This window comes from Haliotis rubra, unplaced genomic scaffold, assembly GCF_003918875.1.
Source record: "Haliotis rubra isolate DU_JTF1 unplaced genomic scaffold, ASM391887v1 Scf491, whole genome shotgun sequence".
In the NCBI taxonomy this organism is placed as follows: Eukaryota; Metazoa; Mollusca; class Gastropoda; order Lepetellida; family Haliotidae; genus Haliotis; species Haliotis rubra.
Genome location: NW_025767181.1, coordinates 370,113 through 442,201, shown reverse-complemented (window position 1 = coordinate 442,201; position 72,089 = coordinate 370,113). Strand labels below are relative to the sequence as shown.

At 42.8% G+C, this 72,089-nt stretch overlaps 1 protein-coding gene and 1 pseudogene across 2 annotated transcripts; both read right to left on the bottom strand.

Moving 5' to 3' along the window:
- Positions 1-20,715: 20,715 nt before the first annotated feature.
- Positions 20,716-37,954, bottom strand: LOC124291425 (annotated as a pseudogene).
- A 2,886-nt stretch (positions 37,955-40,840) lies between these two features.
- Positions 40,841-60,168, bottom strand: LOC124291444 (probable beta-D-xylosidase 2). 2 transcript variants are annotated; one of them, XM_046728439.1, is made up of 13 exons: positions 59,810-60,168; positions 59,213-59,372; positions 58,401-58,571; positions 58,056-58,147; positions 56,605-56,831; positions 49,219-49,355; positions 46,087-46,203; positions 45,339-45,561; positions 43,849-43,938; positions 42,996-43,210; positions 42,067-42,270; positions 41,485-41,662; positions 40,841-41,054 (listed from the first exon to the last, which is right to left on the bottom strand). In XM_046728439.1, the coding sequence occupies exons 1-13, from the start codon at positions 60,106-60,108 to the stop codon at positions 40,939-40,941; spliced, it is 2,229 nt and encodes a 742-aa protein (XP_046584395.1). In that variant the 5' UTR covers positions 60,109-60,168; the 3' UTR covers positions 40,841-40,938. The 2 variants fall into 2 exon arrangements, with proteins under 2 accessions (XP_046584395.1, XP_046584394.1); XM_046728438.1 differs by lacking the exon at positions 46,087-46,203 and having other exon boundaries at positions 49,102-49,355.
- Positions 60,169-72,089: the final 11,921 nt, after the last annotated feature.

The window sequence follows — 72,089 nt, the reverse complement described above, 5'->3', positions numbered from 1 at the left end:
ACACATCAGTGTAACGCTCTCTCACAGTTAGTCATAAAAGCATAAAACGAGATACTGTGTTTTAATCAACTGGCTGTAAGACGAGACACGCACATTTGAAAGAATATCATCGATGGCTTGTGCTTTTTATCATCCATTATTTCTCATTATCTGCATTTAAACAAGAGAAAGATTATAGCATAGCCATTACCTATTCTGCAAATATAATAGCCTCCAATCAACTGTGTGTCATGCTGCATATAATCATCTCAAAAGAGGAGCACTCGGATGGGAAAAACGTTTGATATTGATTGTGTGATGCCCAGGCATGTATAGGAGAATATTAAAAAGTAAATACCTTGGGGATATTTTATGGGTATTTCTCTACGAGATAGAATTGACAAATTCAAGCACATTTACATGATTACACTGCTGAAATATGTAGGGTACATGTTGTAGTTCCACGTGTTGATACGTGTAAGATACATATGGTTGTTCCATATGTTGGTATGTGTTGTATATATTAGTTCCATATAAGGATGTATAACGATTTGGTAGTTTCATATGTTGATATGTGTAACGATTCATGTGGTAGTTTCATATGTTGATATGTGTAACGATTCATGTTGTAGTTTCATATGTTGATATGTGTAAGGATGTATATGTTAGTTTCACATGTTGATATGTGTAACGATTCATGTGGTAGTTTCACATGTTGATATGTGTAAGGATGCATATGTTAGTTTCACATGTTGATATGTGTAACGATTCATGTGGTTGTTTCATATGTTGGTATATGTAACGATTCATGTGGTAGTTCCATATGTTGGTATATGTAAGGATGTATATGTTAGTTTCACATGTTGATATGTGTAACGATTCATGTGGTTGTTTCATATGTTGGTATGTGTAAGGATGTATATGTTAGTTTCATATGTTGATATGTGTAACGATTCATGTGGTTTTTCCATATGTTGGTATGTGTAACGATTCATGTGGTAGTTTCCATATGTTGGTATATGTAAGGATGTATATGTTAGTTTCACATGTTGATATGTGTAACGATTCATGTGGTAGTTTCACATGTTGATATATGTAAGGATGTATATGTTAGTTTCACATGTTGATATGTGTAACGATTCATGTAGTCACATGTTGATATATGTTGATATATGTAAGTTTCACATATGATATGTGTAACGATTCATGTTTCATATGTTGGTATGTGTAAGGATTCATGTGGTAGTTTCATATGTTGGTATGTGTAAGGATGTATATGTTAGTTTCATATGTTGATATATGTAACGATTCATGTGGTTGTTTCATATGTTGGTATATGTAAGGATGTATATGTTAGTTTCATATGTTGATATGTGTAACGATTCATGTGGTTGTTTCATATGTTGGTATGTGTAAGGATGTATATGTTAGTTTCATATGTTGATATATGTAAGGATTCGTATGGTATTTCTACAACTTGATATGTGTAAGGATTCGTATGGTATTTCTACAACTTGATATGTGTAAGGATTCGAATGGTATTTCTACAACTTGATATATGTAAGGATTCGTATGGTATTTCTACAACTTGATATATGTAAGGATTCGTATGGTATTTCTACAACTTGATATGTGTAAGGATTCGTATGGTATTTCTACAACTTGATATGTATAAGGATTCGTATGGTATTTCTACAACTTGATATGTATAAGGATTCGTATGGTATTTCTACAACTTGATATGTATAAGGATTCGTATGGTATTTCTACGTGTCGATATGAGCAGTAGCAGTGTGTAGCGAACGTAGATCGTGTCTGTTACTTTCATATCTCAAGGCCGGCAGACTTATAATCAAAGACAACAGTATCACGAGACCTGGTCGATAGATTTTGTAGAAAAGAACCTTGAGCATGTATTAGCATTTAAACAACACACGTCGTTGTACGTATGATCCTGCCAGCTGATTTGCTACACACAAAGCTGTAATCACCAACACGCCCCGAGCCCCCCGTTCATTATCTGCTAACGAACATCCAGGACACCTTCACGTCGGATAAACTGGGAATATTGTCGTATTTTGTGTCATTTTATACCTTGACCATGTTGTAACCAGGGGTGTGTATTGTCTTCCCTGTAGTTCGTGAGTTTTACCCCAAATAGTTCTGCTTGTCAGTTGTTGAGTCATAAACCAGGGGTGAAGAGCATGAGCATGTCTTCACACATCGGTGTCTCTTACCACCTACATATGGTGCCTAAGATCCATTCTCTACGGAAATACCCACACCAAACAGATCATTCGAAAAGATATCTCCGTGGATGGCGATGCACAACATGTGTGGATAACTGTTCAGAATAGCAGACATAGTAGTACAGTATCACCATCATGGAATAAACACTGCACTAAAATCATTCTAGAAGATGGTGGGTCAATAATAAAGCATTCAACTTTATAGATAACAGCTTCTTATTTATAGCACAGAGCGACGTTTCGGTGTTTCAGCTTGAACACAGTGTCAGAATATACAGTGAAAAGACGCTCTGTGCAATATACATTTGCTATCCATGAAGTTATATGCTTTATTATTGAATAAACATGGTAGTCAGCGAAGTAAACATGGTAGTCAGTGAAGTAAACATGGTAGTCAGCGAGGTAAACATGGTAGTCAGCGATGTTAGCATGGTAGTCAGCGATGTTAGCATGGTAGTCAGCGATGTTAGCATGGTAGTCAGCGAGGTAAACATGGTAGTCAGTAAAGTAAACATGGTAGTCAGCGAGGTAAACAAGGTAGTAGTCAGCGAAGTTAGCATGGTAGTCAGCGAAGTTAGCATGGTACATCAGTCATCAAAGCGAGGTTAACATGGTAGTCAGCGAAGTAAACATGGTAGTCAGCGATGTTAGCATGGTAGTCAGCGATGTTAGCATGGTAGTCAGCGAGGTAAACATGGTAGTCAGCGAAGTAAACATGGTAGTCAGCGAAGTAAACATGGTAGTCAGCGAGGTACACATGGTAGTCAGCGAGGTAAACATGGTAGTCAGCAAAGTAAACATGGTAGTCAGCGAAGTAAACATGGTAGTCATCATGGAAGTAAACATGGTAGTCAGCGAAGTAAACATGGTAGTCAGCAGAAGTAAACATGGTAGTCAGCGAAGTAAACATGGTAGTCAGCGAAGTAAACATGGTAGTCAGCGAAGTTAGCATGGTAGTCAGCGAAGTAAGCATGGTAGTCAGCGAAGTAAGCATGGTAGTCAGCGAAGTAAACATGGTAGTCAGCGAAGTTAGCATGGTAGTCAGCGAAGTTAGCATTGTAGTCATCGAAGCTAGCATGGTAGTCAGCGAAGTTGGCATGGTAGTCAGCGAAGTAAACATGGTAGTCAGCGAAGTTAGCATGGTAGTCAGCGAAGTTAGCATTGTAGTCATCGAAGCTAGCATGGTAGTCATCGAAGTTTGCATGGTAGTCAGCGAAGTAAACATGGTAGTCAGTGAAGTTGGCATGGTAGTCATCGAGGTAAGCGTGGTAGTGAGCGAAGTAAACATGGTAGTAAACGTAGCCTTGACCTACTTCAGGAGGTAAGGCGAAACCTGGAGACTTCTATATCTTTTGTTACAGGAGCTGTCGTACTTTGAAGAATGTATCATTTCTTTCTGTTTTGTTAACATTAGTTGGACAGGAGCGCGCGACATTACGAGACATTGATAAAATGGCAAACTTGTTTTTGTCTGCTGTGCGTACAGTGAGGGCACTAATGAGACCGAATGTAGTTTCTTTTCTGACATTGTCTGCAGGCGTTTGTTATGTGGAACATTAATCAGTTATATAACCATGTATCACATTTGGATAACCCCTTAACACTTGTAAACGACCTGGGTTACACTTGGACACTGATGAACCTGAGATGCTGCTCACGCTAGCTCCCGATATCAGCCGTCAGCTCTGTTATGTTTCATTATCACTGACCAAAGCAGGGGTATTTGAGCAACAGTCATGGGAGATCCACATATAGAATATACGATTTTCATACCACCCTACTGCGTGTTGAATGACGTCAGTACAGATTGTCAGCGAGGGGTTGACGTCAGAGAGAGCGGATAATAACTGAATTATCTCTTGAGCACGTCAGTACCAGCACAATGCAACAACAATATCAGCGCTTTAGAATGATGTCATCGGTTACTTATAAATATTGGAAAGAAAATGTAGAAAGGTCGCCTCAAAATAAATGTGTTGCTATTTCAAAGGCAGCAGCACCGTTATGTTTGATGAGATAGATGAAAGAACGGAAGAATGTGATTGTGAGTGGAGAAAGGAGAAGTCGAGAATGAGTATGGCGAGGGCATCAGTGCTCCCTACTTCGCAGTTCATCACAAAGATTAGTGGTGCTTTAGATCCGACGGAAGCACAGTGATGCAAGCAGTTGTTAGGCAGTCGAGATATCTCCTAATCCTATTCAATCTTGTACAGAGAGACTTTCAACAATTCATTCTTGGGGGAGTAAATTTAACGCCTCTTTTGGCAATATTCCAGCAATACGAGGGCAACAGGACATGGCAAGTACCCGTATTTAATATATACATGGAGAACAGTACCTCATCGTCCCATAGCTTTCATAGTATTAATATGTTTTACCATCACTCATGGCAAGGGAACTTATCCAAACCTCAATGTGACTTAATGCTATCTAGATAAATTCACCCTTTGTGAATAAATTATATGTGAAATCAAAACGCAAAAAGAACAAAACTCGTAGTTTATTAGATAAGCAAATCATGACAGATTAAGTGGAGCAGTTAATTACAGTCATTTGACGTTAAAACGTGCCACCATTCTGAAGATTCTGACATACAGCCCCAAGGAATCACATAAGTGTCAATAACAGAACACAATGTCAATATCTGGTGTAACCTCTGCAAACCGCAAGAACACCTACATACTTTCACGCACTCTATGTCATTGCTTACATAGGACAGACAGAGAGAAGAGACCGTGGTTGTGATGTTAAGATCGATTCTGGTCCAAATGTCGAAGAAATTGTTTGGTGTTACGAATGTTAAATATATTGCATTTTTTTTGTTATGTCTGAATACAAAATGATCAATTCACACGCAGGAACATAACAAATAATCCTGCAGTCGAGGAACGTAACCATTGTGCACAATAAACCAGATCGGAAAGTAATCTTCTTTTCCTATCTAATTTCGCTTCACAGTGTTTATCTACTGCTGTAAACTTTACAAATGCAATTGCCGGAATTTGTCTTCAGCGTCCCTGGGGAATCTCCTCGGAAGACCTGACTACTAGGCCAACAAACGTTTACAGACTTTGAGAGATGGGCCACAATACATCAGGGTAATGCTGCCCTGCTAAAGTTGAATAACTACAATTGAGAACATGCTGAAATCCCGTAAGCGGCTTGGAGGAGCAAGGATCAATTGGAACACAGTACACATCAGGGGTGAGCTCCCAATCCTCGGCTATCTCCCTGTAGACCATTTCGAACGCAATATACTTAATAGTGAATGTGTCCCTGTGGGTACGAAGGAAACAAGTGAAAGCTCAATTTGACGTAGGTGTATGAAGATATGTTAGGATACCATTTACTCTGCAAAAATGAAATATTAATCAGACTGAGAAACGCCACAAGTGACAGACATAATCCATTGTAATGTTGCAATGTGGGTCCAACTGCTACAACAGTCAAACAAGTGCACAAAAGCGTCATGAAGAACATTTAAGGTGTTTGTATATTGTAGACACCGTCTTCTTTGCTGGTCGAATTTACAAGTCTACAGTAACACAAACATCCTCAGTGATGGAACAGAAACGTTAACTCTCACCATGGATGGACGTAGAGGACTACACAAGGAACAACAGACAGGGTGTTAATGGAACATCAGTGAGCATGCCGGTACTGAATGAGAGACAGATTCGTGTCTGGTATGGATGACGAAAGGCCTGGAGTCACAGAGGGATGCCATCCTGACGTTGCGCTCAGAAAGGCAGGGAAACTGACCATGCCAGTTAGTAGTAAAGGTGACCTTGAAACGGATGCAACAGTTGGGAACTATATATGTGCCTCTATAGATCGTGTCAAGTCCGGCACAGTTTGACACATCTCTGTCTGGTGTCGTACAGAACCAGCAGAGCTTAGGGCGAACAAGAGGATACCGACTTGATCATCGGTGTTTTTGTGCGGAATATTCACTAATGAGACCCACTCATACAATTAGTTTTGTTTCACGCTCGTCGTCTTGAGAATATAGGCAACTTTTCGTTTTTGTTGATGACAACCCTCACTTGTCTCCTGTGTAACAGCTTTAGCGCAGGTCTCACTTGTTCGGTGTCTATAAAGTGCAAACAGTTAGACAACACCTTTGACATTCAACTCCTTTGTCTCAAACTAACAACTGCCAGTGTGTGTGATCTTTTAGGCCTGTGGTAATGTATATTAGTTTCATATTTTGGACAGAATACCTCTGACATAAAACACATGTCTCGTTACTTGTCGGTTATAGCTGAGGTGACGCCAAGACCCGATTAACAACCTTTCTGCACATGTGTAAACAAGCACATCAGTACGCACTGAAGACTGTTTTGGACGTTACATGACCGTATTTATCACAATTAAAAGCATTCCGTTATATCCTGTTCTATATAGTCCCCAAAATGTGTTGTATGTGTTGTGTTGTGAGAATTCACGATAGAACCTAACAGACTGGAGACAACAAAATCAAGTACATTCTTGAGAGGCATTTAGAAGTGAATATATAAGACAAGTATATAGATGGTAGCTTCCTATTTATTGTATAACAAGAAGTGGGCAAGAAGTGGCCCGTAAACGTTGTGTTATACAATATAAGAAGCTGCCATCCATATACTTTCCTTATACTAGTACATATGGAACAGATATGACCACTAATGTGCGGAAAGTAAAGCTCGTTAAGTTCAGTCAACCAAACACCCTCCACATTTCCATAATAACTAGTCAGCGCTTTCTCCTGTGAGCGCTGTCAGGTTGTAGAGGGGCGGAAATGTTAAGTGTTAACCCATCAGCAGACTAACAAATCTACGTTTTCGTTTGATACAGGTTCCATCTGACGTGAAAGGCAAACTAGCAATGAAAAACTATACTCAAAGGCAAAGGTTATTGTGATTGACTTGAAGTTAGATATGTGAATTAACAAGTGATATTTTTATGATAAGACTTTTTTAAAGGTCACATGCAACGTAAAACACAACTTTGCAGATTCTGATACCTTTCGGTATGGACTTACCGAAACATATCATCAAAAATGCAAATTCAACTTATGAAGTTGAAAAATAACGCGATGAAAAAAACCCGCGCGAAATCGGAGTTCAAACGATTCACTAATTTTCCCGCAGCGCTTGGGGAAAAAGTGGTTTCAACAGCTGGGCTGCGCTCATAGCACATGCGCAGTGACATAGGTTCGCGGAGCTTGGAAGCGGGTTGTCCAGATTATAAGGTCGTGAGCAGGAGTAGTCTAATCAAAACAAATAGTAAATAATCTTCTCATTACATAAAAGAGCCTTGTTAGGATCTAGAGCTACTCAGCTATGTGTCAACTAGTGAGGCGTTCGACATTTCAAGACGAAAAACCTTCGCTGGCGGTGAATACTCGGTGAAGGCTTTGGTGTGAGCTATTTTTCTAATGTTTTTTTGATATTTCACAGGCGCGAGCTTTTTATATGTTATGACAGTAGAATACCGATTTAACTGTTTATATAATTTCATTTGTCTATTTCACCACACGTTCTTCTTACCGAGTCACTTTCTCAGTTCGGTACTTAAAGGTCACATGCAACGTAAAACACAACTTTGCAGATTCTGATACCTTTCGGTATGGACTTACCGAAACAAATCATCAAAAATGCAAATTCAACTTATGAAGTTGAAAAATAACGCGATGAAAAAACCCGCGCGAAATCGTAGTTCAAACGATTCACTAACTTTCCCCAGCGCTTGGGGGAATTGAAGTGGTTTCAACAGCTGGGCTGCGCTCATAGCACATGCGCAGTGAAATAGGTTCGCGGAGCTTGGAAGCGGGTTGTCCGGTGAATATTCAGTGAAGGCTTTGATGTGAGCTATTTTTCTAATGTTTTGTTGATATTTCACAGGCGCGAGCTTTTTATATGTTATTACAGTAGATTACCGATTTAACTGTTTATATAATGTCATTTGTCTATTTCACCACACGTTCTTTTTACAGAGTCACTTTCTCAGTTCGATACTTAAAAGCAATGTCATTATTAAGCGTTGACAGAATTTCTAACTGTGATATAGATATGTCGTTGTCACAGACAAAACTCAATGTCTGTTTTATTGACACCTATATGTGTCTGCCTGCCCGTCTGCTAATGACAATATTCAATACACAATTTCAATCACTGACCACATGCAATTTGAACTTAACACCTATCAGGCTATACACCATAAACAAAACGCATTGATTTATGGCCCGAGTTCTGTCTCTGTCACATTATGTAATTACACAGACAGGCAGGTGTGATACTTGTACACATGACATGTTATGATGTCTGTTGATTGCAAAATGTTATACACAAAAAATGAGCATGTATTTACAAAACCCAACATCTCTATATATACACACACAATGAGCCGTGAGGGCGGCATCTGCAAATGAACCAGCCGTTACACTTGAGTGCACACCCACCCGCTCTGACTGGGTTCGGTATCCCGGGTGCTTCGTTTCTTGGGAAGTAAACCCAAGTACAAAATATTGCACTTTTGATTTGCGATTGTACGCTTAAAATTTTGTTTTTATGTTTTTTCATAACCAGCAATGTATATTGTATGTCATGAATAAGTGATAATTGTGTTTTAATTATGTTTGATTTTTTGGTTGCATGTGACCTTTAAAAGCAATGTCATTGTTACCTTTAAAATATACAACTTCGATCACTGACCACATGCAATTTGAACTTAACACATGTCAGGCTATACACCATAAACAAAACGCATTGATTTATGGCTCGTGCACCCGAGCTCTGTCTCTGTCACATTATGTAATTACACTGACAGGCAGGTGTGATACTTGTTCACATGACATCTTATGATGTCTGTTGATTGCAAAATGTTATACACATAAAATAAGCATGTATTTACAAAACCCAACAGCTTTATACACACACACACAATGAGCCGTGAGGGCATCTGCAAATGAACCAGCCGTAACACTTGAGTGCACACCCACCCGCTCTGACTGGGTTCGGTATCCCGGGTGCTTCGTTTCTAAGGAAGTAAACCCAAGTACAAAATATTGCACTTTTGATTTGCGATTGTAATTGTAATTTTGTTTATATGTTTTTCATAATCAGCAATGTATATTATATGTCATGAATAAGTGATAATTGTGTTTTAATCATGTTTGATTTTTTGGTTGTATGTGACCTTTAACATTGCAAGAAAGTCATTCCATAATATGATTGCAAATGGCACATTTTAAACATTTCTGGCGGACACATTCTAATGAGGTCACAGTGAGAGAACGGTCAAAATGAACTTCACACAGTCAACACCATGAGCACTGATGCGTGTTTGACACAGCTCCTCATAGAACCAGGGAGACTATATAAGGTATGTTGTAGAGTATCCCTGATAGAACCAATCAAACGTCGCAAGAAGTCTTCTGGAATGGCATTCCATATCTGTGGAAGCACCCGGCGGAGTTCTTGAAGTGTGACTGGGGGATTTGGCCAACGTCTCAATCTCCTGTACATTCCGTCCCAGACATGTTCGGTAGGGGACAGATCTGGGGATTTAGCGGGCCAGGAAAGGATGTTAACTTTGTGCTGTGCCAAGAACTGCTGAAGCACCCTGGCGACATGTCTGGCGTTGTCCAGCTGGAAGATCATTCCTGGACCATTCTGCTGGAAAAACGCTATGACAACTGGATTAACAATGTCGTCTCTGTACTTCAGACCCGTTATATTTCCATTGATGACAAAGGAAGGTGTACATCCAGCACTCGTTATCCGCCCCCAAACCATCACTCGGTCTCAGTGACACAGTTCCTAGCATAACGCTCAATACGTCGCCGGTAAACTCGGGTTCGGCCATTAGCGCGGGGCAAGATGAATCTGGACTCGTCAGTAAAGAGAACATGTCTGCACGCACGTACTCTCCACCGCAGATGTCTGCACCACTGCAGTCGTAGACGTTGATGGCGTAATATCAACAATGGCAGGACGTCTAGCACGAATCCCGTGTGCAGCCAGACGCCGGCGAATGGTCATTGGCGATATCCTGTTGACATCAGGAACTGTTCGGGCTGTAAGTGTGGTTGGTTCGAATCCAACGATCGTTGCGTGGCGTGGTTACAGGTGGACGGCCACCTCGGGGGCGGTCTGCAACCACGGCGTTTTGTTGATAACGTTTCCACAAGCGGCATATGGTGTTCCTGTGCACGTTAAACTGCCGTGCAACGATGGGCTGGGGTGTTCCGATTCCAAGTATTCCAATGGCTGGCCATCTTTCATTTTCAGTTAGCCGTGGCATAATGCCAAAGGAAGCAGATTTTTCCAAATTGGTGATTCGAGGTTTAGAGCCACACTTTTAAAGGGCACATTTTATACCTTTTTTTCCACGGACTTCTTGAAAGCACGAAAAACCAAAAACTACCGATAGGGTCCTGTTTGGGTTACGGATTGAGTGTATCATAAAAATATTAAAATGCGTTGTAAACGGTTTCTCATTTACCTAACCAAATGTGTTGATCATACTAACTTTTGCCTTTGAATATATACTTTCCCAAAAAAGAAACGCATCATGAAAATAGCAATTTCATGTAGCAATGAATTAAAACGTGATTCATTTTACAAAAGGTTTTGCTCTGTTTATGAGTCTTATGGTGTTTATGTTTTGAAACATCACAACAAAACGCACCATCCGTAAAATACCCGTATTTAACAGCATGATTTTCAATTTGCGTGTAGTGTCACAGAATACACAATTCACATGCAATGCACGTGAAAGTTGGGGATCAGATAGTCTCAATGATGGGTATAAAAGGTTGATCGCTGTCTGTCGATTATTCACTGTATTTGGAATATTGTTGACGAACGCAAAATGCCACGTCTAAGTGAAGCCAACCATCATATCGCCATTGGTTTGCTTGAAGCTGGCCAGTCTCAACGTGCAGTTGCCCGACGCATGAATGTTCACCAAAGCGCCATTTCACGGCTCTGGGAGAGATATAGCTGGCAGAATGCGGTAGCAGATGCCCCTCGTAGTGGGCGACCTCGAGCGACAACTGCGGCGCAGGATGGCTACATCCGGGTACATCACCTGCGTCACCGAACAGCTACGGCGACCAGTACCGCTCGACAAATACCCGGATTGAGGAGGCTTTCTGCACAGACCGTCAGGAACAGGTTGAGGGAGACTGGTTTACGTGCCAGAAGACCTTATTTTGGCCCTGTGCTTCGACAACAACATCGTCGACATCGAGTTCAATGGTGCAACAACGTTCAGGCCTGGAACCTACCGAATTGGCGTAGAATCTGGTTCAGTGATCAATCACGATTTCTATTGGAACGACGCGATGGAAGAATGCAGGTGTACAGACGTCGACGTGAACGTTTCGCCGACGCTTGCATTCCCCAGGTGGACAGATTCGACCGGGGAAGTGTTATGATGTGGGGAGCGATCACCTGCAGTAGGAGAAGTGATTTGGTGATGATCCAGGGCAACCTGACAGCTCAACGGTACTGTTACGAAATCCTACGCCCACACCTCCTTCCAATCATTGATCGCCAGAGGGAATTGTTTCAACAGAGCAATGCCAGGCTCCCACACAGCACGTCACACTAGAGACTTCCTTCAGAACCACAACATCAATGTGCTGCCCTGGCCTTCAAGATCACCGGACTTAAACCCGATCGAACATCTGTGGGATGCCCTGGACAGAAGTGTGCGACGCCGTAACCTTCAGCCCGAGACACTTCAGCAACTCGCACAGGCACTACAGGCAGAGTGGGCTGCGATTGGGCAACACGAGATTCTGAGACTTATTCGTTGGATGCCGAGGCGATGCCGTGCAGTTCTGGTCACACGAGGTATTGACTTCAGCGCCACCACACGTCTCCATGTGACACTCAAACTGACTTTCCTCGAGTTGGTGCCAACGACGGATAAGTCTGCATTCCCAGTGTGCAATTTCGCTATATTTCATTGACTCATAACGCCTACAAGATGTTTCAAAATAAACATAAAAATACAGTTGAAATTCCTATATGCGTTTCTGTTTTGGGAGAATATATATCAGTGGAAAAGAACAAGGCAATGTGGAGACAGCATCGATAACAGCACTAAGATTACGTTCTAACTGAGGTACGGAAACTGTCTGGTCAGGCAAACAGTATTATCAATATGCATTGATTCATTTTACGAGATATGATAACACTTGTCGTCTGCTTCTGTTTATTTAAGGACCTATGGATTTACCAACTGAAAGAAAGTTATAGGCTTCACAACGACTTTAGTGATAGATATTACATTCCACCAGTACACATGCTTTTCCACATTTACAAAGCATAATAACCACAGTGACAGACAGTCAACATTCCACAAGTACACCTGCTTTCCCACCTGTACAAAGCGTAACATAGACAGTAACAGACAGTCGGCATTCCTCCAGTATATCTGCTTTAGTTAGGAAAATCGAAGGAATATTGAAGCCATCACCTTTGTCAGAGATAAATAAATACAAAAAATCAGTACAAAAGCATACCCATTCCACTCTCAACAACACATAATTACAAACAAACAAATAAGTGATGACACCAGGTGTTTGTGAAACATGTAAGCGTTTCCTGTACTACAGGTAGCAGCCACCAAAGTTATTTCTTGGGTTGAGTGGTTAATCATCCCCTCAGCTTACAACCACCTAATCCACAAATAATTAACCACTCAACCCACACTGGCTTGTCATCAACCTTCATACTCACATTCCTCACCACTGGCTTCTCACTAATTTATCCCACCACCTTTGCTTCTGCCTAATTAACTTACATTCACTATTTGTCATGGTAATGCCACTCATCTCATTTTGTTATCTTAGCTTATCATCATGTCATTGTAGCTCATCATGTAACTTTCTTCGATGCTCTGTTTCCCCACCATTGTTATTGTTATCGCATGATCTTATCTTGTATATAAACTGGTGTACCCCATCATTCCCCCATATGCTTGAAAACGGTATAAGAAGCTATACCGAAACGTCGCTATTGTTAAAATAAAGAAGTTGATCATCCATAAAGTAGTGTCATCTCTTCATGAATATTGTTTTATACAAATCTTTATGAGGAAGTTCAGCATTTTACCAATTGTTTTCTCAGCAAACATTTGACAGCATTTTGCTTTCAGTTCTGCGAAATTGTCCTCAACCTTAGAATGTGGAGATGCCACTCCAGCTATTACCTTTGGGAAACTGAGAATTGGTGTCTATATTTCACAACAAAGAGGTACAAATAATCCTTCTCTTTCTACGAAGATTGTACAGAGTGACATTCATCTCTTGGTCAATAGTAGTTTGGACAGTCATAACATTCAAGGCTTCAGTAAAGCTTTAAAAAATGTTTCAGTGGAGAACATCTCCAAATTTGCAGCTACAAATGTAATGTCCTCTTTTGGCCTGGACCACGAGATTCCCTGAGCTTTTAGAATAACACTTGACATGCCTTTGAATATGTTTGTGACAAGCGCAGCCAGTTTGGACAGATATGCTAACCTTTTGTGAACACCTGCTATTAATTTCTTGTCGATTTGGAAGGGGATTTGTAGTGTGTATTAAAACTGTCAGTTCGCTTGTTTGTAAAATTCAGGGATGTGCAGTGTTTTTTCTGATTTAGTCCACACCCTTCAAGGTTGTTTCTCACATTAACAAAAACAACAACAACAACAACAACAACAACAACAGCCACAACAAAAACAACAACAACAGCAACAGCGATAGACAGTCGACTGTCAACCAACATAGCTACCATCCAACATAGCCGGAAACATACATCTACAGTGATAGATTGCTAACAAAAACAGTTTTTTCCCATCTCACCAAACATAAGACAAAGGCATAAATAATCGCCAGTCCCCAGAAATAGCTTCGTTCTCAACATAACCAGCAAAACAACTACGGCGACAGATAGTCGACACTCATATGATAAACAACAGCTACAAACGCACTCCTGTATTCACAATCAATTTCTACAAACTGTTCTATGTTGTCCATACATTAAGCATCTGTTTATGAATCACTATCAAATACTATTATATACTTTCCAAACCCAGCATTACACAAAATGAGAGAGTCGACCATCATCCTATCTAAACGTTCTTTCCCATCTTCCCCAACACACCAGCACAGTGATGGATGGGCGGGAACCTTAACACCTCCATTGCACTTCGTGCCTGCCATACAAAACCTGACTTACACGGTTTAAACCCAGATTAAACCAATCAATAGCAGGCTTAGGTGTGCTCAAAAACTGCAAATGGATGTGATCCGCTTCCTGTGGTGTAAAGCGATACCTAGTTAATTTTGATTTTAAGTTTGTTTTTCTAGTTTCTTCATCGGTTTTATAGGATAATGTCTGTTTCTTTTCCCAGTGGAGCCGTCTTTACCACTTCCGACCAAACTCTGGAGTGCAGATGTCAAAAGATTCATTCTCCTTCCACTGTGCAGCACAAAATGCCAATTATTAAGTCACGTAAATTACCGTGCGTGCTCGATCAGAGCCAGGATGGCGAAAAGCAGTCGGTTGGGTCTCCAACTGACGTGAGACAAAAATACTAAATACATAATGACAGGGCACGAGTTAGGGCCCGACCCAGACTGGTAACAACTGGCCATACCTAGCCCAGGGTTCACCTGCGGTACAACTGTACACGTAAACAATATAATCGATGCCCCTACATACATGTACAAAACTTACTTTACCATCTACAACAGCTGAGAGACCATTACCTATCAGTCAGACCTAGTTTTCAGAGTTCCAGCCTTCCAGCACAGATCTTTGTTTCCGATTATGTTTTTGACTATACAATATATCTATCTATCCTGCACAGTTTAAGGGCAAAGCTAGACTACATGTGCTTGCATCCGCACATAATTGTCTCTTTGGCCAAGATGTTCGAAGAGCATTTTCTTCTTTTTCTTTCTTGTGAACGAGCTTCATCGACTAAAAACAAATACAAATCGTTTCCCATTAAGAGGGTGTAGCTGACAGAATCGTCTCTTTCAGGATTAGTATTCTGTTGCAATCAGCTGTATTCCACATACCGCCAAGTGGTTCACATTACGAGCACCGATGTAAGAAACCGTTGCTAGGTGATGGGATGGGATTGATGGATGACTAGTGTATTTTTGATAATTGATAACTGCACTTTGCAACATGCTAAACCTGGATAATGACAAAACAGTGATTGATATTATGAACACGTTAGCATTACGTGGTAGGATTGGATTGGACCAGATTGGATTGTATGCTGTTTATGCCTAGCAATCTGTCATATATCTGGAATATTGGTAGGCATAAACAGCATACAATCCAGTCCAATCAATCCTACCACGTAATGCTAACGTGTTCATAATATCAATCACTTGTTTGTCATATTCAGGTTTAGCATGTTGCAAAGTGCAGTTATCAATTATCAAAAATACACTAGTCATCCATCAATCCCATCCCATCACCTAGCAACGTGCTGCACATCCTTATCGCTCATCAGTAGTGAAACCATGATCAATGTATCAGTTCTTCGTATCTCCTTTTCTTTGCATTCCATGCACACTTGGGAAATACCAATCTTAGATATCAAACCTGCAACGTGTGAAATTACTCAAAACATTTCAGGGTTCAAATTTAAACATTTATGTCGGGACTGTGCAGTGTTTATAGAAGCAAACCATTAAGTGTCTTTGAGCGTTAGAGAAGGTCTCCTGGGGAGGAGAGGTTCGCTGGTTGTCAGGTTTTTTACATCGGTGCTCGTAATGTGAACCACTGGGCGGTATGTCGATTACAGCTGATTGATGCATAGGCGCCCGACTCTGATATATTCATAAGTATTGGATAATATATTTGGATAAAATAGGTGGGAATAATAGAAGACGCTATCCAATCAGAGACTAGCTCTACTATTCGGTGCGGGTCTGTAGCCAGAGAATTGTTTACTTCCGGGCATATGTCCTGACTTCGTGCGAGAATGAACGGCAAAATTATTGAAAGCTTTAAATGGGAATAAAATCACCAGGTTAGTTATACGCAAGGTGCTTTACAGAGGTCAACTGAGTATAAATTGTGCAGTTTATTCAACGGTCAAAGGGATGGAAGCGTTTGTCAGTCCGAAACCGAGCCGAGCCAGGCCGCCATTTTGTTTCGATTTACTGACACATCTTTCTTATATCTTTACCCCCGAGGGACCAGTGAACAGCGTATTTATCTTACCGAACACCTTAATGTTAATTTTGAATTGTTTGAAGCACGGGTACAAATCTTTTTGTAGCCATCGCTAGATTTTGCTGACAAGAAAAACAGATTTGGAGTTATCTCCCTTCCATCGATTTGCATTCGCAAACGATCGGTAATTTCAATGTTATTCGAGATAAAGAATTAATACCACGAAGTACAGAATGAGTTGCCATTGACAGCGGGGTACATTGAAATGTTACTCGCTTGTAAGCGGGATACATTTAACATATTAGAAAGCGCTCAGCCAATCAGAAAGCGACATTTATGTGTGAGGTAAAATAATGACATATGTCAACCATGTCAGCAAGCCTGACCAACCGATGCCGCTAGTCACCTCTTACAACAAGCATGGGTTGTTGTTCTTAACCTAAGACACGCAACCAACTAACTCACACAGACTGACCACCTGACTGCCTCTGATGACAAGCATACGTTGCTGTCCACCAGTTCTACCCCGGTATTCCCCAGTATTCCCCGGGGGTACTGATTCACGGTGATTCACGGCACGAAGATGGATGGACAGAGGAACAAATGAATGGCTGTCACGCAGATAGCAAATCCCATGTCGGTCTGAGATACGAAACAGAGAGCGGGTTGTTCCTACAGCAGGCGAAACATGTTTCTATTCACGCATGATTGCTAGATTTGATTAATGTCAGTTTACGGGGGACGGCACCAACCGATACCAGACTTGGGAACGAACAAAGATAAAACATGACAGTTGAATTAAAGTTGGGTTGTCTTTCCAATGAAGTTAACCGATATTTGAGTGTTTGTGTGCGGATATTACTGAGGTTTTAAATGCCCTTCTGCAATAGGACCTTGGGAGATCTGATACTGAGACCTTGGGACTTCTGATACAGGGAATCGTTTAGTCATTTGCGGCACGTCAATATTGATAGATTCTACTGGGGCTTCAAGCCACGACATCCTCGACGGGTGAGATGAACACAGTCGACATGCGTGTTAAAGGGCCGGTCGAAATACAAATGTGGCAGTGTTCCTTCTCCACTTGGTCTGCACTTGTGATACTTTCTCACAGTTAAAAATGCCTTTCAAGAAAGTAGAACACGTCATAAAATATAAACAAAAATGATACTAATTAAACCCAAATCTGATCAACCAGACACATATGTTAACGTTGTTAAGTTGTGTTAGAGCCCCACAGGTTATGTCTTGTTCAGTCATTGGCATATTTGCTTTACTTAGCAATATGTCCATTATACTCTTTAGTGGATACTAGTTGGTGTATATGGATATTGATTACATTCTGTTCTGTTTAACATTTGACGATGGTAAAACATTGATAAAAGTCAGCAGGGACAGCACTGGGCGTACTTGTCGTGAAGGAGGCGTCGAATTTGGAAATGTCGTCTTCATGCCTATCCTCATACTCGTACTGTTGGAAAACAAAAACGTCTCTCAGGCCTTGACTACTAGAACCTTTATCTCGATTCTCAATGTTTATCTCACACTTTGTGAAGTGTGGCCAGCAAAAGCTGGAGCTGCTGCAACATGTCTCGCAATACAGGGACAGTGGACTATATGAAGCCATTCCTGTAAACACACAGTCATGTGAATAGCCTTCAGCCATTCCTCTAGTCACACAGTCATGTGAATAGCCTTCACTTATTCCTTTAGTCATACAGTCATGCGAAGAGCCTTCAGTTATTCCTGTAGTCATTCAGTCATGCGAATAGCCTTCAGTTATTCCTGTAGTCATTCAGTCATGCGAATAGTCTTCAGTCATTCCTGTAGTCATTCAGTCATGCGAATAGTCTTCAGTCATTCCTCTAGTCATTCAGTCAAGCGAATAGTCTTCAGTCATTCCTGTAGTCATACAGTCATGCGAATAGTCTTCAGTTATTCTTCTACTCATAGTCATGCGAATAGTCTTCAGTCATTCCTGTAGTCATACAGTCATGTGAATAGCCTTCAGTTATTCCTTTAGTCATACAGTCATGCGAAGAGTCTTCAGTCATTCCTCTAGTCACACAGTCATGTGAATAGCCTTCACTTATTCCTTTAGTCATTCAGTCATGTGAATAGCCTCCAGTTATCCGTCCAGTCACACAGTCATGTGAATAGCCTTCAGTCATTCCTCTAGTCATTCAGTCATGCAAATAGTCTTCAGTTATTCTTCTACTCATAGTCATGCGAATAGTCTTCAGTCATTCCTGTAGTCATACAGTCATGCGAATAGTCTTCAGTCATTCCTCTAGTCATACAGTCATGCGAATAGTCTTCAGTTATTCCTCTAGTCATAGTCATGCGAATAGTCTTCAGTCATTCCTCTAGTCATACAGTCATGCGAATAGTCTTCAGTCATTCCTCTAGTCATTCAGTCATGCAAATAGTCTTCAGTTATTCTTCTACTCATAGTCATGCGAATAGTCTTCAGTCATTCCTCTAGTCATACAGTCATGCGAATAGTCTTCAGTCATTCCTCTAGTCATACAGTCATGCGAATAGTCTTCAGTCATCTCTTTCGCACATATCTCCATGTGAAACGGATGTGACGGGTGTCACTGGTTTGTTTTATTGCCAGTTCAGGAGGGTAAATCAGTGGAAGGGACCTTTATTTAATGATATCAGATCATGGATTTTCCATGACTGATTGGCAAAGTTTCCAAGTTTTGATGTTACCAATCCCAGCTGATAAACTAACTTGCATGGATACAGAAACAGACCAGCAAAGAGAGGAGCACAGACAGTGCCCAAGGGGATGCCCACCTCGTGCCTGAATGCCATATTGCCTTATGTACAACAGTCCCATATTGTTTCCTGTCTGAAAACTTCAGATAACAATTTTACTTTCATCTGTTACAAATTGTTCTGATGCTAGAGATGAAAACTATATTTATGGTCAACACGTAATAGAAAGAAATCCTTAAATTTGTCATGTTTGATGGTGGTATATATAGATAACTGAACTCATTTGTTTCCGAGACAAAGTTAATGCAAACTGATGGTATACCTGCTGGACCTTGCGATGCCTCTTTGTACGGATGTCCATGGAGCGTTGGGTTCCAGTATACAAGAGGAATGGACACTTCAGGTTTCAGAGTCAGGCCACAAGTTGATATGTCAGTCATCTAGTAATTAGAACTAATATAATTTAATCAGGGCACTTATATCGCGCTGAACTCCACACCGCAGGGACATGCTCTAAGCGCATACAACATGATGGTCATTATGACCCCGAGTAACCCAAGCTGCCTGTGGGGCGCTAGAAGGTTAATACTAGTAGTCATTTGACCTATCCCACCGGGTACCCATTTCCTGATGGGTGAACAGATACAATTTTGAACTAACTCACTTGCCTAAGGTGAGATCACATGTGTGCTTCGTTGTGTGGGCAGGACAGAAGAACTAAAAACTCTCAGGAGTCAAGCTGCCAGGCATGGCCACCCACCCAAGAAATCTCCGTGACGAACGTTGCTTAACTTCAACAGCTTTTGTGGAGTGAGCTCTATGCACAATACTGAAGAAACTATTCAGAACAACACTTTACACTTAGCTAATCACAGTTTTGAATATAACATTTAACACAGAAACGGACGTTTGAAAGTAATACTTAACACAGCACCAACCTAAAGATCTAATACAAAACAATACTAAATAAAATATACATAGCAACATTCAACATACCACTAATGGCTGCCCTACAGCCTTGTCCAGCACTGTCAGTTCATTTCTTCTTGCGTTTTCTTTTCCCCTGATTGAAAACAAACACTTCCACAAATCAGATTCTGCATCAACATATTTTTTGCATCACAAATATTTCCTCTAAATCTGTATTGCATCCAATCTATTTATTTTAGTTTTCATTCTCTGACAGTTTCCATCTAAACTGGTTGTTGTGGCTTGCCAGCTTTCTCGTCGGGCAGGATACCCTCTCCTCACCACCTGAACAGACACTCCATTCCCAACACCAACACATTCAACACAACCTAAATTCACCCACACACGCACACACACACGCACACACATGCACGCACACACACTGCTGAGTGTACAGTATCAACAGGAGACGACACATCAGTTGCCAGCCCTCAGTGTGATCATCTTCACCCGGCGATATTATATGCATGCTTCTTGCAGAATCCACGGTGCGTTCATACTCAACGCCACTGAGGCTTGTATCAGCTGCTCACTTCCAACTTCTCCTACTTGGAACAGTAACTATTAAGGAAACATTGATTATGGTCATAAACAAATATCAAACAATTATATTCCAGTTAGTGTTTAATGTTTCGCTTGGTTAGACATTACAATATGTAATATATCGATATATTTAACTTGGTCTCTAGTGTTCAGTACACTCCTAGTGTCTTTGTTCCAGTGATAGTCAGCTCTCCACTGAGGATGTTGGACCCGACGGACGTCTTCTGGTTGGGCTGCTGGCCTCCCAGGTACACTCGCACTTTCCCTGGAAGATTCACACAATCTCATCAACTACGTCGACTAACAGAGCAGGCGGGAGCAGAAGCTATCTATTGTGGCCATTGACAACTCAGTGATATGAGGTCATGTTGTTTTAGGCCTTAGCTCGCTCTATTTCAACACAATGAGAGGCCGGGGAGGTGAGATGGGGTTTAACCTGACGTTCAAGATTGTTTTATTCACACAGTGGCAGGTATGCACTGAGATACCATATTAACACGAAGACACAGTATTCTGACCCTGAGTCGGCAATCTTTGTTTCAGACGCTCTCCCCTTCCAGGTATGCACTGAGATACCATGCCGCATATTAAAACAAAAACCCTCTTCAGGGACAACTGTCCTGAGCCGACAGCCATTGTTTCTATGAGGAAGGAACCATGACTGCACTGTACGATGACATCAGTCAACCAATTTAGATGAGGAGAATCACTCATAAACTACAGGGCAAAAGAAAGAAACCATCGACTTGACGAAAGAATACTGGAAAGAAAGACGTATGTGAGATTTTGGCGCCAGTCGCTCTCCTCTTAAGTGCACTCTCTCCCAGTCACGTCGCTCCCACTGACGTACAGTTCCTGCCCACAGCAGTCTGTGTTGACGGTGTAAAGAGGTCAAGGCCATTCCACGGAAGGGGCGGTAGGCTCGTATACCAGCGATGATAGCGTGTCCTAGCGTTCTCGCCGTCACGAATCTGTTTCGGAGGCTGATCTGTTGGATGTAGAAATCTTCGGCTTGTGTCGTGACTCTTGGTCTTCCCGATCTTTGGCGGCCTTAGGTCTCACCTGTTTGCTGGTAGCGGTTTATCAATGTCCACGAGGAGAATCTCAAAAGGGGCCTAGAAATAGGATTTCGTAGCCTCCCCAGTACTGATTTTGTTTGACACTATTTTCAGTTAGGATGACGTCTTGGGCTCATGAAAAGGCTGTAATACTCTCAGATTGTGGTATAAGGTTGTTTTTACAGGCCATTATATGTGGTGGGGTCTGCGAGCATTTTCGTCACATTTGGTTTGCTGCCTGACAACACCTCAAAGTTAATCATTGATAGTTTTACTACTATCAATCTGATCACTTTCATTTTGACTTCTGCGTACTGCTAAAGGATGTAGAAATTATTTGACATAATTTTGTTTTGAAACAAAATCAAAATGGCCGCCATTTTGGCCGCCATTTTGTTTTGTCGTGTTTAGCCTTCTTAGCACTTAAATTTACATAAAAATGAACACCGAATGTTTCCATTTACATCCAAAGTTGATACTTTTGATGTTTTGTGACACTTGTCACTCCTAGAGTGATGGCTTGGGCACAAAACAAGTCATTTTGTATGGTCATATCGTGGTAATTTAATGTTTTACAGCTTATTCTTTGAGACAGGGGTATTTTAGCGATTCTCTCACTTTTCATGGAAATGTGTGAGGGTGATTTATTTAATGGCAGTTATTGCCAGTTAACATTATTTTTGTTACTAAAACAACTTGTTTTTGTTTTCTCTTTACTTCTAGAGTGACGGCATGTTATTAGGAATTTTTATATATTACCCAGAACTCAAAATGGCCGCCAAAATGGCCGCCATTGTAGTTTAACTACATATACTTAGTGGAGAACTAAATTTGTACTGATATGAAGTGTCAAACAATATCAGTACTGGGGAGGCTACGATTTGGAATTTTTCAGCTGCCTCCTCCTGGACTATACAAGAATCAAGTTGTATTCTAGGAACTTCACTCACCCGGTTGTACAGCCCAGCCGGTTGTGTCGTCTGCCCATACAGCCAAGTTCTCGTGAGATATCGTCATGTTCACGTTCACTTGACCTTGAGCTGGGACAGACGTTCTGAGGAATCCGACCAGCTGCAACCTTGGGACGGTGACTGTGGGACTCTCCCAGCTGATGTACAGCTGCACGACCTACAATAAAGACAACAGATGCTTAATAAACAGGTCGACTTTTGAGGATTCTGTAATACCTGAAATGAGCGAGCATGTAACTGCTGTTATTGGCTGTGAATGGCAATGTTACACATGCAAGCCCCATGAATAGAACCTGGGGATAAAAGTTTTAGGATATATCAGGGATAATCTGAAATAGGGATACAGTATGCTCCTTTATTGATGTGGGCGGATGGGAGATAAACAATATTCCCATTACTTTAAATTCTGACTTTGCAAATGGGTATGTTCGTGAGTTCCACTCCAAGATTTGCCCTGATTGTCTCCCTGGTTTGACAGCACCTTACCCATGTTTGTTGAGGGCAATACCACCCTATTCAACATGATGTTGAGTTCTCCAAAGTAGTTAAGACCTGAATTACTTCAACATTTCCTCCCTCATCAAGCTGACACACCCTGATATACTGTACACAGCGGCGTTAAACCCAACTCACTCACTCACTCACGTGATTCAGGGTAACACCATCCAGGTCAACATCCGGCCGGGATGATGCAATGCTGAAGTTGGCTTACCTCGTCCGCATCAAGTCCGCCGGTGTTGGTCACGCGGGCTTGTACCGACACGTCGTCACCGGCTTCGGATGGTGTTGCTACCGAGCTGAAAGTTGCTGTACTGGAAGGTGGTGTAGGAGAGGCCGTAGCCGAAGGGGTAGAGAGGGTCGACGTCGGAGTAGCGGTAGGTGCGGTTTGTCATGGAGTAGTCAGTCATTGACGGGAACTGGGACAGACAGATACAACACACAGTATTTCAGCGTGCTTGATCACAACTGTATTCCGCAAAGATTGAGCGCAAGAACTAATATTAAATATGACCTTCATGTGTTTGTCATACAGTTTTTACAGTTACATTACAATTTTGTTTTGATCTCTAAGCAAATAGTATATTTTTCTACATATCCGCATGTCAACGTTCAAATGCACGTTCGTTGATGTACTTTGTACTGATTGTCTGAGAACGTATTTCCAGTGACATTTAGTGTTCAAGGGTTAACGGATATATCATGGATGCAATTGTGTAGGTGAAAATTATGTGTGCGCTTTTTCATGAAATATAGTGCAAGTTTAATAAAGGAAAATAATCACTTTCACCTCATTTCTATTAATTGTCAGTTGAAACACAAGTCAAGTGGTCAATAGTCCCTCCCCAATGTTGTGACTGCACAAAAGCATCTACATGGTCTAGAACTCTGCCATCACATGACAGTAAATCAACTATTACTATCAATTTTTGATATTTATAACTCAATAGTGAAACAGAACATTCAAAAGAAGTCACAATAGTGACCTCTGTCTGTCCAGCAGGATGTACTCCTTCTCGGAGCTGTCTGTAAGATTAACCAAAACCTAAACTAGGCAAATACTGTACGATTAAAACTGTGTTGGGTACATAGTGTGGTGACGGTGTGTCGTGACTCACTCCGTTGGTGTTCCGGTACCAGGTGTAGGGCAGTCGGCCTGCTGGGACAGAGAACGGCCCGTCGTTGGTGAGGGTCTTTCGAAGGGCCGTACCCGTGGCTTGTGCCGGGTAGAACAGCGCCATTATGGCCGAGATCCGGGGGTCAGCTTCTTGCTGGACGATGTTGACCGGGCCGGCATTAAACAGCAGCAACACCACGGGTACGTCGTTCTTGGCTGAACAGATGACAGGAAATAAAGTATATCCACACACGTAGTCTGTCTTCCACACTTTGCTGAGATTATCTCAACAGTAAGGTGTATTATAGCATAAAGATTATCCTAACTCCCATTCTGCAGTACAGGTTTACTTTGGTGGCAGTGCCGGGCCCTGTCGTAAGAGGAGGGCAGTTCGATGACTTGGTTTATTGATCGTTGTTCATAATATCAATCCCTGGATTACTTTGTGAAATATCTGACTGGATTATTCACGGGACATCTTTCATTGCAATATTTACACTTTGGGAAACGGTTTTATTTCTGCCTGTTACGTTCTGTCAGAGAAGTGTTTGCTTTAGTCACGTGACGCGTGTCGCTGGTATCAAGTAAAGAATACCGCCATGTTAAAACAATATATTTCAATATCACATTTTGAACTTAAGCAGTTGAAAATTATACTAGTAATAGAAGACATGTTGATTATAGGAGTTCAGTAAACAAGTAAAGAATGCACGGACCTATGGAGAAGTAGGCTGTTGATTACAGCATCAAGCATAGAGTGTACAGTCAGGGTAAGAAAGTCACGTTAAACCCCTAAGTCGACGGCTCTACTTCCTGGTCGACCTCACACAACTACACCCATGTGGTGAAGTGATCGTGTACTTCAGTATTGAATACACAGCATGTCAGCAAATGACAGATCTCGTTTACAGAATCCCAGGAGGAGGTCAGTAATGGACTTCTTCTGAGATTTGTGACGTGTGTGTGACGTGTGTCATCTGCACAAGGTCACGTGTGACAGACTGTCGTTGAAGATGCCCTACACGTGTTGTCTCTATCTGACGTTCCGCCAGTCAGCCTATACTTACTGTTACTTAAGACGTCTTGAAGAAGGGTCACCTGTCCACTCGGCAGGTCCAGATTAGGACGATCACGGAACTCATCCTCCATCTGTTGACCTGTCGACAAACATGAAATAACTGTATCTGACCAACTTTCCGAATGTCAGATCCATTAACAACACCACCAGTACTTCAATGGTTTTAGATATTCGTGTAAACATTACCAGCCAATCTTCTCTGGCCATGTTCTATGAAGCCTTCTTAACTGAAGCAGAACTTTACAAAGGTCATCGTCACCTTCTGTTGAGATCCTAATTGTCCCTTTGCAGAAACCTGTCAAATCTGCATTATAATTAACACTTTTTGCAATATTCCCGGGAGCAAGGTATCACGTACCCCCAGGAGATCCTACTCTCGGCGCCTCCCCACCCCTGCTGACAACACGTTAATAACACTCACAGATGGAATGTTTGGTTTTGCAGAACATGTTGTACACTCATTTCATGCACTGAATGTGTTTTGTGGTTATTTTAGCGTGGAAAGTTTTCAATCCGACAAGTTCGCAGTTGAAGCATTTTGATATGTTGTGTTTAATGTGGTACATTTAGAATTAGTGACGTGACCATCACGTGATCAATTAACCTCGATATTATTGTCTGTGTAATCGAGTCAGACCCCGTGGAATAAAGTGGTACACTTCCTCCCGCCATTACACAAGTCACGTTTTAGTTTGTTCGTGGTAAAAACACCACACTCAGTGTTACATAACAAGTGATGGACGTGTACGTAATTCTCCACAACGTATACATACATGTACATAACTTGGTTCCCAACCCATCCACCTCCCAAACCCGACTCCCTCACTCACCCACCAACCCATCCACGCATCTCTCACCTAGACCAAGACACACAAAGACAATCTCTGCGCCCTGCACAGCTGACTTGACCATGTTGGCTTGGTATGTACGACACACGGAGTCCGTGCACCCCTCAGCCGACTTCACCGTGGAACACGCCCTTCAATCCATCCAGGACCGTGGAGATGTATCTGTCCTCGGTGTTGGGGGCGTAGCTCCCAAACACGCCACGTCCCTGGTAGGTGAACGGCCCTACAACCTGGGTGTTGAAACAGCACGTGTAGTCTTTTCTGCATTTATTCATCCAAATTAGATTTTCTTGATTTTTGTTTCTGAAATGTACTAGATACGCCTTTCAACAGGAATGAGAAAAAATGAAAGTTTGACAGGCGCCACATTTTTAATTTAAAATACTTTTCCCTAATATTATCTAATACGTTGGTAATTAGCACAAAGTGAGGCAATTCTCAGACATTTACCCTTTACGTTTGTGTGAACCCTACAAGCATAAACAGAGAAACAAAGTAAGCGTGAATTGGGAGTAGAACACGGTTTCCGACATGTCCAATGGACGCAACTCGTCGAACACTGGACAAACCGTGATACGATATCTTCTTTTACTTCACCGCTCAATACAAATATACTGACCATGTCCAATATACATTTTCACCACCGAATTACGGAATTGTTTGAAAAAATCCAATCATAGCCCTACGCCAAGTACAATGTTGTGGATCAGCGTATAGTGATTACGCTGTAGATAGGCAGATATCCAGCCAGCAACTATTCTGTGTAAGTCAGACATGGAGTGGGTCAGTCACAGCTGAGTAGGTAAGTCACTTATAGCTGAGTGGGTCAGTCACCTACAGCTGAGTGGGTCAGTCACCTACACCTGAGTGGGACAGTCACTTACAGCAGAGTGGGTCAGTCACTTACAGCTGAGTGGGGCAGTCACTTACAGCAGAGTGGGTCAGTCACTTACAGCTGAGTGGGTCAGTCACTTACAGCTGAGTGGGTCAGTCACCTACAGCTGAGTGGGTCAGTCACTTACAGCTGAGTGGGTCAGTCACTTACAGCTGAGTGGGTCAGTCACTTACAGCTGAGTGGGTCAGTCACTTACAGCTGAGTGGGTCAGTCACCTACAGCTGAGTGGGTCAGTCACCTACAGCTGAGTGGGTCAGTCACCTACAGCTGAGTGGGTCAGTCACTTACAGCTGAGTGGGACAGTCACTTACAGCTGAGTGGGGCAGTCACCTACAGCTGAGTGGGTCAGTCACCTTACAGCTGAGTGGGTCACCTACACTTACAGCTGAGCTGAGTGGGGCAGTCACTTACAGCTGAGTGGGTCAGTCACTTACACCTGAGTGGGTCAGTCACTTACAGCTGAGTGGGGGTCAGTCACTTGACAGCTGAGTGGGTCAGTCAGTTACAGCTGAGTGGGTCAGTCACTTACAGCTGAGTGGGTCAGTCACTTACAGCTGAGTGGGTCAGTCACTTACAGCTGAGTGGGTCAGTCACCTACAGCTGAGTGGGTCAGTCACTTACAGCTGAGTGGGTCAGGCACTTACAGCTGAGTGGGTCGGGCACTTACAGCTGAGTGGGTCAGTCACCTACAGCTGAGTGGGTCAGGCACCTACAGCTGAGTGGATCAGACACTTACAGCTGAGTGGGTCAGTCACTTACAGCTGCCTGTTTGTACTGGTTGGCCTTGATGGGGAGGAAGTTGTTTTGGTTCTTGAGGAGGACGAATGTCTTCATGGCTGCCTCCACGGCAAGATCCTGGTGGGCCTGAGTCTCCACCACGGAGGAGTCCAGCTTGCTGTACGGGTTCATACTTGGGGGGTCGAACTCACCCAGCCTCATCCGGGCATAGAACAGCTCCTTGGCCCGTGTTCTAACAACGTCCTCCTTCAGCTTACCCTGCTTCACAGCGTCCACTGGGGAGGAGAACAGAACAGCCTTACACTTGCACATTTTCCTCTCTGTCACTATTCCTTGATAAAACCATAGTTCTGGCAGTTTGCACACAGCCATTCAGGATGAGTATTGGTTTACGCCACTTTCACCACAACCAAATGCGGGGAGCACCGGAAGTGAGCTTCACACGTATTTCCATTGTGTGGAACCAGCAGGACTGTATGATATGAAATCTAATGGACAGTCACAGATTGGTAATAGTTGGGTTCGTGTAGGTTCCCTTTGACATAGTGTCAGACAAATGCAGTAAGACAAGTCCCACACTGGCTTCCTTAAATGTTTCGTCAGTATAGCTTTTGTTTCATACACTTTGTAAACAAACAAACACAAAACAGCATTGTGAGCCGAGATCTGTAATCAGATCGCGAGAAGAGAATATAAGTAAACAAGTAACGAATGCACGGACCTATGGAGAAGTAGGCTGGTTTGGCGAGATTGTCGGAGATCTCAAGGTTGCACCCGGCATCAACTGCCCCTGCTGCAATGTCGACGTAGTTGTGGAAGTAGTTGTGCTTTGTCATCATATATTCTATAGCTCCCCGGTCGCTGATGACGTAGCCTTCAAACCCCCATTGTTTCCTGAGGACATCGGTAAGTAGGTGCTTGTTGGCGCAGGCAGGGACCCCGTTCAGTCTGAATACACATGTAAAACCTAATAGATATTCATTGGAACCCGTTCAGTCTGAATACACATGTAAAACCTAATAGATATTCATTGGAACCCGTTCAGTCTGAATACACATGTAAAACCTAATAGATATTCATTGGAGCCCGTTCAGTCTGAATACACATGTAAAATCTAATAGATATTCATTGGAACCCGTTCAGTCTGAATACACATGTAAAACCTAATAGATATTCATTGGAGCCCGTTCAGTCTGAATACACATGTAAAACCTAATAGATATTCATTGGAACCCGTTCAATCTGAATACACATGTAAAATCTAATAGATATTCATTGGAACCCGTTCAGTCTGAGTACACATGTAAAACCTAATAGATATTCATTGGAACCCGTTCAGTCTGAGTACACATGTAAAACCTAATAGATATTCATTGGAACCCGTTCAGTCTGAATACACATGTAAAACCTAATAGATATTCATGGGAACCCGTTCAGTCTGAATACATGCTGGGTAATCTAGGAGACGCGCGTGTTTTCGTCCGCTCCCAGTATGAGGATCGACTTGCCACTTTATCGAGTCGAATAGGGTGTTTTGTGCAACCAAACAAGAGTAGAACACGTCTACATGGCCTTGCTATTAACGGCAGAAATGTTTTTACAACTTTGAGGCTGCTGCTGTTAATTTCGACTTTGCTTGTGTTGTGTGCGGATGTCGAACGAAACCCTGGCCCGACGACAGGCTCGGCCGCGGCACGCACGAGGGCTGCCTCTGCTAAACAGTCAACTCTTTCGCAAGACGATGGATATTTGGGAATATCTACGTACAAGTGCACAAATGAGGACCTACTGCAAGCAATTATGGACATGAGGATTAGCGTAGACTCAACAAATAACAGCATCTCTGAACTCAAATAGAAGGTCGAGGGAATGGCGACGCGACTGACCAACGAACTTGCGGATTTGAAAAACGAAAACTCTCAACTGAAGGACCAAGTGCGCGAAATGAGTGAACGGCTAGAAGATATGGAGTCACGTTCTAGGAGAAATAACCTTGTGTTTCATGGCATACCAGGTGATAAAGGAGAATCCTGGGAAATCACCGAAGAAAAGGTTCGAACATTCATGGAAGAAGAACTGTGCATGGAAAATACAAAAAACATCCTTATAACGAGGTCTCATCGCATACAAACAGGTAAAGCCAATTCTCCTATCATTGCTAACTTTGTTATCACGCATGAGAGAAATTAAACTTAAAGGAACTAATTATCGTGTTTCCGAAGACCTTACTAGAAGAGTTAGAGAAGACCGACGTGCGCTAGCTGGAACTTATTCGTTGGTTTCACTTTACTTTTCAACTCGCTGTGCGCATGCGCAGAGCGTGTGAAATATATCCACTGGCATGCTTCCGGTTTCGTCATAAGTTTATCGACAGTGTAAATGCACGCTAAATAAAAGCTGTTATGAAAATTTTTACGTTGTGACAACTGTTCATAGTTGAGTACATACTTCCATTTGCCTCTGCTTTTCAATAATTGATGTCCTATTTTGGTTGCAACTCCATCAGAGATGTGTTTGTTTAGTTGTGAGAAGGGGATGTGCGGGAAGGACGGTGGTGGTGAGATGTCTTTATACAGGAGCTTGTTAACATAACTTAGCTATTTATTTAACTAATCCCGGCCTCTGTTTCATAAATCATTTGGGATCAACTGTATTCGACATAAAACTATATATTTGTTTTGATATTTGTTTTCTTTGGAGTGTTTACGCTATCGATAAACATACGACCAAACCGGAAGCACGCCAGTGGATATCTTTCACACGCTCTGCGCACAGCAAGTTGAAAAGTAATGTGAAACCAACGAACGACTAGGCACTAAAGAGAGGTTTGCGCCCCAAAATACGCCATGACAAGTTGATTGTCGACAGTAAGGTGTAGACGTATGACAGGACATCCAAAACTGTCGTCTGTGTATCAGACAAACGAGGCAAAGTTGAAAAGGGTAAGGAGCGTTATAGCGAGGCATCAGCTGATCGGCCACCGCAAGATTGAATTACATCGACTACCGGAAGCCCAAGGGAGAGCACTCTGGTATGTGATTTTGATGAAGGTGACATGAATTCGCCTGAACACTCGACAGTGAGCGTTGGAAACTCCGGCCAAGGACTCTTTAGTTGTAACATTTTATGTTGGAACGTGGAAGGACTCCACAAAAATATCAACAATGCTTACTCTGATTTCAGTGAGTTGTGCATATCGTATGATGTGATAGGTCTAAGGGAGACATATGCCGGTGATAATAAGGATTTTGCAGATTTCTTGGATGGATATCATGTATTCAATTCTGTACGCGTCAAAACGAACCGTCTAGGAAGACACAGTGGTGGAGTTTCAGTTATTATAAGGAATCCCTTATGGGTGATGATTTGATCAATCGTATATGTGATACCTTTTGCGATGTTGTTGTGTTATTGTTTAAGACCTCCAAACTTGGACTTGATCGTGACCTTATTATGATGTTTGTATACATCCCACCAGAGAACTCCCCCGTTTATGACACTTTGGACATGGATGGCATTACACGACTCGTTCGTTATATGGAACTTGTCAAACAGTTGTATGACAACCATCACTATATGTTAGCTGGTGACTTCAACGCCAGAATGAGTGACTTCTTAGACCAAGTGATGATCTTTCACATATCATGGGTCAGGACTGGGATGATTACCCATCAGATACCTTTGATATGCCGCGACAATAAACATTATAATACCTATGGTGTGAAGTTAGCTAACCTATGATGTCTATTTGATATCCATGCTTTGAATGGAAGGTTGTTTGAGGATGTACAGGGCAACATTACTTGTGTTGCTCACAATGGTAGTTGATTATGTGTTGGCCTCAACAGATTTATTTCCATACTTTACCGATTTTAGAATATCATCTCGTGATGATTCCTCACGTTTTCCGCTGTCTTGTACACTTTCTTGGACATTTGACAGAATATTTGAAGCTAATTCCTTAGTTAGCTTTGATAAGTCAGATGTAGTATCTTATCATTCTTATTGTGAGTCTTGGGTGAAATATGTTTGGAATAAAGAACTAGCAACAGTATTTTTGATTAAGTTTCAAGATCTGTTTCTTCAATCTTGTGATTGTTTACATGCATTAGCTAAAGATAATACTTTAAAGTGTATAGAAGATATTACATGTTTATATCAGTCAGCTGCTAGTGTAATGAAGAAAAGGTATCCATTACGTCAAGTCACAACAAATGATGTCACTCAACTACCTTGGTGGGACGAAGAACTGGAGTATTATAAACATAGAAAATACACAGCATTGAACAATTATCGGAACTGTGACCTCAATTTCGATCTGTATAGACAATTAAGAAATAGATATAAGAGGTTATTTTGTGTTAAGAGAGAAGTTTTTCAGAGCCAACAGAGAATGCTACTTGTAAATGCCAGATGTGACCCCAAAAGATTTTGGGAAGTACTAAAGAGAGATAGGATTATTATGTCCTTGCTCAAAAATATCACTATAGATAATTGGTCTAGATATTTTAATAATTTGTTATATGTTTCTCGTTTCTCATTTCATGACATCTTGTGAGGATGTAACTGCTTCAACTTGTAATGTAAATGTACCTATCACAGAAGACGAAGTAAAACAGAGCTTGGCAAATTTAAAAATGGGAAAATCCCCAGGTGAAGATGGCATACAAAGTGAATTTTTGAAGTCCACTGTTTGTTATATTGTACCACTATTGACTAGAATATATAATAAACTGTTTCATGATGGAATGTTTCCCACTGTATGGGGTAAAAGTATAATTTGCCCATTACAGAAATCAGGTAATAAGAATGACATAGGGAATTATAGAGGAATTTCATTAATTGATACTCTAAGTAAAACTCTAGCTGCTATCTTGAACAAAAGGCTTCATTTATGGTGTGATGAGAACCATGTCATCTCCGAACTCCAGGCAGGTTTTAGGCCTGGTTACTTCACTATCGATCAGGTATTTACTTTGCAAGCAATGATTCAGAAATACATATCCAAGAAAAAAGGCAGATTCTACTGCATTTTTATAGATTTTAGTAAAGCGTTTGATTGTGTAAACCACAATGTTCTGTTTAAAAGTTTATACAATATAGGTGTACGAGGTAAATTTCTTGATTTTATTGTTCTCTATGTATTCACCATTATCATGCTGTGTAAGAACAGATGGAGGATTAACGGAGTACTTTAAGTGTAATATTGGAACCCGTCAGGGGTGTATTATGAGTCCTCTTATATTCGTTATCTTTATAAACCAATTGTCTGTAATGCTGGAAGAGAAAGGAGGTAATGGTATATTGTTTCACAAGAACATCCAAATATTGTAGCATTATTCTTTGCTGATGATGTATCAGGGGCATCTGATTCTGTTATCAATCTACAAAGAAAAATACATGTTTTATAACAATTTTGTGCAGAAACTGGTATGAAGGTAAACATACAAAAAACTAAGATAATGGTATTCCGAAGAGGTGGTCCTCTAAAAAGTTACGAGAAATGGTACTTTAAAGGTTAGAAAATTGATGTTGTTAATAATTATAGGTATCTTGGGGTTGTTTTAACACCAACTTTGTCATGGTCTAAGGCACAAAACTGTTTAGCAGCTCAGGCTAACAAGGCACTAATGTCATTATATATTTATCAAAGAAAGCATGGTTTTGTCTCTTGTACTGATGCATTCAAGATATTTGATACAGTTATAGTTCCAATTATTTCATATGGAGCTATTGTATATTGTAAAACCATTGAAAGAGTACAAACTAGCTTCTGCAAGCGAATACTTCAGTATAACTATATGTTAAAACTAATAAAATATTGGTGTAGAATAATTCAATTAGATTATAATCGTTTACCTTGTCAGTCTTACTTAATGCTTAAAGACCTTGATGATGTGGGTAGAACTACTTGGGCATCTCATGTGAGAAACATTTTATTTCAATTCGGTTTCGGAATTGTGTGGATATGTCCAGATATTGGCAGTGTGAACATGTTTATTTCTATTTTTAATCAGCGACTGTTTGACTCCTTGAGCCAGGAATGGCGCTGTATTACTTCACACTTGAGCCAGGAATGGCGCTGTATTACTTCACACTTGAGCCAGGAATGGCGCTGTATTACTTCACACTTGAGCCAGGAATGGCGCTGTATTACTTCACACTTGAGCAAGTGTCAAACTTATTGTCAATTTAAAACAATGTTACATGTTGAGTCCTATCTTGCAATTGACATTCCACAACATTTAAGAACTGTTATCTGTAAATTCAGGTGTAATAATTTCAGGCTAGCAATTGAAACAGGAAGGCATTGCAATTGAACTGCTAGTGAAAGATTTTGCTTATATTGTCATAGTAAAAATTTATTTCTTGTTGAAGATGAAGTCTGAATACACATGTAAAACCTAATAGAAATTCATTGGAACCCGTTCAGTGAATTGTGAAAATTAAGACTGAATAATAATTATTTGCTTGAGTGAGTGTTATAATGGAGGCTGCTGCATACGATCCTCACCGGTTGTAGCTGCACATCAGGTTCATTGTCCCAGCCTTGACACACGTTCGGAAAGCCGGCAGGAAGGTTGATCGCCAGTCTCGCTCAGATACCTATTGGAAGGTCAGATCCATTCATGAAGAGATAGTTGCAAAGAAAAGAAATCACTTACACTGTGAGAACAATGGCTGTGGCTACTCTCGACCAGACATCACTGATGGGATAAACGTGTCCAAGAGGCATTACGTGCAATGACCTTCACTGGACAATTCTTGGACATGTAAATGTATTGACCGTCTCTGTAGTGTAATGGACAAAGCACCTGTCCAGAGAGGAAGATAGTTCGATTCCCGGCTGCGTCATTCCAAAGCCGAGTAAGGATGGGATTTATTGTTATTGCCTTGACTTCGGAATTATGGGAATAAAATAAAGACTGTTCACCTTGGAGTTAGTTAATGTGAGCGGGGATACCTAGTCAATGTGAGGCGGGATACTCATGCAGGAATTATAGGGATAAAAGAAAGACTGGTCACCTTGGAGTTAGTTAATGTGTGCGGGGATACCCATGCAGATCTGTGACTGTGAGAGGGACAACAAGTCCATGGTGTTCTGTGGCATTGTATACAACTGACGATACAGATGACACAGGAACTACAAGATGCGGTAGTCTGCTACTGTCAACAACGTGAGGTTACCTTGGCGTCGAAGGACAGTCTGTTGACGGGGATGTTCTCGGGGCCGCCGTGAACGTCAAAGTGTTTGCAGCCGGCGTTAGCCCTGAGGTAGCGGGAGTCATTACCCTGAAGCCCCTTCACGTAACTGGCCGCGTACTGACCACTGAGGTAGGGATCCTCTCCATATGTTTCCTGGAGAGATAAGGTATCATTGCAACGTCGGTACACATCACATCCGGCAACACATACAACAACGTCGGTACACATCACATCCGGCAACACATACAACAACGTCGGTACACATCACATCCGGCAACACATACAACAACGTCGGTACACATCACATCCGGCAACACATACAACAACGTCGGTACACATCACATCCGGCAACACATACAACAACGTCGGTACACATCACATCCGGCAACACATACAACAACGTCGGTACACATCACATCCGGCAACACATACAACAACGTCGGTACACATCACATCCGGCATCCGGCAACACATACAACAACGTCGGTACACATCACATCCGGCAACACATACAACAACACACATCACATCCGGCAACACATACAACAACGTCGGTACACGCCACATCAACGGCAACACATACAACAACGTCGGTACACATCACATCCGGCAACACATACAACAACGTCGGTACACATCACATCACATCAACGGCAACACATACAACAACGTCGGTACACATCACATCCGGCAACACATACAACAACGTCGGTACACATCACATCCGGCAACACATACAACAACATCACATCCGGCAACACATACAACAACATCACATCCGGCAACACATACAACAACGTCGGTACACATCACATCCGGCAACACATACAACAACGTCGGTACACATCACATCCGGCAACACATACAACAACGTCGGTGCACACACATCGCATCATCCGGCAACACACATCACACATCACATCCGGCAACACATCGGTACACATCACACAACAACGTCAACAATCACATCCGGCAACACATACAACAACGTCGGTACACATCACATCCGGCAACACATACAACAACGTCGGTACACATCACATCCGGCAACACATACAACAACGTCGGTACACATCACATCCGGCAACACATACAACAACGTCGGTACACACATCACATCCGGCAACACATACAACAACGTCGGTACACATCACATCCGGCAACACATACAACAACGTCGGTACACATCACATCCGGCAACACATACAACAACGTCGGTACACATCACATCCGGCAACACATACAACAACGTCGGTACACATCACATCCGGCAACACATACAACAACGTCGGTACACATCACATCCGGCAACACATACAACAACGTCGGTACACATCACATCCGGCAACACATACAACATCACATCCGGCAACACATCCGTCCGGCACATCACATACAACAACGTCGGTACAACAACGCACATCATCGTCGGCAACACATACAACACGGTACGCACGTGTTACATGCAAGGGATGCTGTGGACGATTCATGGCCGTCAACTTCATTGTGTTAATGCGTGGCGGCACAGAGGCTATCAAGTAAGCGAGAAACCATATACCGTACTGAGTCCCGTTTTACAACCCGATCTCAGGGTGACGACTTCCGGAAGTCATTGTTAAGTGCTACGATCCCTTTGTGAGTTACGCATGTAACGAACAGAACTAGTAGCCAGTACAATGTGGTCAAGTCATCAACAACACAATTAATCACATAAATATTCTGTATATGGACACAATAAGCCTTGGTATCACAATCAGATAAATATGCACATGAGGTCACATAGCATGAACAACTGTCCACGCAACTGATGCCGACTTTCTACAAACTGTTATCGGTATACGAAGGGGTTTCAGACGAAAATGGTACCTAAACGTACAGTTTATCGGGACGTCCTCTAGAGGTTCCACCAACCTGATTCCTACCCCACCTGGGGTCCCGCATGATGTTGATGACGGGCTGAAGCAGCTGAGTCCCTTGTGGTCGCCGTAGACGTTGTTCTTGGCGTAGTCGTTGTATTTACCGCGGACCTCCACCCCCGTAGCCTCGGCCATTCGAAACAGAATGTCAGTGCTGGGTCAAGGACACGAGTGAGTTGACACAGCTATGACACATTTACTTAGGTCATGAATACCAGCAATAGGTAGCTTAGCGGTTAAAGCGTTCAGTCGCCACGTTGGAGTCAATGTTCGAACCCTCGTATGAGATTAATGTGTGGTGCGATAGTACTGGCTTAAATAGCGACTCTCTCTCTACAAGATAGGAGGATGTGCCAATGTGGCCATGGTCATGGACGTTCACGAATTCTTTGGTAGTGAGAGACCTGGGTATGAACAGTATTCCAGTTCTATCACGGCGTCTCAGCCTATTGTGGGAAGAAAGCATGAAGTGACCAAGTTCTATGGGAAAACTAAAAAACTCGAGTTAGATTCGAAAGACCTGAAATTAAAACTAGAGCGAGGTCACGAGAAAGTTATAGTCCAGAATGGATACAAATGTCCGATATCGCAAAATGAATCCACACTCAACCACACACACACACATATAGATCACCTTACCTCCAAGAAGCCGCAAGACCTATAGACTGGGGGAAGGATGTTGCCGACCCGCTCCTCGCGTCCCCCCTCAGACACTCCGTGTTCCAGGAGTAAGGATTTATCCCCAGTTTGGGAATACCTGGGGCAGGGCTACCCCGAGGCCCCCCACCTCCTCGTCCCAACTGGATCTGTATTTCATCGACAGTCAGACGCCCGACGAGGTCCTCCACCCGCTCCTGCCAAGTGAGCGATGTGTTCCGGAAGGGGAAGTCAGCCCCGACCAGCCCCGTCAACAGGGACAACAGCAGAAGAAGGGACATTATGATGGGTACACGTCCCCACAGACCAAACAGCAGTGTCGTGAGTGACCTTCTGACTTCACTGATAAGCAACGTCGCATCTTATCTGCTTGTGAATGTTTGTAAACGAGAACTGAGTTAGGAAAATATCGAGCCTGAAGCAGACAAAACAGTGATTGATATTATCAGCAACTAGCCTCGAGTTCGGGGTACGATGCAACACAGTGGACCATATCACCATGACTTCCTGATCCATTCAGCCGCTTCTTACAACCAGCGTCCTCTGTGTTGGCAGGGTCGTGAAATCGCACGATTCCTGAAAGAAATTCTGATTAAGAGACTGATAAGGTACTCACACTCACACGCTCTCTCTCTCTCTCTCTCTTCTCTCTCTCTCTCTCTCTCTCTCTCTCTCTCTCTGTCTCTCTCTCACCATCGGAGTTGAGAGAGAGAGAGAGAGAGAGAGAGAGAGAGAGAGAGAAAGAGAGAGAGAGAGAGAAACACACACACACGTGCACGTTGCTGAGTAGGTGAACTAATATTAAAATATGACGTCACACCCCATTACACCTAGTCCACCATAACATAATGTAACCATCCCGTATACAGTCATACAAGCAGAATAGTAACCTCTTGTGTCAATAATAGGAATTTGTGTTTGGATAGCTGGACATGACTTGTTGAAAATGCAAAATGATACTGTCATTAGCATTCCAATATTACACAGCAAAGTGGTTAAGTAGAAAGATGTAATAGTGGCACCTTGGCTTTCTACCAGACAAAGTGTACTGACCTTTACCCTTCCCTTTATCTGTCACCTACTCAGGAAACTCCCCAAAGCAGCACGTCACTGTTATGGTGTGGCTGTTTACAAGGAACATAGTGGCGTGACTGTAAGACCATCGGACATCCATAGAGGGCACGCTTCAGGTTCACTTGTCTTCCTGGCCATCTAACGTTTACTGTTATACATGACTGACAGGTGTTTGTCTGACATTAAGGTCAGGGTCACACAGTAGCTATGAATAAGACATGGTCGATGGTTTGTTCGGTCACTTTGTTACAAAAGTGAGGAAAGGACGAATTTGGAAAAAGAATACACGATGTGGTATGCAGCTTTGTTCAAATCCGTACAATGGTTCAAACATTTCTGGACCAAATCTGATGTTTCCGAACATATCATCAGGGAGTAAGACCACACCCACATGTGGGAAGCCAACGGAAGCTAAAGGCTGTCCTGGACATCAGATGATGATCAACCATCAGCCGTGAAAAGGGAGCATACCTGCCAACTTGGTCACTTGGATCTACTCCTGGCTTATACTTCACCGTTACTTTCACAGGCCCTCGTGTCTTTACGAGGATTAATAATAAAAAATATTGTGTTTGAGATGACTCGAAATGCTTCACACTACAATACATTATGACAAGGCCGGACACTTCGGTGCACCCCACCCGCCTGCTTTGCCGATCGCTACGCTACTATCGCATGCAATTGATTGAAACTCAATGTAAACATAATCATGGATGATTGGCCTATCGAGTCACCACACATGACACCTACAAATTCGTTATTGTTATTTCTGCAAGTCGATTAAACCCCGATTTTGACTCTCAACTAAACGATCTTGACACAAATGGATGACGATATATCCGTTCAAAACGGGTTGTGGTCGAAACAAGCGCTCTGATTGGTCAACGCTTGTAAGTCTGCACATTCTTTATAAATTCGTGGGAATTTTACTTTCATCGATTGCTTGGCTGAGGACATGTTAGATTTTTTCCAGAAATGGCTTCTCAAAAGAAAGCATCATTTGTAAATGTTTCCTTAACAAACATCAACCAACCAGAGGGTTTGCTTAATCCCTACTACTGAATAAAGTCAGTAGGGACTGCACTGGACGTACTTTATGTCAACAATGCGAAGTGTAATCTACATGAGTTTTTCTAGTACTTCCACTGGTTCTGACTGTTGTAAACGTGGTTCAAAATATTTACGAGTCGTATGGCTCTTCGTGGACAGAACGTTCTTGATTTTAACTCAAAAGTTATGAAATGTAGACAGTAAAGACGCTGCTCCCAGTATACATGGAAGGTGGACTATAGTTGAAGTCACTCCCCTAGTCACACAGTCAAGTGAATAGTCTTAAGTCATCGCTTAAGAAAAGAACCACACATGAAACAGATCACTGGTCTCTTCTGTTTCTAAATCAGGCCGATATATCAGAAGAAGGGGATTAGCTATTTAACAAAGATTTCATGTACAATTGGTTTTGACAATTCCAGCTAATATTCTGATTCGGATGCATAAAACCAGTCCAGCAAAGAGGGGAGCACCGATGGCGCTCACTCATGCGGATTGACTCGTGCTAGAAAGCCACATTGCCAAATGTGCAGCATTTCTCATATTGTTTCTGTCAAAATATTCATATGACAATCTCATTTTCAGGATGCTCCAGGTTAGAGATTTAGCCAAAAGTTGAGTTTTGTAGATTTCTTCCTCAGTCAGCATACATTTTCTCACAACAGGCTGCTTGGTGTATAGTGAGAGAGTTTAGTTTTGCGCCGCACTCGGCAATATTCTGCTATATGGCGGCGGTCTGTAAATAATCGAGTCTGGACCAGACAATCCAGTGATCAACAGCATGAGCATCGATCTGCGCAATTGGGAACCGATGACATGTGTCAACCAAGTCAGCGAAACTGACCACCCGATCCCGTCAGTCGCCTCTTACGACAAGCATAGGTTCTTGAAGATCAATATTCTAACCTGGATCTTCACGGATCTCTTGGTGTATAGCAACATCGATCGACAACATATACTCATTTTTGTTTTATACTCATTCTTGTTTTATACTCATTCTTGCTTCCAACTTCTCTCTATTGGAAAAGTAACAATGTGACTATTCAGGTAACATATTGACTATGGTCATATACAAAATATCCAGTAATCATATTCCAGTAAGTCTTTATTATTTCGCTTGGTTAGACATTAAAGCATGTATTAACTCATCATGATGGCCGATATATTTAACACGGTCTCTAGTGTTCAGTACACTCCTAGTGTCTTTGTTCCAGTGATAGTCAGCTCTCCACTGAGGGTGTTGGACCCGACGGACGTCTTCTGGTTGGGCTGCTGGCCACCCAGGTACACTCGCACTTTCCCTGGAACATTCACACAAACTTAATAGAGCAGACAGGTGCAGCAAATATGTTTTGTGGCAATAAACAACTCAATCATTTGAGGTCATGTTTTAGGCCTTAGTTCGCTTTATTTCAACACAATGAGAGGCCGGGTGAGGTGAGGATAGGTTTAACCTGACGTTCAAGACTGTTTTATTCACACAGGGGCAGGTATGCACTGAGATACTATATCAACACGAAGACACAGTATTCTGACCCTGAGTCGGTAATCTTTGTTTCAGACGCTCTTCCCTCTAGAACACGTACGTTGTGGTACAATGACAACAGTCAACCAATTTTGATGAGGAGCAGCACTCATATATTGATTGAATTTTCGTTCGAAAGGTGACAGCGGATATCACTGCATGCGGAAATCCCGAGCATCAAGCTGTGTTCGTGGCGCTTCACTCACCCGGTTGTACAGCCCAGCCGGTTGTGTCGTCTGCCCATACAGCCAAGTTCTCGTGAGATATCGTCATGTTCACGTTCACTTGACCTTTAGCTGGGACAGACGTTCTGAGGAATCCGACCAGCTGCAACCTTGGGACAGTGACTGTGGGACTCTCCCAGCTGATGTACAGCTGCACGACCTGCAATAAAGACAACAGATGCTGTGTTGGTTGGTTGGCTGTTGTTTAACGCCGCACTCCGCAATATTCCAGCTATGTGGGGGCGGTCTGAAAATAATCGAGTCTGGACCAGACAATCGACCAGGCATTGATCAACAGCATGAGCATCTGTCTACGTAATTGGGATACGATGACATGAGTCAACCTGCTGTGTAAAGAAGTAGCTAGGCGTTGTCACTGTAATACCTAGAGAGGACGAGCATGTAACTGCTGTTTCAGATCATACTGGACTGAACAAATCAGAATTTCCTTGTGAATCTTAATGCCACATATGCAGACTTCATAGATAAAACCAAAGGATTAAAGTTCAGCTGTATGTCAGGGATATTCTGACTGAAAATGATGCATTGCTGAAGTTGGCTCACCTCGTCCGCATCAAGTCCGCCGGTGTTGGTCACGCGGGCTTGTACCGACACGTCGTCGCCGGCTTGGATGGTGTTGCTACCGAGCTGAAAGTTGCTGTACTGGAAGGTGGTGTAGGAGAGGCCGTAGCCGAAGGGGTAGAGAGGGTCGACGTCGGAGTAGCGGTAGGTGCGGTTTGTCATGGAGTAGTCAGTCATTGACGGGAACTGGGACAGACAGATACAACACACAGTATTTCAGCGTGCTTGATCACAACTGTATTCCGCAAAGATTGAGCGCAAGAACTAATATTACTTCATGTATTTGTCATACTACTGCCCTTCATACCTTCATGAACTCACGACTAAAACAAATCTTAAGCCCAGAGTGTGGTTGGCCCACTGCTCCCTGAGATTTTCATTTATTTCACTCATTACAGTTATGTTTTCTTCCCTGAACAAATAGTTTATTCTTCTACATTAACTATCGGCAGGTCAAGGTAGAAATGTACTTTCTTTGGTGTATTTTGCAGGTTTAAGTGATGAAATTGATAAAGATATGAGTCCGCTATTTTATAATACAGTATCAATCAAATATAAAACATTCTGTGAACTAAATATATTGATCTGAAGGAAAATAATCATGTTCACTTCATTTCTTGTAATTGTCAGTTAAAAGACGTTCCACCCATATTGTGACTGCATAGAGTAATGCATCTACATTGTCTGGAACTCTGCCATCACATGACACTAAATCATCTAATAAAATCAAAGTTTACATTCAAAACGAGTGAAAAGAATATAAAGAAAATACTATTAAACTCAAAAACCAAAAATAGTCCGGGACAATGGTGACCTATGCGTGCCAACAGGATGTACTCATTCGTGTTGCTTCTGGTGAATGTTGCAAAGGTGGACAAAACGCCGTGTGTGGTGACGGTGTCGTGACTCACTCCGTTGGTGTTCCGGTACCAGGTATAGGGTAGACGGCCGGCTGGGACAGAGAACGGCCCGTCGTTGGTGAGGGTCTTGAGAAGTGCCGTACCCGTGGCTTGTGCCGGGTAGAACAGCGCCATTATGGCCGAGATGCGGGGGTCAGCTTCTTGCTGGACGATGTTGACCGGGCCGGCATTAAACATCAGCAACACCACGGGAACGTCGTTCTTGGCTGAACAGATGACAGGGAATAAATACTTATACATGTTTTGCTTTTGTCACGTTACGTGTGTCACCTGTAGGATGTGTCAAGTACCAGCTCTGCCCGATCCGCGCACAAACGCTACCTGTTTCATCCCAAGGTGAGCACAAGGGAGCGTCAACTCTTGTACCCAGTAAACAATACCACAATGTGATGATATGACATTTAAAAAAATCACAATTTGAACATAAGCAGTTGCAGATATGCCAGCTACGCTAGTAATTCTACTGATTGTAGAGTACAGCAACAAGTATTGTGTGTGTGGTCAGGGCAAGAATGGACTTCAGGTTACACCCCTTAGCTGCCTAGAAGTGTGAGAGTGAGATACGGACTCCCTCCAGTGTGGACGGCTCTACTTCCTGGCCGACCTCACACAACTACACCCATGTGGTGAAGTGATCGTGTACTTCAGTATTGAATACACAGCATGTCAGCAAATTACAGATCTCATTTACAGAATCCCAGGAGGTGGTCAGTAATGGACTTCTTCTGAGACTTGTGACGTGTGTGTGACGTGTGTCATCAGCACAAGGTCACGTGTGACACCAGACTGTCGTTGAAGCTGTCCTACACGTGCTGTCTCTATCCGCCAGTCGGCCTATACTTACTGTTACTTAAGACGTCTTGAAGAAGGGTCACCTGTCCACTCGGCATGTCCAGATTAGGACGATCACGGAACTCATCCTCCATCTTTTGACCTGTCGACAAACATGAAATAACTGTATCTGACCAACTTTCCGAATGTCAGATCCATTAACAACACTACAAGTACAAACATGAAATAGCTGACAACTCACTTACACTGGCAATCACACAGTCTCTCTCGCCATTATGTCTCTGGCCAACTTTCCAAACGTCGTTATCATGTACAAAGTTCTGATTCTGTCGTTCTGCAAATAGCACCAGGAACAAGGTATCGGGTACCTCTCCTCCCCTCCCCTTTCTCTCCCACATCTATCTGCACTTCCAGTGTGATATAGAAGCCACAAAACCCTTTCTACAGCCATAAAAAATCTCTGCTAAATGCAGAGTCATGAGTACATATTTGTGTCAGCAGTATATAAGATGTATGGTGTTGTTTGTAAACAACCCAGTGGTTGTTACCATGCGATACGATGACAGAGCATGTGTATATGACCCACTATGAAATAGTGATGATACCAGGTATTTGCGAAATGGTGAGCGTATCCGGCTCCACCGGTGGCACCCGTCATAAACATTTGTTAAGCCTAGTCAGTTGTTCACCTGAAATAATTCGGTAACGTACGGTAACAGTCGAAATAGGGAATTGCATCGAACATAATTTTGTCTCTGATGCATCAAATTTGGAAATGCCCTCACCATGTCTAACCTAAAAGTCTTTGAATGCCGTAACCTTGATCAAACAACCTCTGAGCAAGTGTGATATGACGCTCTTTGAAATCTTGGTAGAATGAGCATGTCGATTGTACCTCAAAAGTTGTGAAGTGTAAACACGATTGGCTGGAACTGTTGGAATATTGCTCGACATGAAAGGGAAGTCGACTATTGGAAGAAAGGGAAGTCGACTATTAGAAAGTTGAAATCATCCTTTTTGTCATGCAGCCTTGTGGAAAATCTTTTTGTTTTGTCACTCTGAATATTTATTGACAGATCTAAATATGAAACTGTTGAGGCGGTCTCACTTGTCTCCTTAATTTTACGTTGGTAAATCAGTGGAAGGGTGTTGGCTATTTAATGGTTATTAAACGATGTTAGATCATCGATATACCTGAAGCTTAAGTTAAACTTCTTGGCAAAAACAACCTTGTTTTCATTTTGCCAAACCAAGCAGAAATTCTGATCCATATACATATAGAAACAGATCCGCACAATTGGTGCCCATGGGGATGCTTACCCCACGTTGATGATCGCCTAGAGTGTTCTTCACTTTCGTTTGAGTCTAAATACAAGAACTATGGAACTTTATATCTACTTAATGTGGTATTGGGTAGTTTTTGCGGGGAAAAGTGGTATTGTAATGACTCCGAAACACAATTTTGTCGCAAGTGCCAAACCTATCTACCCTCCCCAAACCCACTCCCTCACTCACCCACCAACCCACCCCCGCATCTCTCACCTAGACCAAGACACACAAAGACAATCTCTGCGCCCTGCACAGCTGACTTGACCATGTTGGCTTGGTATGTACGACATACGGAGTCCGTGCACCCCTCAGCTGACTTCACCGTGGGAGCCACGCCCTTCAGTCCATCCAGGACCGTGGAGATGTACCTGTCCTCGGTGTTGGGGGCGTAGCTCCCAAACACGCCACGTCCTTGGTAGGTGAACGGCCCTACAACCTGGGGGTTGAAAACAGCACGTGTAGTCATTTCTGTATTTATGTATCCAAATTAGATTTTCCTGATTTTTATTTCTGAAATGTATGATATACTCGTCTCGATTCCTATCTCTTAGAGAGAGTGACAGGGGCCACAGTGAAGTGGGTAGAATTGCGCCCCATCTGTTAGGTCGGGATCGAATACTCCCCCCCCTTACAGCTGAGTGGGTCAGTCACTTACAGCTGAGTGGGACAATCACTTACAGCTGAGTGGGACATTCACTTACAGCTGAGTGGGTCAGTCACTTACAGCTGAGTACAGTCACTTGCAGCTGAGTGGGACAGTCACTTACAGCTGAGTGGGAGCTGAGTGGGGGACACTCACTTACAGCTGTCACTTACAGCTGAGTGGGTCAGTCACTTACAGCTGAGTGGGTCAGTCACTTACAGCTGAGTGGGTCAGTCACTTACAGCTGAGTGGGACACAGTCAGTGGGTCTACAGCTGAGTGGGTCAGTCACCTACAGCTGAGTGGGTCAGTCACTTACAGCTGCCTGTTTGTACTGGTTGGGCTTGATGGGGAGGAAGTTGTTTTGGTTCTTGAGGAGAACGAATGTCTTCATGGCTGCCTCCACTGCAAGATCCTGGTGGGCCTGAGTCTCCACCACGGAGGAGTCCAGATTGTTGTATGGGTTCATACTTTGGGGGTCGAGTGGGACAGTCACTTACAGCTGAGTGGGTCAGTCACTTACAGCTGAATGGGTCAGTCACAGCTGAGTGGGTCAGTCACTTACAGCTGAGTGGGTCAGTCACTTACAGCTGAGTGGGACAGTCACTTACAGTTGAGTGGGTCAGTCATCTACAGCTGAGTGGGACACTCACTTACAGCTGAGTGATTCAGTCACCCACAGCTGGGTGGGTCACTCACTTACAGCTGAGTGGGTCAGTCATCTACAGCTGAGTGGGTCACTCACTTACAGCTGAGTGGGTCAGTCACCTACAGCTGAATGGGTCAGTCACAGCTGAGTGGGTCAGTCACTTACAGCTGAGTGGGTCAGTCACTTACAGCTGTGTGGATCAAGACTGTGACAAATTAAAACAAGATAAATATGAACTTTTAGATAGATTTCGCCTGTCTGGGGATTTTTCTTACCTTCAAGAGTTTCATAAAGTTCGAAACAAATTCAGAGAGCTTTGTCGTCACAAGAAGGAGGAATATACAATAGCAATAACCAACTCTATATTATCAGATGTTTCTTCTGGTAAAAGGGTCAAATCCTTTTGGTCTCATGTGAGACATTTTAGCAGCGCTTCATGTAAATCTGTAGCAACAATTGACTGTTTGTCATGGGTTGAATATTTTATAGATGTATTAAATATTGAAGATATTCATATTGATGAAGATTTTTTAGCATTTACAAAGGATTTCATTGTAAATCATGATGTGCAAGAATCTGTCTGTGGAATCTGTAATAATGATGATATAAATAATATTGTGAATAGGGACATAAGTATTGAAGAGGTGGAGTTTGCTCTTGGTAGTTTACGACCTAATAAAAGTCCTGGTCCAGATGGTATTCCACCTGAGATGTTTAAAGTTAACAAAATTGTTTTGCAGTCATATTTATGTAGTTTGTTTAATGGCGTTTTTAGGTCAGGTAAATTTCCAGATCAGTGGTCACTTAGTATTATATTTCCATTGCATAAAAAAGGAAGCATTCGTGAAGTAAATAATTATCGTGGTATCTCTCTTATGGATATTTGTGGCAAAGTTTTTACTCCCATTTTGAACAGCCGTTTGAAAGAGGTTGTTGACGTGTTAGATCTGTACCTTGAGTGTCAAGGTGGCTTCCGTAAGGGCTATTCTACGGTCGATAACATTTTTACACTCCAAAGTGTTATACAGAAATATTTGTCAAAAACAGGAGGTAGATTTTATTGTTTATTTGTTGATTTTCGTAAGGCGTTTGATTCAGTTAATAGAGATCTTCTTTGGTTTGTTCTGTTATCTAATAGTGTCCATGGTTCTATGTTCAATATCATTAGAGATAGTATTCAAAGACAAAGGCTAGTGTTAGCTAAGCGCAACAATTTAAATGTTTTCGGAATATTTTGATTCCTTGGAGTGGGGTTCGGCAAGGTTGTATTTTAAGTCCTCTTCTATTTGCGTTGTTTGTTAACCAGTTGTATACGGAAATAATTACTTGTGGTGACAGGGCGTATGTATTGATCCAGAGTTTATGGAATTGTATATGCTACTGTATGCAGATGATTTATGTTTGTTTGCAGATTCTGCCATTAGTCTTCAGAGGAAGATCAATGTATTACTACAGTTTTGCAAAAATGGGGCTTGTCTGTAAATTTTGAGAAAACAGAGGTGCTAGTGTTTAGAAATGGTGGTAAATTAAGGCGGTATGAATCATGGTACTTTGATGATCATAAGCTAAACGTTTCTACATATTATAATTATTTGGGTTTATTGTTTTCAAATAGACTTTCATGGTCTAAATCGGTTCAAAATCTGGTAAATAAAGCGAATAACGCCTTGTGCTCAGTTAAGGTTTTCGGTAGGAGACTTAAAAATATTTCTCCAATTATTTTGTTCAAAATCTTTGACGTTCAGATAAAGCCGATAATTTTGTACGCTTCGGAAATATGGGGTTTTCGGAAATGGCATGTTATTGAACAGTTTCACATCAGATTTTGTAAGTATGTGTTGGGCGTAAGTTATACATGCTCTAACGCTGCTGTATTGGCGGAATGTGGTAGAAATTATATTTATGTTGATAGTTTATTACGTGTTATGAAGTATTGGTTCAAACTTTTACGCTTACCAAAGGATAGAAACCCAAAGCAGTGCTATATTATGTTGCACAATTTAGACAAAGTTGGTAGAAAAAAAAATGGGTATATTTTGTCCGAAATATTTTGTTCAATTATGGTTTTGGTTTTGTGTGGGAAGCTCAAGGAGTTGGAAACGAGGAACAATTTTTGAAAGATTTTCATGTAAGAGTTTGTGATTGTCAGAAGCAATTCATATTTTCAGAAATGCACAAATGTTCATCGCTTGATGTCTATTCCAGTATCAAAAGTGTATTTTGCATTGAGCCATATTTAACTTTATTGAAATCTAAAGATGCGAGGCGTCGAATAACAATGTTACGAATCGGTGCACTTCCAATATATAAAAATACCGGCAGATTTGATGGAGTTCCGAGGCACCAAAGACTATATAATATTTGTAATGATAATTTTGTAGAAAATGAATTTCATTTCCTATTTGAATGTAAAGTTTATCATGATTTGCGCTCTAAGTATTTTAAAGCATTACCAAATTACATAGATCAGCAATACCTTCTAAACACATTGTCCTGTACCAAGTTTTCAACACTAACAAATTGTTCTTACATTAAGGAAGCATTGTCATTGCGTTCTTTATACACATAAACCTGATTGTCAAATGCCACTATCTTATAATTACACATGCTTGTTTGTATTGTACGTGGGCCTAAGGCCTTGTTACGAAATAAACTTGATTGATTGAGTGTGGATCAGACACTTACAGCTGCCTGTTTGTACTGGTTGGCCTTGATTGGGAGGAAGTTGTTTTGGTTCTTGAGGAGAACGAATGTCTTCATGGCTGCCTCTACTGCAAGATCCTGGTGGGCCTGAGTCTCCACCACGGAGGAGTCCAGATTGCTGTACGGGTTCATACTTGGGGGGTCGAACTCACCCAGCCTCATCCGGGCATAGAACAGCTCCTTGGCCCGTGTTCTGACAACGTCCTCCTTCAGCTTACCCTGCTTCACGGCGTCCACTGGGGAGGAAAACAGAACAGCCTTACACTTGAACATTTCCAGGAATTCCCAGCAGTACACTTCACATACTACACTACACATACTACTCTTGGCATCCTACACTACACATACTACTCTTGGCATCCTACACTACACATACTACTCTTGGCATCCTACACTACACATACTACTCTTGGCATCCTACACTACACATACTACTCTTCACACATGACACACTTCTCACCCTTCACATCCTACACTTCACATCGTACACTACATATACTACACTTAGCATCATACACTACACATTCTACTCTTGACATCCTATACTCCACCTTCTACACTACACTTCACATCCTACACTCCACATCCTACACTCCACATCCTACACTACACATCCTACACTGCACATCCTTCACTACACGTCACATCCTACACTACACATCCTACACTATACATCCTACACTTCATATATTACACTACACATACTACTCTTGGCATCCTACACTACACATACTACTCTTCACACATGACACACTTCTCACCCTTCACATCCTACACTTCACATCGTACACTACACATCCTATATTCCACACCCTACACTTTACATCCTACACTACCCATACTACTCTTGACATCCTATATGTCACATCCTACGCTACACTACACATCCTACACTACACATCCTACACTTCACTCCACATCCTACACTACACATCCTACACTTCACATCCTACACTCCACATCCTACACTACACATCCTACACTACACATCCTACTCATACTACACTTCACATCCTATACTACACTCAACATCTTACACTACACATCCTACTCTTAACATCCTACACTACACATCCTACACTACACATCCTAATCATACTACACTTCATTTCCTATATTACACATCCTACACTACACTACACATCCTACACTACACTCAACATCTTACACTACACATCCTATACTACACATTCTACACTACACTTCACATCCTACACTACACTTCACATCCTACACTACACATCCTACTCTTGACATCCTATACTCCACATCCTATACTCCACATCCTACTCTACACATCCTACTCTTGACATCCTACACTCCCCATCCTATGCTCAACATCCTACACTACAGATCCTATAGTACACATCCTACTTTACACATCCTACACTACACATCCTATATTACACATCCTACACTACACATCCTATACTACACATCCTAGATTACACTTCTCACATCCTACACAAACACATCCTACTCTTTGACATCCTATACTCCACATCCTACACTACACATCCTACTCTTGACATCCTATACTCCACATCCTACACTTCACTTCATACCCTACACTACACATCCTACACTTCACATCCTACACTAAACATACTACTCTTGACATCCTATACTCCACATCCTACACTACACTTCATATCCTACACTACAGATCCTAATCTTGACATCCTACTCTTTGACATCCTATATTCCATATCCTAAACTACACTTCTTAGATCCTACACATATAGATCCTACACTACACATCCTACTTTGACATCCTACACTAAACATCCTACCCTCCACATCCTAGACTACACTTCACATCCTACACTACACATGCTACTCTTGACATCCTATACTCCATATCCTACACTACACTTCACATCCTACACTACAGATCCTACACTACACATCCTACACTACACATCCTACACTACACATCCTACACTTCACATACTACACTACACATCCTACACTACACATCCTACACTACACATCCTACACTGAACGTCACATCCTACACTACACATCCTACACTACACATCCTACACTTCACATACTACACTACACATCCTACACTAAACATCCTACACTACACACATACTGCACTCCACATCCTACACTTCACATACTACACTACACATCCTACACTACACATCCTACACTACACGTCACATCCTACACTACACATCCTACACTACACATACTGCACTCCACATCCTACACTTCACATACTACACTACGCATCCTACACTACACTTCACATCCTACACTACACATCCTACACTCAACACTTCACATCCTACACTAAACTCAACATCTTACACTACACATCCTACTCTTTGACATCCTACACTACACATCCTACTCATACTACACTTCACATCCTATACTACACATCCTACACTACACTACACATCCTACACTACACTCAACATCTTACACTACACATCCTACACTACACTACACATCCTACACTACACTCAACATCTTACACTACACATCCTACACTACACTACACATCCTACACTACACTCCACATCCTACACTACACATCCTACTCTTGGACATCCTATACTCCACATCCTACACTTCACTTCTATATCCTACACTACAGATCCTAATCTTGGACATCCTACTCTTGACATCTTATACTCCATATCCTAAACTACACTTCAGATCCTACACTACAGATCCTACACTACACATCCTACTCTTGACATCCTACACTAAACATCCTACCCTCCACATCCTACACTACACTTCACATCCTACACTACACATGCTACTCTTGACATCCTATACTCCATATCCTACACTACACTTCACATCCTACACTACAGATCCTACACTACACATCCTACACTACACATCCTACACTTCACATCCTACACTTCACATAATACGCTACACATCCTACACTACACATCCTACACTACACATCCTACACTGAACGTCACATCCTACACTACACATCCTACACTACACATCCTACACTTCACATAATACACTACACATCCTACACTACACATCCTACACTACACATACTGCACTCCACATCCTACACTTCACATACTACACTACACATCCTACACTACACATCCTACACTACACTGTGTCACATCCTACACTACACATCCTACACTACACATACTGCACTCCAGATCCTACACTTCACATACTACACTCATGCATCCTACACTACACTTCACATCCTACACTACACATCCTACACTACACTTCACATCCTACACTAAACTCAACATCTTACACTACACATCCTACTTCTTGGACATCCTACACTACACATCCTACTCATACTACACTTCACATCCTATACTACACATCCTACACTACACTACACATCCTACACTACACTCAACATCTTACACTACACATCCTACACTACACTCACACATCCTACACTACACTCAACATCTTACACTACACATCCTACACTACACTACACATCCTACACTACACTCAACATCCTACACTACACATCCTACTCTTTTGACATCCTATACTTACATCCTACACTTCACTTCTATACCCTACACTACACATCCTACACTTCACATCCTACACTAAACATACTACTCTTTTGGACATCCTATACTCCACATCCTACACTACACTTCTTATCCTACACTACAGATCCTAATCTTTGACATCCTACTTTTGACATCCTATATTCCATATCCTAAACTACACTTTCAGATCCTACACTACAGATCCTACACTACACATCCTACTCTTTTGGACATCCTACACTAAACATCCTACCCTCCACATCCTACACTACACTTCACATCCTACACTACACATGCTACTTTTGGACATCCTATACGCTATATCCTACACTACACTTCACATCCTACACTACAGATCCTACACTACACATCCTATCCTACACTACACATCCTACACTTCACATCCTACACTTCACATAATACGCTAACACATCCTACACTACACATCCTACACTACACATCCTACACTGAACGTCACATCCTACACTACACATCCTACACTACACATCTTACACTTCACATAATACACTACACATCCTACACTACACATCCTACACTACACATACTGCACTCCACATCCTACACACTTCACATACTACACTACACATCCTACACTACACATCCTACACTACACACGTCACATCCTACACTACACATCCTACACTACACATACTGCACTCCAGATCCTACACTTCACATACTACACTACATGCATCCTACACTACACTTCACATCCTACACTACACATCCTACACTACACTTCACATCCTACACTAAACTCTCAACATCTTACACTACACATCCTACTCTTTGACATCCTACACTACACATCCTACTCATACTACACTTCACATCCTATACTACACATCCTACACTACACTACACATCCTACACTACACTCAACATCTTACACTACACATCCTACACTACACTACACATCCTACACTACACTCAACATCCTACACTACACATCCTACTCTTGACATCCTATACTCCACATCCTACACTTCACTTCATACTCCTACACTACACATCCTACACTTCACATCCTACACTCAAACATATACTACTTTTGACATCCTATACCCACATCCTACACTACACTTCTTATCCTACACTACAGATCCTAATCTTGACATCCTACTCTTTGGACATCCTATATTCCATATCCTAAACTACACTTCAGATCCTACACTACAGATCCTACACTACACATCCTACTCTTTGACATCCTACACTCAAACATCCTACCCTCCACATCCTACACTACACTTCACATCCTACACTACACATGCTACTCTTTGACATCCTATACGCTATATCCTACACTACACTTCACATCCTACACTACAGATCCTACACTACACATCCTACACTACACATCCTACACTTCACATCCTACACTTCACATAATACGCTACACATCCTACACACTACACATCCTACACTACACATCCTACACTGAACGTCACATCCTACACTACACATCCTACACTACACATCTTACACTTCACATAATACACTACACATCCTACACTACACATCCTACACTACACATACTGCACTCACACATCCTACACTTCACATACTACACTACACATCCTACACTACACATCCTACACTACACGTCACATCCTACACTACACATCCTACACTACACATACTGCACTCCACATCCTACACTTCACATACTACACTACGCATCCTACACTACACTTCACATCCTACACTACACATCCTACACTACACTTCACATCCTACACTAAACTCAACATCTTACACTACACATCCTACTCTTGACATCCTACACTACACATCCTACTCATACTACACTTCACATCCTATACTACACATCCTACACTACACTACACATCCTACACTACACTCAACATCTTACACTACACATCCTACACTACACTACACATCCTACACTACACTCAACATCTTACACTACACATCCTACACTACACTACACATCCTACACTACACTCAACATCTTACACTACACATCCTACACTCCACATCCTACACTTCACATAATACGCTACACATCCTAAATTACACATCCTACACTACACATCCTACACTACACTTCACATACTACACTACACATCCTACACTACACATCCTACACTGAACGTCACATCCTACACTACACATCCTACACTACACATCCTACACTTCACATAATACACTACACATCCTACACTACACATCCTACACTACACATACTGCACTCCACATCCTACACTTCACATACTACACTACACATCCTACACTACACATCCTACACTACACGTCACATCCTACACTACACATCCTACACTACACATACTGCACTCCACATCCTACACTTCACATACTACACTACGCATCCTACACTACACTTCACATCCTACACTACACATCCTACACTACACTTCACATCCTACACTACACTCAACATCTTACACTACACATCCTACTCTTGACATCCTACACTACACATCCTACTCATACTACACTTCACATCCTATACTACACATCCTACACTACACTACACATCCTACACTACACTCAACATCTTACACTACACATCCTACACTACACTACACATCCTACACTACACTCAACATCTTACACTACACATCCTACACTACACTACACATCCTACACTACACTCAACATCTTACACTACACATCCTACACTACACTACACATCCTACACTACACTCAACATCTTACACTACACATCCTACACGTCACATCCTACACTACACATCCTCCACTCCACATCCTACACTTCACATCCTACACTTCACATACTACACTACACATCCTACACTTCACATCCTACACTTCACATACTACACTACACATCCTACACTTCACATCCTACACTTCACATACTACACCACACATCCTACACTTCACATACTACATTACACATCCTACACTCCACATCCTACACTACACATAATACACTTCACATAATACACTAAACATCGTACTCTTGACATCCTATACGCCACATCCTACACTACACTACACATCCTACACTTCACATACTACCTACACATCCTACACTACACATCCTACACTACACATCCTACACTTCACATCCTACCTACACATCCTACACTACACATCCTACACTTCACATCCTACACTACACTCAACATCCTATACTCCACATCCTACACTACACAACCTAAACTACACCTCCCTACACTACACATCCTACACTTCACATCCTACACTACGCTACACATCCCATACTCCACATCCTACACTTCACATACTACACTACACTCCACATCCTATACTCCACATCCTACACTACACTCCACATCCTATACTCCACATCCTACGCTTCACACCCTACATTTGACATTCTGCACTACACACACTGCACTTGACATCTTACTCTTCACATCTTACACTTCACATCTTACTCTTCACATATTACACTTCACATCTTACTCTTCACATCGTACACTTCATATCCTCATCCTCTCTTAAATGCACACTACTTCTTGATTGAACTAGAAGTCTCTCGATCAGTTTTTAATTTCGCTTAGGTATTAAACATACATGTAACAGTAATACATTAAAATACGTCATCCAGGACCATATGAGTGAGTGTTGTTTTACGTCGCTTTTACCACAACCACGGCGTGGAACACCGGAAGATGTGAGCTTCACACATTCCCAGTGTGGCCATGGGGAACGATAGATAGATCTAACATCCAGTGGAGTGGCACAGTTTGGATGTGTGACAGTTGAACATAGTTTCAGACAAATGCAGCCAGACCCATACCGACTTCTTAAATTGTCAGGATAGCTTTTGTTTCAAAGATTTCATCATAAGTTGATCTTGTAAACAGACAAATACAAAATATACCATTGTCAACCGGGATCGGTAATCAGAATTCGGAAATAGAAATGTCAGTAAACAGGTAAACAAAGCACGAACCTATGGAGAAGAACGCTGGTTTGACGAGATTGTTGGAGAGTTCAAGGTTGCACCCGGCATCAACGGACCCGGCTGCAAGGTCCACATAGTTGTTGAAGTATTTGTGCTGTGTTATCATAAGTTCTATAGCTCCCTGATCGCTGATGACGTAGCCTTCAAACCCCCATTGTTTCCTGAGGACATCGGTAAGCAGGTGCTTGTTGGCACAGGCGGGGACTCCGTTCAGTCTGAACACACATGTAAAATATCAGATAAACATGAGACTCCGTTCAGTCTTAATACACATGTGAAAAATCAGACATACATAAGACTCAGTTCCGTGGGAGTCCACATGTAAATCATCAGATATACACTGTGGGAGTTTGTGGGAAGTCATGTTAGCAGCTTAAGTGACGTTGCTGTACCGGAAGCCGTTTCCTTTTGCCAAACGACGATCCGTGTGTATCAGTGGAGAAAGCCGGATGGCGGAACTGTAAGGATCCAGGGAGCCATCAGGTATGGGTAGAGAACGGATATGTGTTCATATCCAGGTCATTTTCACAGGTGTGCGTTCTCTTGACATTTAATGTCCCCACGTAGCATGCCCCAGACATCATAATTCGGCATGACCATGCTCGTCATTAGTTACCAATATGTATTGATGTCAGAACATGAACGTATTGCGGTGACCGTCAAGGTTACCGTATCTAAACTAATTGAGGGCTGTCAACCAGGGCCACCGAATCTGCAGGATTTACATCTGAATAATGCATGGTGGGCGAGCTGGCTAAGGCGCCAGGCTAGTGATCCAGCGAGCTTGAGGTGACGGGATCGAGCCCACCCGTGACAGGGTGTAAAAACCTTGGAGTCAGCTTTGTGTGCAGATATTTCAGTGTTGTCACAAGCCCTAGTGTACAGTACACAACCCTGTGCACTTAAAACAACCCACGAATCCGTTGGTATATGACAAGATTGTGGCCACATGAATACGTGCAAACGCCTAGTTGCGCGTACAGCAACGTGCAGTAAATTTGGACAAAGTACTGTGACTATGTGTTCCAGTCCACCCAGCTGTGAATGGGTACCTCGTAAGGATGAGAAAGCCGCAATAACTCGGTGCGCCTAGTGGCTGCAAGAGTTGTATGGTCCCCGGGAAGTTGAGATTAATAATACGTTGTGCCGTTGAGTACTAGATGCGTGGATATGTGCGCTATATAAATATCCTATAATAATAATGCGAAGACTTAAGACCATTATGAACTTTGTTACTTTACCAACCTTCATATGTGCCTTACACAAACAAGATCATGAATGTCTTGAATGTATCCTGAAACACAAATGACAGGTCCTTTGACGCAAGTAACCGGCATAGATTACGATACGTTTGAATACATATTAAGTGCGTTGTTCATTGTCGAAATCTCCTATTCTGCTTGTGTGTTATAATGCAGGCTGCTGTGTACGATCCTCACCGGTTGTAGCTGCACATCAGGTTCATTGTCCCAGCCTTGACACACGTCCGGAAAGCCGGCAGGAAGGTTGATCGCCAGTCTCGCTCAGGAACCTAGGGGAAGGCCATTCATTGAACAATAGTTACGGATACTTTCGACATGAGAGTTGGGATAAATTTCAAATGGCATTTCGTATTTGAACATAACGCATCGATCACCTTTATGGTCTCGTGTAGAGAACAACTTCCGGGAAGAAGAAGGAGGTAACACGCGTTCATCTCACCTCAAAATATAATTTGTTGGACAACAAATGACACAGGAACTACAAGATGCGGTAGTCTGCTACTGTCAACAATATGAGGTTACCTTGGCGTCGAAGGAAAATCTGTTGACGGGGATGTTCTCGGGGCCGCCGTGGGCGTCAAAGTGTTTGCAGCCGGCGTTAGCCCTGAGGTAGCGGGAGTCATTACCCTGAAGTCCTTTCACGTAATTGGCCGCGTACTGACCACTGAGGTAGGGATCCTCTCCATATGTTTCCTGGAGCGATAAGGTATCACTGCAACGTCAGTACACGCCACATCCGGATACTTTGGAAGATTCATCGACTTCTGTATTGTTATAATGCATGGCGGCACAGAGGCTATCAAGCAAGAAACCAGTCCAGTTTCACAAAGCGACCGTAGGGTCACGGCTACCGGAAGTCTTTGTTGATGCTACGATCCCATCGTGAGTGACGCAAGTATCAACCGGAAGTAGCAGTTCAAATTCAATATGGTCCAGCAAAAGTCTGCAGTTTGTCTAAACTAGGCCTCATAATTGCTCGATATATTGTCGCAATAAGCCATGGTATTACAATTTGATAAGTACTCGAATAAAGTCACTGTACGAAACGGACGTAAAATATCTCTCGGTGGCGTTTGGCCTTTCCGCACATTTCTTGTGCGATGGCTGGTCTTACTCTATATCCCTTGGAATGTCTGTAGAATATACCTAGGGCAGAGTTACTAATTACATAATAACATGATGTTCTGAAGAAGGCCTCTACTGTGTGATCATTAGAGGGCTTGTAAAAACAATTGGGTGAGTTTCAGAGGGGAATAATAACCTCTGGACCTCAACCACAGCGGAGCCCCCAAAACGTACAGTTTATCGGGACGTCCTCTAGAGGTTCCACCCACCTGGTTCCTGCCCCACCTGGGGTCCCGCATGATGTTGATGACGGGGCTGAAGCAGCTGAGTCCCTTGTGGTCGCCGTAGACGTGGTTCTTGGCGTAGTCGTTGTATTTACCGCGGACCTCCACCCCCGTAGCCTCGGCCATTCGGAACAGAATGTCAGTGCTGGGTCAAGGTCATGAGTGAGTTAACACAATTATGACACATTTACTTACATCCTGAATGCCAGTTTAAGTTTGTAGGCATGTGATTGGTAGCGGTTCGAATCCTCACAGTGATTCCATGCATGCAGTCAATCTGGCGTAAAGCCCAACTCACTTAACTCACTTAACAAGAGAATGTCACAAAGCGACAAGCATCTGGAATAATTACCACTTCTTTTACTGTGCGTTTTACGCCGCCATAAACAATATTTCAGTTATACCAAGCGTCTGCTTGATGTGGGAGGAAATCCCGAAGACCTGCAAATCCATTTCTTTGGTGCATGTATGTGTCATCAAAGGGAGGAAAGAACTGTTGGGAAATGTCAATAAAGATATGATCATGAATGGATGGACACCATTGCCAAAGACGTGCGCACACAAACATTCACAACACCTTACCTCCATGAAGCCGCTAGACCTATAGACTGGGGGAAGGATGTTGCCGACCCGCTCCTCGCGTCCCCCCTCAGACACTCCGTGTTCCAGGAATAAGGATTTATCCCCAGCTTGGGTATACCTGGGGCAGGGCCTGCCTGAGGCCCCCACCCTCCTCGCCCCATTTGAGTCTGTATTTCATCGACGGTCAGACGCCCGACGAGGTCCTCCACCCGCTCCTGCCACGTGAGCGATGTGTTCCGGAAGGGGAAGTCAGCCCCGACCAGCCCCGTCAACAGGGGCAACAGCAGAACAAGGGACATTATGATGGGTACACGTCCCCACAGACCAAACAGCAGTGTCGTGAGTGACCTCCAAAGAGGTGGTTATATACTTCACTGATAAGCAGCGTCGCATCTTATCTCTCTCCCTCAGTACAGCAATGTTCCGACTCTTTGTCAACGAGAACGAAGACGTTTTGACTGACTGACTGAGTTTGGTTTTACGCCGCTTTTAGCAATATTCCAGCAACATCACGGCGGGGGACACCAGAAGTGGGGAAGACGTTTTGAGTGTGGTCTGGGTTAAATGAAGACACAAAGATGTTGATGTAGTGTTGGCCTGGTGTCAAAAGATCGGGTCGGGCACTTCCATAACCCTGCTGAGCAACATAACCCTGACGAACAAAAGATCGGGTCGGGTACTCTTCAATACCATAGCTATCGGCCTGGTGTCTGAGCAACATAAACCCTGACGAACAAAAGATCGGGTCGGGTACTCTTCAATACCATAGCTACATGGTGGCGGCCTGTAAATATCGAGTCTGAACCAGACAAAACAGTGCTTGATGTTATCAGCAACAACCCACGAATTCGGGGTACGATGCAACACAGTGAACCATATCACCATGACCTATCGATCTGTTGAGTCGCTTTATACAATCAGCGTCCTCTGTGATGGCTTGTCGTGAAACTGCACGATTTCTGAAAGATCTGCTATAATTACGATAAGTTCGTGATATTTTCATGACACTAGACATGGTGACGACCTGCTACAATCCTGGGAGGGATAAAACCTACTGTCACGACCTGGTACAATCCTGGGAGGGATAAAACCTACTGTCACGACCTGATACAATCCTGGGAGGGATAAAACCTACTGTCACGACCTGATACAATCCTGGGAGGGATAAAACCTACTGTCACGACCTGCTACAATCCTGGTAGGGATAAAACCTACTGTCACGACCTGGTACAATCCTACAATCCTGGTAGGGATAAAACCTACTGTCACGACCTGGTACAATCCTGGGAGGGATACAACCTACTGTCACTGACCTGGTAGGGATACAACCTACTGAGGGATATAAACCTACTGTCACGACCTGGTACAATCCTGCTACAATCCTGGGAGGGATAAAACCTACTGTCACGACCTGCTACAATCCTGGGAGGGATACAACCTACTGTCACGACCTGGTACAATCCTGGGAGGGATACAACCTACTGTCACGACCTGGTACAATCCTGGGAGGGATAAAACCTACTGTCACGACCTGGTACAATCCTGGGAGGGATACAACCTACTGTCACGACCTGGTACAATCCTGGGAGGGATAAACCTACTGTCACGACCTGGCTACAATCCTGGGAGGGATCACGACCTGCTAAACCTACAACTGTCACGACCTGCTACAATCCTGGATACAACCTACTGGGATAAACCTACTGTCACGACCTGGTACAATCCTGGGAGGGATAAAACCTACTGTCACGACCTGGTACAATACTGGGAGGGATACAACCCTACTGTCACGACCTGGTACAATCCTGAGGGATACCTAAACCTACTGTCACGACCTGGTACAATCCTGGGAGGGATAAAACCTACTGTCACGACCTGGTACAATCCTGGGAGGGATAAAACCTACTGTCACGACCTGGTACAATCCTGGGAGGGATAAAACCTACTGTCACGACCTGGTACAATCCTGGGAGGGATACAACCTACTGTCACGACCTGGTACAATCCTGGAGGGATAAAACCTACTGTGGTATTCAGAACTGAGAATGTCATGTTCCGTCGAACTGTGCTCTGGGTCAGTCAGTGTGATCTTGATATTGGTAAATGTATTATGATGAATCTATCCCTCTGTGCTATAGGTATACCACGGCCACGCCATGTATTCTCCCTGTCGATGTGTTTATAATTCCCTTACTAACTGATAAACTGAGATCCACAGCAGCCTGCAGCAGATACAGCTCTAACCTAACCGATGTTTGCCATGTGGTCGCTATAGTTAGGTGCTGTCACGCCATGACCTCTTCCACAGAGCAACAGTATGTCACCTTTCCCTCTCTGTTAAGTGAATGTTCATGCACTTCTAACGTACAAGTGGTACACAGCATGGTTGTCCTTCAACCTTCATCACGATTTCATACCACGAATTGCATTCCAAGATTACTCAGCAAGGTTGTAAAGTAGAAAATAGTAATCAGTACCGCCTGGATTCTAAACCTGATAGTTATCTGCAATGTCTCCTGACCTTCGGCCAACTCGTCATATGTGACATTCCCAAGTAACTCTCAAGGCCCGAAGGCGCACAAAATTAGATTTATGCTTGTAGACTATGGCTCCCCACATTATGGCAGTCCAACCACCATATCGGTCAACCTGGGCGCCACGAATCTGGGCAAAACGTTCATTTCGACGTCGATAGACTTACCCTTCTGCCACGGCAGTAAAGCAGAGTGATTCGTCACTGAACCATACACATCGCCAGTTTTGTAAATTTCAGAATCGAATATTATTGCACCACTTGACCCGTCGACGCCGATGCAGTCGTCCCAAAATAGGGTCAAAATAGGGTCATCTGGCTCGAAGTCCAGCTTCTCGCAAACTATTACGAATGGTTTCCGCTGACACTGTACTCAAACCAGGCACTGTACTTGCAGTTGCAGTTCCATTCCGCAAATGAAGTACCCGGATGTACCTATCCTGCGCTGCAGTGATGATCCGAGTCTACCACTTCGGGGCCGATCTTGCGTAGAATTGTTGAAATCGGTCCAATAAACGACTGATGGTACTCTGGTGAACATTGTGGCGAAGGGCAACGGCAGATTACGACTCCCCAGCCTTCAAACGTCAAATGACAATGTTTCGATTTAAAGCAGGGAGCAGGAGCATATCGATATTCTTTGATTTAGCTAAAAATGCCAATGGCCGTCTTAAAGCAAAACGGACTTATATAGGCAATGTCCCTGCCCACGATTCCCAAGAACAGCACGTGCATTTTGCGGAGCACATCTTCTCCATGACATTTTCGTGCAAGTTGTCACTTTTGAACTTAAACGTGCGAAAGTTTCCGAAGATACATTATTACACAGTGCATTTGTTCAAAACCAGCATTATAATGGCGAAATTATAACAATTAACACTAACTATTTGAAACTTCATACATGAATATCACCTATGCGTTTCTTTAATGGGAGAGTACACAACGCGTATGTGGCTGTAATACCATCCGTCGTTTTTGAGGGCACGCTTTAGGTTCACCTGTCCACCTGGCGATCTAACGTTCACTGTTATACATGCCTGACAGGTGTTTGTCTGACATTAAGGTCAGGGTCACATTAACCTTGCGATCAAGACATGGTCGATATGTTTGGTCAGTTTGCTGTGCATAAGGATAAACAAACACGCGAATTTGGCAAATGTGAAAGAAAGAAACACAAAGAAGAACACAAACTATACAGTATGAGGGAGATTTATTCAATTCCATAACGTCGCCTTTGAACAATGTTCAGTGACACACGATACAATTTTCAATGAAGGCGATACTTATCTCAGTATGAACAGGACGGGCGATCTGCCGCTACACCGCATACCCTTTGAGGCGCCTGTAAAATATCATTCAGCACTGGGGGCCGCCATCCCTCTATTCTCGACCTCATGATCGGATCATCTGTGTGCATAAATGTGTACGAAGTGATCATCCGCTGAATGACAGCGACTGTTTTCGGCAACTGGAACTACAACGTCAACTCTATAGAGATTAATCTACACCCTGTAGACACTGTCATTTTAACACCAGTGATGCATTGACACTCTACCCTTGAAAACGAGTGAGTGAGTGAGTTTTACGTCGCTTTTATTCCAGCAATATCACGGCTGGGGACTCCAGATATAGGCTTCACACAACGTACCCATGTGGGGAATAGAACCCATGTCTTCGGCGTGACGAGCGAACGCTTTAACCACTAGATTACATAACTGACATATTCTACTAGAGTCTCACTGAGAGGTTTGTCAGCTGCTTTCATATGATCTGTCGTATCAACACAGCCTTGTTAAAGACAGTATGAACAATGTTGGTTTCAGTTACATCCCTGTCTCACATCTTACGCCATGTTTATGGCTACTATGAGATAACCTCCCTTCCATGTTTTCTCTCTCTCGTTTGCAGTGATGGCTTTTCATTACACCATTGCCAATGGCTAATTACCATATAATGTGGCCGGACTTTTTCTCTTGGGAAACAAACGCTCTTATTCTGCAGTCAGAACTTTCGCTGTGCTTTACATACAGGTTCGCATGATTATATAAAGATGCTACAGCAACTGCGACAGTGAATGAGTTTACTTTTACGCCGCTTTTAGCAATATTCCAGCAATACCACGGCGGGGGACACCAGATATACTTACTAATATAAGATTTCCTTCCTGGCCGTGATTTGTTCATCAAGTTTTTCAAAAATGTTTCATATTGGAAGTTCGCTCTGTTTTGGCCGCCATTGTTTTATGGAAGGTCGGTGCAGGTAGGGGAGGTAACCCATCTTGTGTATTGCTGATTACTGTTTACGTATCTGATCTGATCACACCATCTGTGCGGGATGTGGGCACAGCATCAGGAACAACAACAACACACACACACACAGCATCTTACACTACATCAACCTTATCGCTGAGGGGTACCAGTATCAACACTGTGGGATGTCGGCCTATTGTTGTCTTATATAAGCATGTTGATGTAGTTGTATGCCATTATGGAGACGTGGATACCGAGTGCAAACACCGTGTGTCGGCGCAGTGCTGGTGGAGGAGGTGTACACCGACACCGACGACGTTGTAGCCGCTCCTGCTGGTGGAGGAGGTGTACACCGACACCGACGACGTTGTAGCCGCTCCTGCTGAAACTGTACCACGTGCCTCCTCAACCGTTTGTGTCCACCACATGGTACCTAAATAACCCATAAACACTGCGTAAAGTACACGTGTTTCTCAAAGGGAGCATATGTTTTGGAGCTGTTATTCTACAAGTCTGTGCATTATTTTCGAAGCATAAAAACAAGTGTTTTCTGTTACATAACCTCGGTGATGCAGTCTGAACTAAACTGACGGATAAAAGCAAGTACACCCCAGGTGATCTGGGACTCTTCACAAACAACAAGGCAAATATTAAGTCACAAACATCGTGTATGTTGCCAAAACACCACATGCATCGTACCACTTTTCAATACATTTACGCTGTTGTGTTTCTGGAAGATAATCCCCAATGTACATGTTTACGTATACTTTCTTTTGTACGTCAGTATATTACTGGCCCAAAACCACTGCGTACATCAGCCTCGAATAAATTACAGCCACAGAGGGCCGTGGGCGGTGGGGTAGCCTTGTGGTTAAATGGTACTGGGTTCTTTCATCTACGTCATCGACATATGCTACTACCCCCGAGACTGCAGGACATGAGCCTGATTTGAGGAGAATATCGGACCACACAATCAGGAATGGTCTACGAGGGGTGAGAATTATACCTAGAGGACCTGTAATTGTCTCTGTATTGAGACGATTGTATCGACAATAACGGATGCAAACGAGCAACACCGAACACTGGACACTGAGGCACGAATCCTGGTCAGTTGTGAATCACGATTTAATGCCGAGGTGGTTCCGGCGTCCTCAAGTGCGTTTGACGACAGATTTTGGTGAAGAAGTGTGTTGGTGTCGGGAGCCATATCTTATACACGGACGTCTGGCTTTGTGGTGTTAGGGGCCATCTGACAGTAAACTGTACATCGAACAAATTCTCCAACGTGACCTTTAACCGATTATCAACCGGGAGTTGTTACAAGATAGTCACGCTGCACCACAACAGCTTGTGTCACTGTTGACATCCTCCATACTTCAAACGTCAGTGTCTTGCCATGGCCTTCAAGATCTGAACCTGATAGAGCATCTTTGGGATGAACTAGATAGACGTGTGCATCAACGTCAACATATGTCAGATACCCTTACACAACTGGTCAACATATTGCAGAAGGAATGGAAGAGTTTTCCAAAGTACAGATTCCGCAGACTTATCGAGTCAATGCGGAGATATATAGAGCAGTGTTATAGCACACGGTGGCCACTCAAGGCACTGATCTGAACGCCCCTTCCTGGACATGCATGTCTTGCGACTGGACAGTCAGTATTATCCTTACATCCATAAAACATATGACTATTACCATGCTCAGTTTCGTCCCTTTATCAGTCAAAGTACACACAATGGACACATATTGATGAACAATGGTGTTCAAAGTGTTCAAAGTGTTCAAAGTGAACCTATGTTATTGAAGTCTGTTATACTTGTATCCCGTGGCAACTGAGCCAGCATCGACTCCTTCCTTAGTTTTCTTCTTAATGCTGCTGTAGGTTCCATTCCGTTGTTTTAATCCTGTTGGTTGTAATAGTGTACACCGATGTGCCGCCAGTATTGGCCGACTTATGCATTGGAATGTCGAGAAAAAGTAAACGGCCTTGACTGAAATATGAGCGACTCGGGATGTTAAATGTTTGGAGCCTGACGGGGGAAACAGTCCTCATGAGATGGTCACTGTCCTGGAGGCTAATGAAACCCGACTTCATCTTATTACCCGCTGAGGGGAACTATAATTCTTCTGTTGGTCGTAGTGTGTTTGTTGGATTCATCACCGCCGACCAACTGTTGGCCAGATAATCTTCAAAAGAAACATTTACCCCCGACACAAAATCGACGGTTGCTGTTTTAAATGTTAATGGACCATCCCTTTGTAACACTGACGTCACTTCCTGTTTTGTGAGTATTAACGGATTCAGCAGGTTGTTACAAAGGTTGCCTACAAAACCTGACCCCACGCTACATCAAACGGAACGAGTAAATACGCCAAGGATCTAGCCCCCACAGAACACAACAGTAGAAGGCCTTCACCCTTCATATATTTGAAACTTCAGAGTAATCCATGTTTTACAGAGACGACTAACACAGGTCAACAATTACATTTATTATAGGCATACACAACATGTACCAGGACAGTGGATAGAGCTGGCAAACCTTATGTCGCTTAACACATGCGCCATGGACTTTAGACATTACTGGTTTATACATACCACTCACGGCTATGTATCGGCGCAGTAATAGTGCTGAGGTAGCAGAGACAGATTGTCACACTGTTTAGCGTCTACCATCTATACACAATAACTGGAAGAGGTGACGTAAAAACGTAAAATGACGTTTAACTTACAACGTGTCTGCGCGTGTACGTTTGCGTGTGCGTGTGCGTGTGTCCACTGAGGTAACATGTCGCAACTGAAGATATATAACCCAAAGGATGCAGCTTACTGACTCCCGATCCTACCAGTCCTTGTTTCATTTAACCACCTCCGTGGTGTAGTGGTTAGAGCGTCCGCCCGGAGAGCGGAAGGTCGCGGGTTCGATCCCCGACCGCGTCATACCAAAAGACGTTAAAATATGGTACTTGTTGGTCCCTGCCTGGCGCTCGACATTAATGGGTACAACAAGGACTGGTCAGCTCGGAGTCAGTATAATGTGTATGAGTGGGGTATTTATGCTTCACTGCGGCATGGTATCTCAGTGGGCTAGCACTATAAAACCAGCTTCAGTCTGGGCTAGTACAAGCAGCCGCACATACACACATACACATACACACGCATGCACGTCGTCATATGAGCGAAATATTCTCAAGCACGACGTTAAACCCAAATTCACCCCACCTCGTTTCATTTATTCAGGCAGGGTAACATCAAGAACCATCTTACACCGCCTTTAGTATGACACAGCCCGGGTGGAGGCACCGACTGTCCGTCCTCCGAGACGTTCTAACCACAAGACCATAGAGGCTGGTACAACTGAAGGAGGCCGTTGCTGGTATGTATGAACTCCCCGTATGTCTCGTTTATGTCTCTCTGTAGACAGATCACGAGAAACTAAGTTCAGCCTGTACCTACAATACCACAACGCCCAGTTCTAGATTCTCATATCCAGTGTCCCTAAGTGTACTAACGATTCCGATAATGCTCTATAGATGTAAAACACGTTATACGATGGGTCTTATCTGTTAGAAGTAGTGTTGTTTATCACAAAACATTGCCACATTTATGTAATTCTCAACGTAAAACAATCAGAAAGCACGCCAGCTAGTGTCGGGAGAATTCCTGTTATTCTTCAGTACTCTCGATATCAAGCAGAATCCGCGCCCTTCCCCTCACGATGTGTGAGCCTCCTTGTCTGTAGGGTACAAGTGTCCCCCCGGGGTGGTACGTCACCCTCTGCATAGGGCACTGACCTTGCTGTATTCAGCATCCAGCCTCCGCCTTCAGTTGGTGGGGACGAGCGGGTTCTGGGTCGGGTAGGGACTTATCCCACTAGGGACCAACGCACACCTGTAACAACCCCATTCCCCTACAAAAATCAAACACACACTCATACTCACGCACGCACGCACGCACGCACGCACGCATACGCACTCACACACATTGTCCCAAGCACCTTCGCATGGTCACACCAACTCCAACACACATGCTTGAACATGCCTCTTCCCACAAACTCGGTCTACGACCAAGGATGCACCATTTCTTTATCCCACTCAGATAGGGGTCTCACGCCTTCCTTCCTCGTCTCCCACAGAATATAGGTCTTCCACCCTGGAGGTTACCTTTCCACCCCACCTGACGCTGTCACCTCCAGCCGCCTACCCGTGTACCACCTGAAGAGATCACCCCCGCCAACTATACCCTTGACAATAGACAGTCCAAGAATGCCGATCTCAACGGAGCCATGTGGCGTGCTGCTTCCCTCTTTCATGTAGCACTGGAAGCTGTCACGTATCCGTGTTGTCTACAGAGATGTGCACTACACGTGTCAGGTGTGTATGTGGAGAATGACGATGCTTGAACGTGATACACAAAGGAATCTCCCTCTTTCTGCTCCACATCCACAGACACACACCCTCCTGGTGGGGCCGTCTACCTCACACACGCTCAATCACCGCCATCTGTCGGCTACACCTACATGGTGTACCGAGACATCGCACACCTGAATGGAAGGGTTCAATGATAAGGTGTGCGGTGATCTCATTTATCTTAAATACACTCGGGCCGAGATGGAAGTTAGCTGCAGGTGGTCAGCTGGCATTGTAACAAATTTTGGTTCTTTAAAGATTGGCATTAGTAATGCAGCATGGGGGCATCGCCATGACTTTTAATCGTTCAGCTGGCATTATAACAAAAATCTCATTCAAATTCTGAGTATCTATTGGTGGTGAACTTCCTTTGACATCTACACAAAAAATAGTTTAGTTCCAAAGATTCTGATATTAACTGTTGTGATATGTCAGTAAGTGACACGGTGCTATCAGAGACAATCCTTGGTTTCTGGATCTCTGACTTTCAAGAAGAGCAGTTGTATTTTCGGGACATGCTTCATCGTTAGGCTTGAAACAATCGTTCTGATATCATTCGCAGACATCTTGATAACAAGGCTCCACTATAACGGTTGAATCTTGTTCTATACAGACATAGTACAATTCAGACTTACAACACAGACATATGTGATGAAGACTATATATCAACGTAACGGCGGATACAGACATGCCATTTATACAGCAACAGGACAACATGTCTTCAAATCAACGTCAACAAGGCCTTGCGAGGTCTTATACTCATCTGGATATTGGCGCTATATAAATCTCTTTATATTATTATTATTATAATACCATGGGCCCCCATGACGGGCGATCTCACTGGATCCTGCAACAAGTTCAAGCTCTCAAATACACGTGTGATCGGGTTAGAGTTGACGCAGATGCTTCCGTGAATCTAGAATCTGACGTGGATCACGACTGACTTTGAAACAAGCCAGAGCGCGTGTGGTGTCATACAACATTTTTTCAATGCAAATGGTATGTTTGGCTCGTGCTACCAATGGAGGGAAACACGTTTCGCGAACACCCGGTGTTTTAACTGATCCTGGTGGCTTCACTATCAGTGACCTAGTGGTATAATTTCCACCGCTATGTTGCCTTTGCCTCCGATGGAAAGTCGAGACTGGTTCATATCTGGCGTTGTTGTGTTATGTCGAGTTGTAGGATATTATATACTTATTACCTGGTTAGTAAATTCCTTAACAGAATATTTCTCCTAATTTTGTTACAGGAAGTGGCCATGCTATTTGCGAAATGCCTGAACGAAATGCGAGAATCTGTAGTCCAAGAAGCATGCCTGAAACACCTCTAGCTGTAAGTGTGGAGAGTGGTGGTACACTGTAAATCCAGGGGAAGGACTGTAAAGAGCGCAAATAGAACATTCGCAGTAGTGCTGGAATACCACACAATCGCAGGTATTTCTCTCGTAGTCGTGTCAGGTAGCGAGAAGAGGCATGTAATGAATGGCTTCCGATCTGTAACCAACATCGAAACACCATCGTTCACTTTAGTTGGAAAAAGTGGACAGAAGCTATTTAAAAAAGAGTATGTGTGGATAGGTAAACAGACTATAATTAGGCGATAACTGTGTTTTAATAAACTCGTCTGACACACGTGCTTTACAGAAGATGAACACCCTCGTTATTTTCCCGTGATTACATAACACCCGTCTTAAAGATCTCGGTATATAGAGCATGTGCGTACGCGTGTCGTCAATAATCCGAATGGGGCAGTTAAGTACGTGTATATGCTTATCCCCGCCGAAACAGTTTATAACGGGATTGCTCGTATAGAAGCCTTGGGCTAATACCCATCAATATGGAGGAATATAGTCATAAAAAGTAAAACATATGAGGACGTTATGGGTGACAGAATTTGACATTTAGCGCATGGCTTAACACAGATTTATCTTTCCGTCTTAAGCCAATGGGATAGGTTATACAAGTGCAAGTGCGGGTTTTCGCAATAAATGTGACGCAATAGTTACACGATCCTAAATTTTGTCTAGTTTATGTCCCGTGTAGAAATAAGGGGTTTATTCCCGGAAGTTGTATTACTTCTGATGTAAGTAGAAGGTAAATTTACAAACAAACCTCTTTCAGTAGGCCTACCGTCTATGTAGTAACTGAAGGAAAGGCCAAGGTTACAATCCGGACGTCAGGAAAGCAATGACGCTGTGAAAATCGTTTTTCGTCGATTTTATACAGGTAGGGAAATCGACATTACAGAGGCCCAGATAAGCTGCGTATCCGGGTATAATACGCATATAAAATTTCCAATTACGCATTGAAAAATAATTGTTGCGTACCAATTACGCATTTAAAATGTTAGATACGCAAAAAGTTTAAAACAAATGCGTACGGAATATATGTATAAAAATTGCTAGCGTAATGAAAAAAACATCGATTGCTATCAAGTTGTACTGTTAGTATAGGACTAGTGTTGTACTGTCAGTATAGGATGAGTGATTTTTTATGAAATCATGTCCATTATATTTAAGTTGGTTTTGATTAGGTATGACATTAGGCAGAACATACCTGCTTAGTTAACTTACTCAGTCACATAATACTTAGGTGAGTAAAATGACTGAAAGCAGTGGGTAACGGAAAATGAAATACCCAAACAACATTCATAATACCCACTCCAAAAAAATACAGTGGGTACAGTACCCACATGAGCTAAATCTTATCTGGAGCTCTGCGACATGACAATATGTTTTTGTTCGTGTTATCAGAACAGAGAAAACGTCCATTCATCAGATTAAATTGGTTGTTTTCTCTCGTTAATGTCCCTCTGTGAGCTAAATGCCTGGTTCACATTTAGCCTGCAATGGGTCTACGGCGCCCGTAAACAGACTATAAACTGACCGTAGCTCCATTCCCATGGGGTCAGCGTGGGGCGGCTGGTGGAGGCCGTACGATTATCGCACAATTTCTACGGGCGCCGTAGCCCCATGTTTGTCGTAAGGCACGACTAACGGTATCGGGTGGTCAGGCTCGCTGACTTGGTTGACACATGTACGTGTAATCGTATCCGAGTTGCGTAGATTGATGCTCGCGTTGTTGA

Bases quoted from the DNA above. Each gene is read 5' to 3' on its own strand.
- LOC124291444 (XM_046728438.1), bottom strand. From the start codon at position 60,108: ATGTCCCTTGTTCTGCTGTTGCCCCTGTTGACGGGGCTGGTCGGGGCT. The intron at 59,373-59,809 runs GTAAGGTGTTGT...ACCTTGACCCAG, and splicing joins GGTCTAGCGGCTTCATGGAG to CACTGACATTCTGTTCCGAA. The intron at 45,562-49,101 runs GTAAGTGTCTGA...TTCAACCCCCAG, and splicing joins ACCAGTACAAACAGGCAGCT to GTTGTAGGGCCGTTCACCTA.